General features: G+C 40.8%; 1 pseudogene; it reads right to left on the minus strand.

Moving 5' to 3' along the window:
• Nucleotides 1-16,652: 16,652 nt before the first annotated feature.
• LOC140574536 (uncharacterized) lies at nt 16,653-18,334 on the minus strand (annotated as a pseudogene).
• Between the last annotated feature and the right edge of the window lie 53,755 nt (nt 18,335-72,089).

Below are 72,089 nucleotides of genomic sequence, written 5' to 3' on the forward strand. Positions count from 1 at the left end.
ACTGACCACACCTGATGAGGGAACCCCACATGACTGTGAGGTGCTAACCTCCACATTCCTGAAACCAAGAGAAAACATGTACAGTGATCCTTTCCCAGACACAGAGCAAACTCTATTTGTTGATGGTTCTTGTTTCTGTGTTGTCACCACAGCCTGTCAAATAGCAGGCGGTAAAAGGTGCACCATATATTCATATGCCTATGGAATCTGTCATCTGTATGGGTCAATATTGGCCCAAAGGGGTTTTGTAAGAGCTGATGGGACCCAAATAGCACATGGGGAGGCCATTTTTAATCTGTTAGAAGCCATTCAGATGCCTTCAAAACTAGCTATAGTCAAATGTGCAAGCCATAAGACAATTCTGTAGTCACTAGGGGAAACAATTTTGCTGATCAGCAGGCTAAAGAGGCAGCCTCTTCCGTCCTACAGTGCCCCGTAGGACCACTTGGCAGGGAATACAGCATCCCTGATGACCAGCAAACCTACATAGCTGATCTCACTAGCTTAAAAGAAGCCCAGGACAGTGCTAGTGTATTGCCTATGGTATGGTCCCAATGGACTGTTCCTGGCTCCTTGTAAGCTGCTAACAACACTTATTTCAGATGCCCATGGGCCAGCCCATAAGCAGAGAAAAGATATTTTGACAGAAACCAAAAGGGACTGGTGGTCACCTTACTTAGTCCCAACAGTAGATCATTTTTTGTCCAATTGTACAGTCTGTATTGGCTACAACTACAGGAAATCATTTACAGCACCTTTAGGACACATTCCCACTCCCGATGGTCCATTCAGACACATCATGATGGATTATGTGGACATGGGAACCGAAGTTGAAAAGTGCAGGCACACCATCATGATCATTGACATTTGGGCAATGAGCAGAAGCAATGGGCAGAAGCCACTGCCACACGTCATGCCTCAGTAGCCGCATTTGCCAAATTTTTACTGAGGGATGTGATTCCCAGATTCGGAATCCCAGACAAAATCAGCTCGGACAACGGGCCCCATTTTGTCAACTCCACTATCCACTACCTCACTCAAGCATTATGAGTGAAACAGAGACTGGGATGTGTTTATCATCCCCAGAGTCAAGGTCTTGTAGAAAGATACAATGGCATGTTGAAGGACAAGATAGCTAAGATCATTATGGACAACGGAGACAAGATCAATTGGGTAGATGCTTTCCTTAGATGAATCCATCAAAGAGGTGCTGCCTGGTGACCTGGTGTACATTAAGACTTTCAAAAGAAAGTGGAGTACACCTAGACGCGAGGGACTGTTCAAGATAATATTAACTACCCCAACCGCTCTGAAAGTAGAAGGACGTCCTCACTGGTATCACATGAATCATTGTTCCAGAGCACCTGAGTTGACCAAACTGGTGGATCAGCCGGCTCAGCCCACAGCACCACAAGCCGAAGCAGAACCAGGTGAAGCCCCGCTGGAAGCTCCCTCGCCAAATGACAGAAGTGAGAAAGCATGACCAGACAGCAACCACAATCTGAAGACTCAGACAACAGCTAGGTAATCGTGCACTTACATCTGCTCACCATTCTCTAAGAAATCCCCTCTCACCAGTCCTAATTAATGGTCGGGCCATACGTAGGGGCCCTCGTCGCTTTCCAGGTGAAGAAATTGAGCATTATCCAAAATTTTGAGATAAGGAGGGTTGAGAACTGAGCAGAAACAAAACAAACATATGGAAGTAAACGTATGGATTGGCTTGCTGTACTTCTTAGCTGGAGATTTTGCTGAAATATCAATCACCAGTATTCGACCAAACACTGGCAATATCGAGTCAAAACATAGACGAAATAGGGCCCCTGGGCAAAGAACATGGATAAACAGAACCTAACATGGCGACCTAACCAAGTTAGGGATCCTTTGGACCGTATAATAATCATAGAACAATGGCAGACCACTGAAGGTGTGGTGTAAAGGATTCCTCAAAACCACATGTACAGGTCCTGCAGAATGTTCTGGAAGGTCCTACGTCAACGGACACGGTAGTAACCATTGACCCAGACACCATGGTCATCCCTGATGGAGGATGGCACAGTGTGCTGTACCAATACCTTCAGTTTTCTGCTAAACCATTTACTAACCAACCTTGTATAGCATGTCATAATTTAAGACTAAAACCACAGGTAGCATCACTCACTAGTGTAAGTATGTGTAGGGATCGGAGACACCTCCGAGAAAAAGTGTATCCTACGTTGCCTGTTGCACTAAATGGATCCTCGTCAAATGGATGACAACATAGACAAATGTGATCCATTCTTGCTAAGAAGACCAGCTACATCACTGCCATTTAACATTGTAGCACCTGACCAAACTTACCCACTTTGCTTTTGCTCTACCCTGAGTAGCACATGGATGGCCCAGCTTTGTATGAACCCCACATGCCTATGATGCAGTAGGCAGAAAGATCATTGTCAAAGCCAACCGCACCTTTGTGGCTGACACTAATTTCATGTTGGATTTTACTGGGGGTACCCTACCTGTTGCAAATATCTTCTGGATATGTGATGAAACTGGACTCATACAGACCATCCCACCTAACTGGCATGGTTGTTGTGCTCCTGTAGCACTAACGGGTAGTGGTATCTTATTTGATTCCAATTTTCTGGTCAACCCTGACGTAGCCCCCACAGCTAGCCCAACAACTAATGTTCCGCTGAATACACCCGTGGATTCTATCGACTTAGTATCACCACAACACTTCTCCTGGGCACAAGTCATGAACAGTTCCTTACTGAATTATCTATGGTATAATCAACAGCATTTCTTAAACTACACCATTGACTCGCTGCAGGAAGCTGAGTGACATTGAGAAACTTTATCTTTCAAAACGATTCATGAATGATGCATCCAAGGCTGATAATGCAGATATCTGTGTAATGTTTGGCAACCATTGTTGTACCTACATCCACCCAGATGGGATTGTAGATAACCTTACAAGTATATTGAATATATTGACTAAGCGTTGTGATCAATACCTAGCCAGTATCGATCCACACGATAGCTCCTGGTGGGCCTGGATAGAATCGCAGCATTGGCAGTCAATGCTGCCTCAAATTTTCATTACAATTGTCACTATTCTCATTTTGCTTAGTTGCATTATTCCTGCTGTCAAGCACTTCTATGAGAAGGCTAGACTTACGTATCCTGCTCAGTGTATTATCATGCAGTACACTGAGGTGTAGCCCGATTATTACTGTTAAATCACTGTTTCTTTTCATTTATGTCTGCACAGTATTTTTTTTTTTTTTGTCTTTAAGGTTCAGCTGTCAAGATGGAAGGTGAACATCACCTAAAACCCATAGCAGGACATAACTCATCTAACCTATGTAAAAAGGGAAATGGTTAATACCTCCTCCAAAACCTAAGCGACCCTGGATTTCAAGTGTGATATCAACGTGTTTGAAGGAGTAGATTGTGCGGCGGCATCTCCTTTATCCACCCTAGGAAGAAACCTGGCAACTGCTCAGCCCATTAATTTGCCACAACTGAATAACTTTGACGCACCCTCCCACGACTTCCCAGGTTACATCAAGATTTTCACCAAGCCCAGTACTGCTTCCCGCCTACTAAAGAGAATAAGACAACTCCTGGGAGATCAACCAACTAGAAAAGGTTTCGAGATCCATACCAGGCACCCAGGTAGATCTGTCTGGTTGTATTGCACCATCTCCTCAGGTAGCGGAGCTGTTCTCTGCACCTGGACCACGTGTGCGTGGATGCCAGAGTGTGGATTGGTTCAATACCGCAATACCCGTCCATTGAGTGCCAAGCATCAGAGACTTCCTCCTCAACAAGACAGACCTTTGTTTGACCTGACCTACCATCAGTATTCTGATCAGTCTTCTTCATCCTACTAGTCATCCTCTGGATCGTCAGTGGCCTCTGCATCCACAGCCACCTTCCAGCATCATGCTTACACCGTGTAGACGTCCATGGCACCCTTTCTGGTGACCTGGACTTTGTGGTCTAAGAGGGACACTGTTGATTTTAACAATCATTTCAATCCTTGTTGTCCTACCCCTGATCTTGTCAACCCATAAGAAAGAATCAGCAAAGTATCCTTGCCCACAGGCCCAAAATCAATCCTACGTGTCTAACAAACTTATTTCATTTAGGTTGCCTAGACATGTAATGGCTAGTCTTATTGAACACATTCAAAACATAATCTAATGTTAACTTCTCCTTTCAGGTCACAAATGTTTAGATGTCCTTTATGTCCTTCACTGTCCGTTCTCTCACAAAAGATAATTGTGTGGTTTGTGCTAAAGGACGCTCACACCCCTTGATTTGGCCTGTCCCATTTAACTCAACTGAATGTAATAACAACCTTGATGTCTCATCTCGCGACCTGTGCCCGTTTTGGTGTCTGATGTATAAGGGTAACTCATGGTACCATGATTTTCAGAGTAAGGCCCTTTGTTCCAAGTATCAAAACATGACAATTTTCTCTCCAATGACCACACCAGTTGTTACTGAAAATCAAACCAATTTGCTGGCCTCTTGGATTAATAGCACTGTTTTCCCTGATTGTTCCTACGCCCCAACTGGTACAGGTCCCGAGCTGAAGAACTGGAAATTGTGAAAGAATTTGGATGGTAGACAGAACTGTCTTACCATCACAAACTGGATTGCGCATGTTTGAAAAACATACCAACACATTTGTTGAGTTTGTACAACCAAATCACCCATTATTTGCTTTAAAAGATAATGAAGTCTCTGTCCCAGACGTATATTGGGTTTGTGGGGACCCTTGGCTGTATGTTACCCTAGATGATGGCTGGACAGGTCTTTGCGCTAGAGTAATGTTGATTGTTCCCTTCACACTAGTCCCGGTCTCACAAGAGGAACTGAACAAAGGTGTTTTAAGCCCAGCATCCACTCCCCCTAAACATAGAGTTTGATGAGATACTCCTCTATCAAGCTTTGATGACAAGGTCTATATCAATGCGATTGGCGTCCCAAGGGGGGGTCCCTGATGAGTTTAAAGCTAGGGATCCAGTCACAGCAGGCTTTGAATCCATCCTATGATGCCCTGTCTGCCATTGCCGAACAACTCCATGCTTCTTCTTTAATGTCATGGCAAAACCACGTTGCACTTGATATGTTTTTAGCTGAAAGGGGTGGAGTATGTGCTATGTTCGGTGATTCATGTTGTACCATTATTCCAAACCATACTGCTAGTGATGGGAGCATTACTGAAGCTCTTTCATACCTGAAGAGTCTTTGAAACGAACTAGCTCAAAATTCCGGCGTTGACTCCAGTCTAACTGGATGGCTAGAGTCCATGTTTGGCAGATGGAAGGCCTTCACCATTGCCATTCTGTCAAACCTGATAGTGGGCCTATCTGTACTGGCCTTATGCGGTTGTTGTGTTATCCCTTGCATTCAAGGCCTTATAGTTAGGGCGGTTGACAAATCTGTGTCCAAAGAAATGTATGCAGGCCTATACAATTTACATTCCTGCCCCACTGATTATTTTTTGTTGCCACGATCGCGACCTCTCCTTTACACAATTTCATCCTATGATGACCTATTCACAGATGATTTTCGGCCAAATGATGACTCTGAATATGTTACCATGACTTCCATTCATAAGTCCTAAGTTTCCCCATTAGCCTACCATACTATAACATTCATTCGGATTTATTCTTTGATTATAACTTTAGATTCTTGGCCAGATGGACCTGCTAATGTTACAGTCGGATGGTGGTCTGTTCTGGGGAGCGGCGTTACTACATGAAGCCTAAATCATTTTCGGGGCCCGTCCTTTTGACGAGCCATTAAGGTGATCTCCTTGCACATTCTTAGCCTGTGATGGCTTGCCGCAGCCCATGGACCAACTTTCCTGACTGTTTTCTTGTAAGGTCTTGATCGCCTGACTCTTTGATTGGCTTATAGTATGTTGTGGTTCAGTATATCGTGGTTCCTAGGGGGAAAATGATATATTCACAAGATTTCAAGTTGTTTACTTATGCTCACAAGACTTTGAATTGTTTACTTATGTTACTAGTATGTTGCTTACTTACCCACATTATTTTGACTGAGTTGATGTGTTCTTTCATACATTATATCGACTCAAGTATTGATGGTTACTCCAACATATATCACAATTAGTAGGAAACTAGAAAAACCATGAGCAAGGGACCTCTCCAGGAAGCTATGAACTGGGGATGAATAAGCTATAGCAGATATATCATTTTAAAAATATTTTTTAAATGTTTTTCTTTAAATCATTATGTATCCACCTGATGTGTTTTTTTTTTCAATAATGACTGTACGCATATAATCATATATCATATGATACTATGTTACTATACTCACATGTACTGATTTAATCACCCTGATACATTGTTCGTAACAAAGTTACGAAAGGGGGGAAATGATGGTTATTTGTATTTGAAAATACGTTATCTGCATTTAACATGTTCAATGTATGTATTATGCCACAACGACCTTAGCATGACACCGCCAGCCGAAACACATTATGACAAAAAATATGCGTAGGGGTGACCGCATCATGATAAGGAAGGTATATAGGTATATGGCAGAGCCTTGCTTTTTAGACTGCTTTGGGGAAGTGCTGTCTGTCTCAGGCTAACACATCACATGTAGTGCCTTAGTCTTCACTCTTCTTTGTACACTTTATGCAGAAATAAAGGTTGTACTCTGCCTTTCTATTGACTACGGAGCTGGATTCTTTTATGCATCATTCTTAAGTGCTTATTAGCTAATTGGGGAAATTAGAGAGAAAGCGTCGACAACCACTCAGCAGAAATTTTGGCCTCAACCATCCTTGAGGTCATAATTACCTGCTGATGTCAGATAGAATTCTGAGTCCAGATTTCAAAAGTAAACACAATCAAAGTTACACCTCTGATAACACAAGCTCTTCAGATCTGCTCTTGAAAGCAACAGCAGCTACGTCTCCTACAGAAACATCTACAGAAATGGTACATTTATCTTCTGAGGTGTATTTTTATTAAAGTAGACTAAACTTTCTAACTGTACATAATTATTAAATATTCATATTTTAGTTTCAGGATTCGAGGAATCGTTCTTCTGCAGGTCAGTAAGGCCTCAGGAGGAAACTAGTACCTACTAGACGGCTGAGAGAGTACTTGGAGGAAGCGGCTGCAGTTAAAAGTAGAGCTTCTAAGCCCGAAGCTCCAGAGATCTCAGTATAGGTGTTGAGCCCCAGGCTGCATCTCCAAGTCTATCAGTACTCCTCAGCAGGTAAACCAAACACCAGCACAACCTAGAAACCCTTCATCCATGATCCTCCTTCATTTAATAGACTCCTCCTTCAGAGTAGAGGTAGTAAGGCTCCTCTGTAGATGTGGATTTAGGTCCAAAAACAATCAGGTTCTGAATCTTCTTCTTGTGCTTCTTGATTCAGACTGTTGTCAGTCCACCCACTGCTCCTGACTCAGTCCCAGAGACCAGCTCCACTGGTAGAGAGAGCTCCCTGCTGGTCCTGTGGTGGACCCTCTGCTCAGAACTCCTTCAGGACATCTCCATCCTTACAGCCTGCAGCTAGGCTGAGAAGTAAAGCAGCGTCTGTGGGAGGAGTGCCGCTGAGTATGAAGGTCCAGCCTGATGGACAGGTCCATATCGCAGAGGTCTTCAGCTCACCCACTGGGACAAGCTTCGCCCCTCACTTTGAACTGGATACAAGCAGAGAGCCAATGCCTAAGCAGCGGAAAAGGAAGAGGAGGAGGCAAAGACACTGAGATCAGGAAAAGCAGCAAACATGACTTTTAACCCCTTTTTTACTATTTTAACTACTTTTATTCTTATTATTGTTATTAAAATGTACTTTTTTTTCTCTCATAACTGATGTACTGTCATGAAGTTTGGCACAGAAATGTGCAATTGTGAAATATAAGCTTAATAATAGAACTGTAAATGTTACGTTAGGGTTCACACCCAAATCTATAAACCTATTCTAAAACTGAACTGAACTTCTAAATTTCACTGAACCAAACTGGATTTAACTTCAACAAAGTACTGATACATAACATGCTTACCATTTACACTATGATTATTTGCACAGCTGTACAGATGTTAAGTTTCTATAAATGTTTATATCATATCTGTACATAATAGTTTGTATATAGATGTCTACTCAGGCTACATATTGATTTACAGTATTCAAACCTGTACAAGTACAGATTTCTGATTACAGCTCTTTATTACTTTTTAAACTTATTATTTATTCTATTTATTGTTTAGTATATTTTTCTCTCTTAGTGTAATACTTGTTAACGGTCTGTTTTTTGTTACATAAATATATAATACATAAATGGATTATTCTAATATATATATTCATTATGTAATATAACATAATTATAATATTATTCTTATAAGCACAGTTTATACTTACCTGACATATCGAGAGTCTCTACACCCAACTGAACGACGCGTGAAAGAAGGGCCATCTAGAGATCACAATATGTCAGTAACAGCTTCCTTGTATAAAGACTCTTCTAGGTGTAAGTAGGTCAGACCGGCCGGTGCAGTGACACATCCTATCCCCCCAACTGTCCCATTGGTTAAAATATTGCACGTGATTAATTGCCCATCTTCACACAGCTGTCATACTTATATGCCAGATTAAAATGTATGAAAAGATATTTATTGATTATTACTGAGATGTTTTTATCTGAATAAAGTATTGCTATTTATTTGTATTAATCAAATGTTAAACATTAGCAAGTTAAACTGATGTAATATTGTTGCTACTCTGGCATTTAAAATTGATACCAACAGCACTTGCTATCCGCTATCGAGCTAACCTTGTGCAAGATCAGCAGATAATTGGCCCATTGATCCAAAAAAAAATAATAAAGCAATAAACAACAACTACCACTAGATAAAACACACTATGAAAGGGGGGGGGGGGGGCAACTCGGCTGGCTAAGCAGTAGCATGCTTGCTAATACAATCCTAGAGAACTTGTAGTGACAAGAAATATCAGACCCGACCCCCCACCCCCACCCCCCGACCCCCCTATACTGAGGACTTTATATGACCAACACTATTAGACATTATTCTAAATGGATAAAGCAATTGATTATGCCCTCCGTTTTGTTCGGACCCTATAGGGCGCTCAACCGCAAGTCTAAAATGAAGGGGTCCGTACGGAGCTTTTGTGCAAAAGTAATAATGATCCTACATTTTGATATAGATAACTGCTCACGTTCTCGACACAGTACATCATAAAACAACTCAACACACATTTTAATCAATTATGAGACTTAATTCAAGACGTCAGTGAGTCTGACCAGCCGATAAGCAGATCAGTTCACCAGTCAATCAGCACTCAGTAGCCAGAATGGTAGCGGTTTCTGCTCTACATCTGTTTCCTGTAGGGCAGGATGTGTACGCTGTTACATTTTCTTCTTATTCATTTATGTAAGGATTTCTTCTGCTTTAGTAATTAAAGATAATTCCTGCCTGAAAGACCAGAAAAAACATTCAAACATTTTTAACCATTGAAACAACTGAAGTCCTATAATTGTTGATTAAAAGTGTGTTGAGTTGTTTTCCTCTGTTCTGTGTTACAGTGAGAGCTGTTATCTGTATAAAAATGATGAATCATTTATAAATGACTATTTTGAACAGCTTCATATAGACCTATTGTTTTGGACTCACTCTGGGGTCCCTCTAGCGTCTGAACAAAAGACATCGAGTTGTAGGTTACAATATTCTCTACTATGGATTTTATCCCACTATTATAATATCAAATAATAGATCTAATATCTGCAATACGAAAGGGTTATTATTCCTCCAGCAGCAGCAGAGTCGCTGGGTCAAAGGAAACGAGCCTCGTCATTTCTTTAATGAGAGTTACAGTCAGTTACAGATTCTGGCCGCTAGACGGCGACAAAGCGCCAATTACACCAGTGTTACTCCAGTAAGGGCAGACATATGTTTGTCGTAGCGTCTCTGTTTCTGGTAAACGTGTTATTTATCACTGTATATTCAGTGCCAGCATTTAATCATTTATCTAGTGCCCTGGTGGTGTCCAGCACTTTTCTGATTATAACAATTATACAACTATCAACAAAAAATCACCAGTTTAATTTCATTTAATGTAGTTTAATTCAATTTAAAACATCTGTTAAAAAGTCACCACTATTAATACATTTAAAAGCATTTAAAATGATTGGTTGAATAATACAATATCAGTATCATTTAAAATGTTAAAAATGATAAACGCTGTAAGAGGAAAATACCGCGCTGATGTAATGTGGTGGACTGAACAGCAGATGGCGCAAATATACCGTTTAATATCAGACTGAGTTAAACCTGTGTTAAAAGACCAGCAGCTGGAAAGCGCCAGTAGAAATCCTGATTAGAGTTGATGGGTTTATTTGGTCAGTGGACACTGACCAAACTGACTGTTTAATTTGCCCTTCATATCAAAATTATACACCAGGAATGACTAAGTGCAGGTTCGTTAAGCAGGGTGACCAGACGTCCTCTTTTTACCGGACATGTTCTCTTTTTGGGATGTGAAAAATGTGTGTGCATTTATTTCACGTCTGCGTCTCTTTCTACAGTCGCTACTCAGTCTGTGCGGATTTCTACAGCTTTAAACACACTGTTGAAGTCCCGCCTTCTCACTGCCGCGATTGGTCTACATGTACTGCGGTCTACAGCAACCATTGGTCAAACTGCTTCTCCCCACAGTCGATTGGCCACAGCCTAAAACACAAATGTAAATAAACACAAATATGCTTGTCTGTATCTGACTTTTTATTTTATTTAGGAATTCGTTTATATATTTTACATTGACATGAAACTGAAAAACATCAAATAAACGCTGGTAAAAGTAAAACTTTTTTTTTATTATTATTTTACTTGACACTCAAGTTGGACTGAAAGGAGATTTGGCCCTGTAAGCAGAGTGAGGCTATTTATTAGTTTTGTTAAATTAGTAAGTGTATGTGCTTTAATGTTCATTAACTAACTTAGAGATATTAAACATTACATATTAATGTCCTTCTCTTACTAATGACACTCAATGGAGTAATAAAATAAAACACTTCAATTGAAATAAAATCTTTATTCATTTTAAAGCTTCTCAGGCTGCAACAAACAACTATTTTTACAATCGAATAATCTGACGATTATTGAAATAAATAATTGATTTAGCTTAAGGTAGTTTAAATTAAACTTTAAATTCAGAAATTCACTGTGTTAATGAATTACCCCGCTAATATTAAAGTTACATAATATAAAAGATTAATAAAACTCCAATATCTTTTTTTTCCAAATTTTAAACCCAAGGATATGTAATGTAGCAGCAATAAAATATAACAAAAGTACATCAGAAGGGCGGAACTTCATCAGTAACCTGTAACCTGATTGGTTGTTTGTGTTGAAGGGCGGGGCTTTGTAAGTAAACAGGCACCATTTTGAGCATTACGAGAACTCCCATTCATATTTCAACCATTAATAACATCTCTGGGTTGAGTTACTCAAAGATTTCTCTAGTTTACACTTTTTTCAGCATCGCTGTGAGGATTTGATTGCATTCAACGACAAGAGCTTTAGTGAGGTCAGTATATTGGTTGATCACTCCACCTAATCATCCCCAACTCTCCAACCCATCTCTAAAGTTTTGGATGGAGCACCATCCATCATTTCAGAAAACACAGTTCCACTGATCCACAGCTCAGTCTAACCTACAGGGGCTAGACAAGCTGTGTGTGTGCATTTGCACATCTGTGTCAGCAATGAGTGCAACATAAAGTAGCTGAAAGCATTGTTTAGCAGGGGTGTCCACAAATAATTGGACTATAGTGTAAGTTAAGTGAAACACTTGGAAGCTTTGAAAGTAGGTTAGTTTTAGACAACTCTGAAAATCTGAAATTTGAAAAAGAACTTTTTACAGTAAAATTGAACAATATCTGCATTTCATCGTACAATTCTTCATGCAGCTCATGATTAAACAGTCTGACAGTCTGTTCACCAAATGTCCTCATTTGCTTTGGCAGATAAGTAGAGCTGGGTGTCAGCATAGCAATGAAAGTCAATACCATGTTTACGGATTATTTTGCCCAGCGGCAGCATATAAAGAGTAAACAGTAGCGGACCCAGGATTGATCCCTGAGAAACACCATATCTTACTTTTGAGTAGTAAGAATATTCATTATTTAAGTAAACGCATTGGTGGCGATCTGTTAGATAAGCGAGGGCAGATCCTTCAATTCCTAGAGTATTTTCAAGCCTGTCAAGCAGAATTGCATGACCTTCTGTGTCAAAGGCAGCACTAAGGTCAAGCAGCACAATAGTAGTGCAGCCCCTATTAAATGAAATGAGGTCATTTGTGGCTCTTAGTAACACTGTTTCAATGCTGTGGTCGGGTCTAAATCAGACTGAAAGGCCTTGTAAATGCTACTGTTGTGGCGGTAGGTGCACAGCAGCTGAAACACTGCTTTTTCTAGGACCCTGGCTATAAAGGGGAGATTTGAGACTGGTCTATAAATACCAAGCTCATTGGGGTCAAGGTTAGTTTTTTTAAGAAAAGGCTTGATAATTGCTGAATTAAGGGATTTAGGAATGTAGCCAATGTTGAGGGAAGAGTTAACTATGGCCAGTACTGGTTGTATAACCCTAGGTAGAACCTGTCTACAACTGTGTGTACTGTGTTGTAGTAACCGGATGGAAATATTCAGAGTGTGCATTACAGCTGGTGCACCATTCATCAACATTCACTGCAGTGGTTTTTAGTCCAATGTTTTCAATTTTATCCTGCTAATGTCAGCAGGAATGGCTGAGTTAGTTTGTCTGTGACTGCTGGTGAGTTTATTCACAGTATTAAAAAGGAATCTGGGCTTGTGTTTGTTATTGTCTATTAGTGATGCAATTTATGATGATTTGGCTTTAATTAAAGCTTTTTTGTATTCCGCATGACTATGATGCCAGACATAGCTGTAGACATTGTTACGGTACGTTTGCTCATAAAGCGAGGCGGCAGGAGGATATCCTGGTTTAAGACTACAAACATGTCTGGTCAAGTCAGATTTATTTGTATAGCACTTTTTACAACTGTTGTCGTCACAAAGCAGCTTTACATAAATAGTGATTAATAAAAGACAGAGACAAAGAAGAAAGAAGAAAATAACGTAAGACATGATGGTCAAAGACCCCCAGTGAGCAAGCCAACCAATATAATAATGGTGGTATTAATAATGGCAGATAGTTACGAGTTGGTTACGCAGCTGGTTTGACGCAGGTAGAGGGGACCTCAGCGGGCAATCTTCCAGCAGGTCAGGCTGGGTGGCCATTTACTCGGAGAAGGTAAAAAGAGAGTTCGTTCTGAGAGGAATTTTATGGAGAGCAGAGAATGTTGAGCAGTATCAGAATGTGTCTGATGACTCCGGCAGGTCTGACTATAACAGCCTAATTAAAAGGAGAGAGCCAGAAGGTAACACAGACACGGGAGCACCCTGAAAAAGCCAGCATCTATCTGCTCAACCGTCCACAAACCTGAGTGATTGCGTGTAAGCAGTGAGACGACAGCTCCAGCATCTCAGTGTACTACAATTCTCTGGGTCCGCGAACCCCTGGATCTACACCCTTTATCTAAGGGGAAACATTAATTACCAAAAGCTAAACTAAACAGATGAGTTTTCATCTTTGATTTAAAGATTGAGACTGTGTTTGAGTCCCAAACATTATCTGGAAGGTTATTCCAGAGTTGTGGAGCTTTATAAGAAAAGGCTCTTTCCCCTGCTGAGGTTTACTGAATTTTGGGAACGAGTAAGAGTCCAGCACCCTGAGATCTAAGTAGTCTTAAAGGTTTGTAATATGTAATAAGATCCTGCAGGTACTCAGGAGCGAGGCCATGTAGGGCTTTATATGTTAATAGAAAAAAATTGTATTCAATACGGAATTTAACTGGGAGCCAATGAAGTGCTGATAGAACTGGACTGATATGGTCAGATTTTCTAGTTTTAGTAAGGACCCTGGCTGCAGCATTTTGAACCAGCAGAAGTTTATTGAGGTTCTTGCTGGAACAACCTGACAAAAGTGCATTACAGTAATCTAGCCTTGAAGTAATAAAAGTGTGTACTAGCTTTTCTGCGTCCTGTAGAGATAAGGAGTTTCTGCATAAAGGCTGTCCTACTAATATTGGCTAGTTTAGTTGCTCAATTGCTAAAAAAAAAAAGATTTTAGCCACTAAACCAGGAATAATGGAAGTATCAGCCAAGTCTAACATTAAGTCAGATTTATTTCTAGTGTCTTTTGGACCTAAAAGGAGAACCTCGGTTTTGTCACTGTTGAGGAGAAGGAAGTTATGTGACATCCAGAGTTTTATATCCTTTACACAGTCCTCCATTTTGTGTAATCTAAATTTATCTTCAGGTTTGGCTGATATATAGAGCTGTGTGTCATCTGCATAGAAATGGATATTAACGCCATGTCTGCTTATAACTGAGCCCAGTGGTAACATGTATAATGTAAATAGTAGCGGCCCTAAAATTGAGCCTTGCGGAACTCCATATCTTACTTCTGTGTAATTTGAAGATAAATATTTTATCTTTACAAACTGATAGCGTCCCGTTAGATATGATTTGAACTACGATAGGGCTGTCCCTGTGATTCCAACCATTTTCTCTAATCTTTCTAGTAATATAGTATGATCTATTGTATCAAAGGCTGCACTGAGGTCTAGTAGGGCTAATAAAGATACGTAGCCTTGATCAGAGGCAAGAAGGAGATCATCAACACTAGGGCTGTCTCTGTGCTGTGATTGGGTCTAAATCCAGATTGGAATTTCTCATACGAGTCATTCTTACTCAGGTATAAGCAGAGTTGTTGGGCCACAGCTTTTTCTAATATTGTAGATACGAATGTTAAGTTGGAGATGGGTCTGTAATTAGACAATACACTGGGGTCAAGATTTGGTTTCTTGATTAAAGGTTTTATGACTGCTAATTTTGGGGTTTGGGGTACATGCCCAAGGCTAAGGGATGAATTTACAATTGTTAAAAGAGGTCTGATTATGATTGGGAGTATTACTTTTAGCAATTTAGAGGGAATTGGGTTGAGTGGACAGGTTGTACAATTTGATGAGTAAATAATTTTTTCTAGTTCTGGCTGTGGAAGTGGGTTGAAGGCTTCCAGTCTTTGTTCTACAACTAAGTTATCTTTTAAAACAGCTCCACCAGGTGACGGCCATGTTTGATTTAATAAGCAGGGTTGGATTGGTTGTCTAATATTTTCTATTTTATTATTATAATAGTTCATAAAAACAAGTTTTATGGTTAAAGATTGGGTTGAGTATCTGCCTGGCTTTTAGTAAGTTTAGAGATCTCACTAAAAAGTATTCTGGGATTGTTTTTATTTTTCTCAATTAGCGAGGCCAGATACACTGAGCGAGCTTTAATGAGTGACTTTCTATATTGACTAAGGCTGTCCTTCCACGCAGAGTGGAACACCTTTAGTTTGGTCGTCCGACATTTACGCTCTAGTTTCCGCACTGTTTGTTTTAAGGTACAAGTTTGATCACTGTACCACGGTGCGAGCCTTTTTTGCCTTGTCATTTTACTTTTAAACGGTGCTACTTTGTCTAAGGTTGATCAAAGGGTATTCTCTAGATCGTTTGTTAATTTAACGAGCTCCGCTTGGTCTGGCGGAGTGTAAGCTAAGGTTGATAGGGGTGGGATGTTTTTAGTAAACTGTACAGCTGTCACTGCGGTTATTGTGCACTTTAGACAGTGTTGGGGAGACAAATTAACATTTTGCCTAAGATGTAGCTCAGGAGATTAGATAATGGTCTGATATTACTGAGCTTTGAGGTACAATATTTAGATGATCAATGCTAACACCCAGGGTCAGGACTAAATCTAGGGTATGGTTACAGTAATGTGTGGGTCCAGTTATGTTTTGTGTGATGTAGACAGAATCTAAGATTGATACAAACGCCTTTGTTAATGGATTGTCTGTTTTTTTTAAATGAATATTAAAGTCTCCTACTATTATAACTTTGTCGCTGCACACTGCCAAGTCTGCAGCAAAGTCACTAAGTTCTTTTAAAAATTCAGAATAGGGCCCTGGAGGCCTATAGATATTAACTAGTGTGAATGCATTTTTATTTGTGGTTGGATTTGATATATTAATGTAGAGAATCTCAAAAGAAGTAAAGGTGATAGTGTTTTTGAGTAATATCTAGTGTATTCTGGTAGATTATGCATACTCCACCTCCTCTGCCTGATAATCTAGGGCTATGTACATATTTATAACCTGCGGGAGAGGCTTCATTTAGTGCTATATATTGATCAGGTCTAATCCAGGTTTCAGTTAGGCAGAAAAGGTCCAGTTTCTGATCACATATGATTTCATTTACGATCACTGCTTTCGAGGTTAGTGATCTAATATTAAGTAGACCGAGCTCTAGACCGAGGTCTGAGGTGCTGCTGTTATCATTTGATTGCGAGATCGTTTGATTTAACACTGATTAAATGATTAAAACGAGCTTATCTAGATGTTCTATGTTTGGGTTTAATTCGGGGCACAGTCTCAATACGGTAAAACTCAGGTGACGCCTCAAAGCAGCGCGCAGACGGTCGGTTTAGCCGTTCTGTATGCGGCCTGGTCTCGACTCTGGATTGTCAGCAGCCTTTTACACTCCTCTGCTGACTAACTAGCAGACTATGGGCTATGCTGCACGAAAGTAGGGCAGCACCCTCCCGCGTGGGGTGGACACCATCCCTACCTAAAAAACCAGGCTTGCCCTCAAACTGTAACCAATTATCTATGAAGCCCACATGATTGTCTGAACACCACTTGGACATCCAGCGGTTCAGCGCTGTGAGTCGGCTGTAAGACTCAGCTCAGTCGGCTGTAAGACTCATTGGGATGGGGCCAGAGCAAATTACGGCATCGGACATCATCTGGTCCAGTTTAACCACCTCTTTAATATTATCCTTCATAACTTCAGACTGCCGCAGACAAATATCATTGGCCCCTACATGAATAACTATCCTTAAATATCTCCTGTTTGCTAACCACTTAAGGTTGCCGCTAATGTCCGGTGCTCTGGCTCCCGGTAAACAGCTAATGGTTACAGCTGGAGCCTCTAAAGGACGAGCTATTTTCACGTGTCGAACAATAGAGTCTCTTATTACCAGAGTTCTTTGAACTGGCTTCTCAGCGGGTGTTTCACTGAGCGGGGCAAACTTGTTTGACATTCGAATCGGGGGGAGGGAGTGGTGTTCCGGTGGGCTAGCTTCGGCCTTAGCGCTAGCAATTGCCTTAGCTTTCCAGCTATGCCGCTAAATAAGTGCTAGAAAGTGGTAGAAAGCAGAAAAAACAAGCTAAACACGGAGACAGTGATTCCTCCAAGGTCCGGATCAGGAGTCAGGATTTCCCACAAGGGTTAGCGGCAAGCATTAGGGTCAGGGGATTAGGTAAAGGTCAGAAATGGAGTCAGGCTGAGAAATGCTTACTAAATGTTCTGTTTCAATACGCAGGGTCAGAACTAGGTCTAGTGTATGGTTGGACGTATATCTATGAGTTGGACCTATAACATTTTAAATAAATCCCAAAGCATCTAAGATTGATTTAAACCCAGTTCTAAGGGGGTCCTGAGTCTTTTCAAAGTGAATATTGAAATCTCCAACAATCAAAGCCTTATCAGTAGAGACAGCTACTTCTGAAAAGTCAGCAATTTCACAAAAATTGCATTTCAAGAAAATCTGTATAAGGTCCAGGAGGATGATGGACTGTAATAAGCAGAAAAGAGTGCTGCTTTCTAGAAGCCGGAAAAAAGCCTGCCACTTTAAGGCTAAGCACTTGAATGATTTAGCTTCATAACCTGAGTTTAGGATTATACCTAGAACTGAATCATAGATTGAGGCTACGCCGCCGCCACGACCAGACCTTAGTGGAAAACTGCAGTAGTTAAAGCCTGGGGGAGTCGATTCATTCACAGCAATAATTTATTAGGTTTAACCCACGTTTCACAAAGACAGTGAACTGAGGGGGTTTACAGTAATCATTTCATTGACAATGACAGCTTTACGTGCTAGAGACTGTACATTTAACAGCCCAAACTTAACGCGGGAGTTGCTAGTACTCGAACATCACGAAACGCTAATGTTGAGTCTAATCAGGTTGTAAAAGACCCCAGGCGGCTCAGACGAAGCCCATCTCTACGGTAGAGGGCTGGATGCTCCCGAAACCTCTCCCAGATGTCTAAGAAGTCTGCTCCAACGCTGACGCACCAATCCCGAAGCCAGCAGTGGAGAGACGGCTGAACGGCTCGCTCCTTCAACCGTACGCGGGCGTCCATCTTCTTCCGGACGGTGTGATACCAGAAGCTTGCGGAAGTGCTACTTCAGAACCTCGCTGCCGAGACGACATTTGTTCCAACGTGGAGAACCACGGTGCCAACGGCCCCCAGCCTCGTCTTCTGTTGGTAGAGCCCGCTACTCCAACAGCCACTGGATCTGCCGGTCCAGCAGGGCAAGCTCCTAGCTGAGCGTTCGAAGAGCACGTTCCTCCACGGTCACCATGTTCCTCGAGGTAAACAAACACACAGAAACACAATCGACGGATGGTGAGACGAAGGAACGTGAAGCAAGAGGTCGCAGTTGGCACAAAGATTACAAAATCAACTAGCTAAGAGAAATAAGCAAAAGCGAAGATGAAGGAATATCAACTGAGGCTGAGGAGTAACAAGTAATTTTTTCAAGTAATAAGAGAGCAAACAATCAAACAGCAGGTGAGCGAGCGTACGACCTGTCCACCAGAACCGGAAACACTTGCAGAGTTCATAGCTTTATGATGGGAGTCATATGTCTGCTGTAACTGGTGGGGCTCTGGTAGGAATCTGCACCCAACATGTTGCACAGATGGACTGTAATACCTTTATGTGTGTATTGGGGAATGTGGGGATGGGTCATTTATGCTTGATTTAAATATTAGAAATGTAAGAAGAAATTACATTACATAATTTACATTACAAAAGAAATTACATATTTTCTAGCAGTTCTTAATTTTTAAATGCATTATTGACAGTATTTGATGTATTTGGCAGAGATATATCAGCATAACTAAAGTCTTTTTGTTAAATTGCAGAAGATTCTGCTATTTTTGTTAGTAAAGTTTAATGTTTTCCATTTATTCAGATTTTGTCAATATGTGCATCTATTTATAACTCTTGCAGTTTATCAGTTTGACCACATGGTGACATCCAAGCTCCATCCATGAGGTCAATTCCAAAGGGATTCCTTCTCACTATATAGAAGTGCACTCTTCTATTTGAGTGAACGGCTTCTGTGCCCTTAATAGTGAGTGATTGGAGGCTGAATATTAAAGACATTGTATTAGATTGTCGAGTACAGAAGCTGTTGTTGTGTGTTTTTGCTTTATAAGAGTGAACTCCATAGAGAGGGAGAGTGTCCTTTCCTTCACATTGAACTGAACTAAAATCCATCAGAACACTAAACTACTGACAACTTTTTCAAGAAATGAGAGAATGTCGTTCCTGTCATATTGTCTAGTGATGGCTTTACAAGTGCCGAGGCAGATTAAGTAGGCGGTCCTAGATTTGAATATTTTAATGTGAAATATTACAACACAAACACTGACAGTCTCATCTCACTGGTTTCTTCATCTCCTCCTGGATGGTAGGTGGTTATACAGTGTGTGGCTGGAGTGAAAGGTGTCCCTGCAATCTCCTTCCACACACAGTGCTGGTGAGGAACATCTCTCATGGAAGGGGAACTTATATGCAGATATGATGTCCTGAGCATTTCTCACCACCTATTGCAGAGCCTCAGTCTGCCACAGTGGAGCTGCCATATTCCACTGTCACACAGAGAGTCTGCAGGACACAGAACTACACAACCGCGCATAATGGGGTCTTTTTATTAGGATGTCCCAAAACCGAATTACAAATGCAGGTGTTGATTTCCAGGTCTGGTGGGGATGACTGTTTTGAAGGCGGAGGAAAAGTCGATGAACAGCATACAGATATAGGTGTTTCTATTGTGCAGTCAGTTGAGGGCTTCTCCCTTATATAGTGCACATTATTGTACCCTATTGAGATACCACAGAGAACCTTTCAGCACAAGTACTTTTTGTACAAGTTAAGGTTCTATTAAGTTCCCCAAGAGGCTAAAATGCACCTTTAAACTATGGTACAACGGTGTCTCCTCTGCAAAAGGCACGAGCATGTGCTTTTAGATGTACCACCTCAGTGATGAGCCATTTTGGACCCTATAGTGACTAAAGAGTACCAGAAATATCCACTCATGATCAAAATGTCTTTCTATACTGTTTATTTATAGAAAGTAAATAGTAAACATATTGAACTTTAGCATTAATTGAAAGAGCAACAGAAACAGAAAGACATTAACAATGTTTATGAAGATTAAATTAAAAGAAACTGCACCCCATACCATTACAATATGACATTAACAGCAAATAAAACAATGAAATTAAGTAAAAAGGTTTTATTATACCAGCAAAAAAAAATCATATTTCATCCTGACACGGCAAAATGTACATATAGTTCCACTTATATAAAAGAATATCAGCCTTATTAAAAAGAAAAACACCCACCAGAAACCAGAAGCTACATTTTACCACACAGAACCCACACAGCGTCTATGTTTAGTAAGTACGTGACCAAAACAATGGAATCACTTCAGGATGCAGACGGCCCGTTACACCAACATCATCAAGGGAGTGCTTACATAATTTAGTGTAATATTAGACACACACTGAAGCACCTCCCCTTGAACCTGTACACCTCTGAGAGCATCACTGAATTTAAGAGTCTTCTGTAGGTCTGCTGGTGGAAATGGAAGTGGGGTGCTTACACTTTTGCTGAGCATCTCTTGAAGATCACATAGGAGTCCTTTAGAGGAAAACTCCCAGCACTGTTTCAGCTGAAGCGGTGACAAATGTTCACCATCACAGGATGGATGTCATCAACCTCATCATACACTGTAAGACAAAAGCAGAAAACACACAAAAGCTTCATTATGATGTTGCAATAAAGTGTAGAGATGAAGGCAGATCTCAGATCTCTTTCAGACAGAAAGACAGTAAAATGGATAGGCAGACAAAATAACAAATGGAAACACATGCAGTTGGAAAGGCAGGCAGAAAGACAGATAGACAGACAGGCAAGCAAAAAGACAGAGAGATGGGAAGACAGACCACCAGGCAGAGAGACAGGTGGAAAGACAGACAGCTGGAAAGAGAGACATAAAGAACAATGGACAGATGGAAAAACATGTAGTTGGAAAGACAGACAGACAGACACAAAGAAAGAGAAGTGGAATGACAGTTGATTTGACAGGCAGGCAGGCAGAAAGACAGATGTAAAGACAGGCAGGCAGAAAGACAGATGTAAAGACAGGCAGAAAGAAAGACCGATGTAAAGACAGGCAGAAAGAAAGACAGGCAGATGTAAAGAGAGGGAGAAAAAAAGAAAGACAGGTAGAAAATGAATGACAGGCAGTTTGAACAAATGATGGAAAGACATGGAAAGTCAGGCCAAAAGACTGACAGATAGACAGACAGGTAGTTGGAATGACAGGCTGGCAGACAGTTGAAAAAACAAATGGAAAGACATGCAGTTGGAATGAGAGCTATGAAAAGTCAGGCAGAAAGACAGACAGGCTGGCAGACTGGTTTAACTACAGATATTTAGATGGAAACACAATACAGGCAGACAGAGAGAAAGAAGACAAAAGTGGAAAAGACAAGGACAGCTGGAAGGAGAGAGTTTAAAAGACAGACAGATGCATAGACAGGCAGGCAGAAACACGGACAGACAGGCAGAAAGAAAGAGAGATGGCACAACAGATGACAAGAGACAGTTGGAAAGAGAGTTTAAAGGACAGGCAGGCAGAAAGACACACAGTTGGAAAGAAAGACAGGCAGAGGGAAAGAGACAGGCAGACAGGAAAGAAAGACAGGTAGAAAGACATTTAGTCAGATAGATAATACAAGCAGCCAGAAAGACAGACAGTTAAAATGACAGGTATGCGGAATAGGCAGGCAGTTGAACAAAATGATGGAAAGACATGGAAAGGCAGGCAAAAAGAGTGATAGAGGTGGAACGGAATGGAATGACAGCAAGGAAAAATATAGATGGGATAGATAAATACATAGATACAGAAATAATAAATACAGATAGATAAATACATAGATATTTAAAACACTATCCATTGATTAATCTTATGATCGGTTTGTTTGTCTTTCTATCTATCTATCTATCTATCTATTAATATATCTCTATTAATGTATCTTGTTAATTTCAATGATACTACCTATATAATCATCCATCCTCCTTCCTTCCATCCACCGTAGACTAATAGACAGACATATAGACACATAGATAGACAGATACTTCCATTCACTATAGTTTGATAGATAGATATCTAATCTTCCATCCATCTAAACCTCATTCCTCTTATCTATATATCCTGCTTTATATCTATCTATCTATCTATCTATCTATCTGTCTGTCTCTTTATGTATCCTTTTAAATTTAATGTTACTACCTATATAATCCTCCATCCCCCTTCTTTCCATCCACCGTAGACTAATAGATTCACCATAGATTAACAGATAGATACCTAAACTTCAATCCATCCAAACCTCCTTCCTTTCCGTCTATCTATTTTAACCGTTGTGTGACATGTCAGGTGATGTAGTATAAGCTGTACACAGCATATTCAGTATGCATATTCAATATAATAACATTTCCATATTGTAAATGATCCAGTTGTTAACTGTAGCTGAATGAATAAGATGTCATTGTTTATTAATATTGCAATGAAGCTTCAACATTAACAGGTGAATATAATTATTTTATAGTAAATGTATTATTTATGTAGCTACTCATTGTTTGTATTGAATTTATTATTAATTTGTGTGTTTGGACAATTGTTACGTTTCTTACATTTACTTCATCTCAATAATGTATTCATATTGCATTTCCATTATTTGATCAAATCAGATAACATGCTGTGTGTTATGAGTTGCCCAGAATGTCCACTAAAAGTTCAATATTTTGGTAAAATCTGCATTTTGGGATGATATGGTCATCCATTCAAAAGCTATTAAAATGATTTCACACTTTAGCTAGAGCTGTTAAGGCTAGCTATATAAGAGGGGTAGTATGTTGTGTAGAATGCACTTGATTAAATATAACTTATTTTGGAGCATTCTGATTAATGATTTAAAAGCTATTGAAAATATTTCATAAAGACGTATTACAGCAGTTTAGCAGAGTATGCCTATTTAAGAGTAGCATGTCATGTGGATTGCAAACCAGCCCCAAAATAATACAAAGTTATGGTAGAATATTTCTCTCTACAATGGTTTGAAGGTATTAACCTTTTTGCTTGCACAGTTATTAAAGACCAAGCTGAAGACAGACAGAAATACATGCTATGTAATAAATGCTATTATAGACGACTTTTAAGACTTCTGATGTATCAAAGCTGGTTTTTTTTATTCACAACAAATACCTGAACAGCACCAAGATTGTAATTAAAATAACAGACTGTGTCAGTCACAACAACCAGAGATTTTGTAATATAAAGAAGATTAGAATAAAAAAGAAGATAAATGGAAATGGAAATTTGTCTTTGGCTTCACCAGGTTGCACAAAATAAATAAATAGAAAAAGTGTACCTACAAAAACAACACACAAACACACCTAAGAGCACAAACCAGCTTCAAACCCTCCAGGTATCAGAATAATTACAGTACAACTAAAATTAGCTACATTTTCATCAAATCAATAAGGGACTTCAGGATTTCACTGAAGGAATTCCATAAGAAATACATTTAGTATTCCTCTCCTGTTCAACATTGTAGAAAAGCAACACGCCTGGCTCATCCAATCAGATATAATACATTCATAATATTTAGGCCAATCATATCAGAACCTGATGTCAGTGAGTCTGTATTTCTGAGGTTGTATGTATTTGAGTGTTTTAGCACTGAGGTCATGCATGTGAAAAGATTAGTCAAAATTAAGTCACCTGCTTAGTTTTCATTTTGTGCAGCACATTCAATTAAGCTTTACTCAAATAGACACATAGACAAACTCATTGAGCACTTTATTAGGTACTTATTATTATTATTATTATTATTATTGTACTAATACTGAGTAAGAGGTCCCTTTACACTCGAATCACAAATTCCACAAGATGATGGAAACATTTCTTTGAGATTCTGGTCAATGTTAGAAAAGAGTAAGTAGAAAATGGGTAAACCTTAGCTATGAAGGAAAGCACACGGTCAGCAACAATGCTCAGATTCGTTTATGCTAACTGTTGACTAAAGGCAGATTAGGTGCATGAATTCATGCTGCTTGTGCCAAATTCTGGCCTCCACATCTGTTCAGCTCAGCAGAACTCCTGGTGAATTAAACCAAGCTGAATTTTTCAGGCTTTAATTGTCCAGTTTTGGTGAGCCTGTGCCCACAGCCTCAGCTTTCTTTTCTTGGCTGACAGAAATGGAAGCTTACTTGGTCTTAGGCTGTTTCTGTTTCAGGGTTCAATCTTTTCTGAGCTCTCTTTGCAACAAGCCAATTTCATGTGCAGGAACTGCTGCTCACTGGATGTTTTCTTATTTCATTTTCCTTATTGCTTTATTCTGAGGAAACTCTAGAGAGTAACTCTAGAGTGCCCAAAGATCAGCAGTCATATAAATACTTAAACAAGCCCATCTGGCACCAACAATCATTCCATACCTGAAGCTGCTGAGCCATATCTGCATAATCTAAAGCATTGCACTGCTGTCCCATAATTGAATAAGTTGAGGATAGCATGCATATAAATATATATATATATATATATATATATATATATGCTTGCTATCCTCAACTTATTCAATTACGGGACAGCAGTGCAATGTAAGAAATGTCAGTCAACATAAAGTCAAGCTGAGAAAAAGAACTTTCTGAGAGAACTGCTTATACAAAAGATTTGAAAGGAACAGTTTGTGCAAGACTAAATTGACTCAGGATCTGGTTGAACACATCAGACTGCATGAACCTGATTCAGCCTTCTTTAACCAACTTTAATAAGGTAATAAGGATTGAGGAAGATGGAGGGAGCTTTTCTGCTATTGGTCCATTCACCATGAACTTCTACCACAATATAAAGAACAACTTTAGGATTCAAATGATATCAAAAAGTTAAAAAAAATAAAAAATAAAAGTATTTTATTTATTGTAAAAATACAAAAAAAATAATTGTTAAAATATAAGGTTTTTGCAAGGCAGTGACAAAATACACAAATAAGTCATTAAACCAAGCGGACCAAATATTCTGAAATGTGCAAATCAATAATCTGATTTTTGAGTTACATTGTTAGTTATAGCCTGTTGTAGCCTCTTTCAGACCAGGAACACTGAAAAGTGTCTAATAAAATAGTCTTTTTAGGTTGCTGACTTTATTCTATTTTTTTATATTGTTATAAAAAAATAAAAAATGAAAGGAGATTATTTGGCCATGTGTGCTATTGAGGATATTACAGCCTGTGTGCTCAGCATCCTCATAAAAAAACAAAACAAAATCAAACTATGGTCACCCTACTTTCAGCTGATTGCCAAACTACAACTTTCACTATGAATTTCCCCACATATGAACCTGATCCTTATCCATAAATAAAACTATAAAAAATCTAAGTGTTAGCTGGCTAGATGCTAATAGTCAATTTAGCCTGGTAATCCCACAATGGAAGGCAGGCCTTTTAGCTATTTAAGGCTGCAGACTAGGCTTGCTGGGGTGGGTACTCCAATCGTATGCCAAGTTAAATCAGATTGTGGATCAGTTATGAATCTTTATTCGTTTAAATTTCCAATTATCCAATCAACCAAAATGTACTTTTATTTTTAAGTGAAATGAAGCAAAAGATACTCAGGTTCCAGTTCTGCTATTCTTTTAGGTGAGCTGAGGCAAATTATTACGTCCCACTTGAATCTGTCTGTGTTCACGGTTGTTTGAATATTTTTCACATGTCATATTGTTTTTGATGTATTTGATACTATTTGATAATTATAAAAGTCAGTAAAAGGCATTATCAATATATATGTACCAAGTACATTAATTCATAGTTTAAAAAAAATGAAAAAACACAAATGTAAGCGATCTCAAATCTCTTTCATGTATCACTTCCTACGCTCTCAGACGTGATAAAGAAGCAGCTGCAGGAATCGAGAAAAGAGTTGAGTCGGTATAAGACTGGCCCTCCGCTAGACTCCGAGAACATTAGGGCGTTCTTTATAAATGTGAGTGACCACTTTCTCAAACTCACAAAGCCAGCAACTTGAACATGGTTTAAACATCTTTCTGTCTTTCATTGTTTTCGCAGTGCTTGATACAGTTCAATGACCAGATTACCTGTGTGGCATCTGGTGAAGGCAATCAAGGCAGCTTGTTTGTTCAACTTCGCTCAGAGTTCAAAAAGTGGAAGGACCATCTTGACAGTACAAAGGATGAGTGTAAGTGAACAGTTTTTGTGGTTTTCATAGGTGAAAAGCCAGTGGTCACAACCCTGTTCCAGGACATCTACTCTGAGAAGTTTCCAAATAGGGTTGGGGATCTGATCCAGTTGAGCTTGAGCAGAATTCTGTCGGAAGGTAGATCTCCATGAGCAGGGATGGTGGCCAGTGGCCTGAAGGAACACTATTCCAGTAATTTTCAAACATATTTGTGTCCACACTTCTAATAACTGCAATTGGCAATGGATAGAACCAACTTCCATGCAACTTTCATGGACTTACAGCTAATGCGAAACAATTAGCGTAGTTTTTGCTGTCATTTTGGAATGTTACCAACTTCACAATCCACTTCCAATTCAGGTATGAATCTATATATTGTTGCTGTCCAATCAAAAATGTGTATCCCTAAAATGGTTATTTTACAGGAGATGGCAAAAATGGTCTTAGCTTTGAATGGAGCTATTCCACTCAGAATATACAGAATTATTTACACAGTGAACAGAGCAGCTACAGGGTTCAAATGATAGAGGAAACCAAAAAACGAACAGAAATGGAGATACATGTTTTTCATTGGACAGCTTGTTTATTTGTTTTTGTTTTTAAAATACTACAATTAAAAGTTTTAAATGTACCACAGTTTAAAAGACGCTCCAGACTCTGGTGAAAGAATATGACCTGAAATACAGATCAAGAGAGCTGCCTGGCTTCAGTGATTATAATGTATTTGAGGTGGTGGTGCAGAGGCTTGTGATCCAACTAAGAGCACCAGCCATTGAGAGACTCAGGGTCATAAGAGGTATGTTGACACCACATACAACCACAATCTTTACATTTATAATATAATTGTTTGATGCTTAAATAGACTGTACAGTATGTACAGAACTACTGCTGTTTCAGTAAAGAAGAAATCAGTGGTATTTTTAGGTAAAAACAAAGTGTTTGCAGTAACTGCGTCAAGCTGGTGGCCTCCCTGACCTCGCTAAACTGCATTCATCCTTTTCCAGCTTTTACTGCATTGTCTTTCACTTGCTGTTGGTTTCTGGGGGTTCTCTTTTTAGTCTCCTCTTTAGGAGGTGAAACACATGCTTCACAGGGTTTATGTGATTGACTTGGTCATTCTAAAAACTTCTACTTGTTTGCCATTGGGTCATTGTCTTGCTGCTTGATGACATTTTCCCAATTTAGATTGAAGCATTGCTCTGATGGCAGACCTTTGAATTTATTTGGCTTCATCATGAGTTTCTTTATCAATAAAGAATAGTGAGCTCATTCCAGAAGCAGCCATGGAGGCCTAATTCATGACACTACATACGTTGTGCTTGAGTGATGAGCTCATGAGCTCATGATCTTTTCTTTCTCCACACTTTTGCCTTTCTGTCACTTTTTATAAAGTTGAGGTTACTCTTTGTCTCATTAGTCCATAAAACTTCCAAAGCCTTTGTTGTATATCTCTAAATGTCTTGATCAGTTCCTGGCTGATTTGCATCTTGCTGTATGGCCTCTATATTTCTGCTCTTCAAAGTCTTTTTTGAATAGTAATACCTTCTGCCCTCTGGAAGTAGTTTGAGATGTCTCTGTCTCTATTTATTTCTGTATTTCGTGCTTTTAGTGTTTTGGTTCCTTCTAAAGGTTTCTTGGTGTGCTTACTTGGGACTGGCACACGGATCTCTAAAAAAGCAGCTTTGTGACATTGGCTGTTGCTAAAAACAACAATATAAATAAATTATAATTTGAGTATATACTACTACATTCAAACTACTTCTGTATCCCATTAAACTGATAAAATAATATGAACAGCCTTCACAAAATATGTAAAAAAAAATGTTGTCAGATGTGGTAGTTATTTCCCAGTACTGTTTACAAAAAAAGAGCTCTATTTCTTAATGCTCTTATTCCACAATTCACTGTAGGATTAGTGACATGAAAGACTGTAGAAAAAGGGGAAAATAGGAACCCACGTGAGGTTCCCCAAATAGAACATGGCCATTGTCACCCATGAAGTTAACCTACACTCTACGTTTATTATAACCTACTGCTTCTGTGCTGAGCTTTATAAAATTGTTGTTTTGTGTTTAAACACTTTAATGTAACATAACTTTGATGAAAAACATAATATAATAATTAATTTATGAATTGATTTTATTATATTAATATTAATTAATTATATTAATTCATGTTTTGTGAGGGGAGGCCATCTGTGCATGGATAGCTAGAGCATGGCTGCATCTGCTTATCAAGCATCACAATGTCTAAAAAAGCAAGATCAGTCAAACTGTCATCAGTCCTGATTGTTCTTGGCCTTTCCACTATCTTCAGCACTGTCAGCCAAAAAGTGTTACTGTCCATCCTCTTGTAATCATCAGCTCTACATGGAAATTGGCCCATTTTTTCTCTTTATTCTAGTTCTGCTGGCAATGTAACGTCCACTCATTGCTTTTCCTACCACTGTTGATTATTGTAATTACACTCAACTAAACATTTCCTTCTTGCTTTTTGAGACTCAGGTTTTCAGTCCCACCCTGGCTTGTCTGGCTGATGTCTCATTATGGACCATGTGAAGCTAAATAACAGCAAGATGATGTTGGACATCCCTGATACGACAGATCCTGCCATCTTGAGCTTCAATTATGACTCAGCTTATCCTACAGCATATACATGAGACACATGTCCTGGCACCCAAGTGTTGGAACAAATGAATCCAGCTATCTGAACAACACAGTGCCTCACTTCAAATGCTGACTAAAGACCTGTTACTTTGAGAAACATTTCAAATGTCTTCTGTAGCATTTATGTGAGACGTGTTTCTGTCTAGACTATCAGCTTTAAGTCTAAATGTGTCTCTTCAGAGTCCAACAGTCTTTGTCTTTGTCTTTGCTCAAGGGTATTTCAGCTCAATGGTATTTCAGACCTGAATTTGTTTACACAAGCTATGGATAATTTTTTATATTTTCTGAGTGGACAACAAAGCTACATTTGTTAGGGCCTCTGGATATGAGCATCTTCTAAATACTGTAAGGGTATAAAAGTGCAGAGGTGGTAGAAATCCACAAGACTCATACTTCAGTAAAAGTACAAATATTCCAGTTAGAAAATACTAAAGTAAAAGTTAAAATATGATTCATATTTTATATTCAAGTAATAGTATAAAAGTCTAAAAGGACAGACTAAGAAACTGGTGGTACATTTACAGTTTATCCAGATAACTGGTGAAATGTTCAACTCTTCATGTTGTCCATTAAGGTTTGGTTGGAGAAGAATCCTTAAGTAAAGTACAGATCCTTCAAAACTCTACTTAAGCACAGTAAGAAAGTTCTGATACACTGTTAGTTGCCACCTCTGTAAAAAAGCCATGCAGTATTAGGGCTGAACATGGACTACATATTAAAAAAGGACATACGAGTCCCAAGACAAAAGCTCCATAGTGGTCTTTGGTGATACTTTCATTAGTCAGTCTAAGCTTAGTAAGAGAAACTTCTGCACATTTGATGTAATTTGACAGTAATTTTATGGACCATTATCCATGTCTGAACTTGTCTACTGTATTGCAGAGACCATCCAGAAACAGTTCTCTGTTGTGTCTAAAACCTGCTTCCCCAACTATCCCCTCCTCCAGTGTTCTGCCACGGTAAATATTATCGTTAGGATGAAGAATATTTCCATAATTCTGAAATTTCACGAATAGCTTTTAATTGCTGTACTGACACTTTGTTCTCTAACTGCTTCTTTCTGCTTTTCCAGAACATGATAAACCACATTCAGTCAAAGCAAGAAGCCAAATTGGAGCAGAGAATTAGGGAGCAGTTTGAGATGGAGCAGCTGGTCCACACTCAGGACAGCACCTACTTTAAAATTGGTTTTGCTGGGGCAGGAGCTTCAGAAGATAAATCTGCTGAGCTTGACAGTCGGAAAAAGTACCCTGAAATGCTGTCTGCTTATTATGAGGTATGTTAAAGTGAACTCCTTGAACCCTGTACGTAGGCCTGCACTTCAGTTATTCACCCTCATAACTGCATTACTTTAAAAATTAACAGTTTCACACACACTAAAATCGGACCATGTGGGATATGCTGTTAATAAACTACCTAATGATTCATATTAATTAGGATTAATAACAAAGCAGTATATCTAGGGTTTAAAAGGGTAATGGATATTAAAGCACCTGGATAGTTAGATACATTTGCCTTACCTGTCAGGGTAAGACCTTCACCACTCTCTTGAAATCTACTTTCTGTTTGTGTCCATTCTTGCTCTTCTACCACTACATTTGTGCTCTTTGTCCAATCAGAGCACTGACATAAGCTCAAATCTATGTGCAACTGGCTCAAAAGACAAGAACACTGGGACATGTTGACTAACCAAAACCTCCAGACAGTCTCAATCTTTGAACAGCAGGTGAAAGTTCTAAGATCTATGAAATGTGCACTCAATTCAAATGACTGGTGTAATCCTTACCTAACAGGATTGCACTGGTCCAGAGGCAAGGGTACACATAACCAAGTATTTAATATAAATAATAATACTATTTTTTAAAGATTCGCTTGCTGACACCTTCAGGTCAATTGAGGTAAGTATTTTTTGTCTATAAGATGTATAAGTATAAGATGTCTGGCACTGCTCCCATTATTCATAATAAGTGTTGCTTGCTAACTGGACAAGGTTTTGAGAATGACAGGTTTAATGGGAACCAGCTATAATTCAGAATCATGTTGCATAGAAATCTAATTCAAAACAAATGTAGTAAAATGGCACATAAACAAAACCAGTCAGAAGAACAGAGAAAGTTTTATTTACAGCTTTTTGTACAGTTTCATTTATATTTCAAGAGAAATCATAGCAAACAGCTTGTGTATCCTTCGAGACATTGAATGACCTGCAATCCTGCATTTGTGACCTTAACTAATTATGGAAACAGTGGTGAATGACAGTGGGAAAGAAATGTAATGCAGTGCAACTGTTCATTTTGATTTAAGGTAGGAGAAGCCTTTGTATACCAGTGCAGGATCTGTCCTACCTTGGCTGCAGCATAAATTTGTGGATGCACCAGGATACCGGCACAACACATTTACGTTGAAGAGTCTCGTGACAACTTACAAAAACTATTGGCTTTGTGATCAAATATTTAAACAAGCCACAAAAAGCTTTGCTGAAGACCTGAATGTACATCAGTCCACGGTTAAAAAAAAGAAAAAATTAGGACTGTGTTCTCTCCCTATGAGTGCATTCTGCATCCTGTTAAGATCACTCCAAGAGTACATCAGGCAATCCTAAAAGAAGGCTCGAAAGACTTCAAGGGTAACAGCAAAATAACTACAGAAGACTCTCCAAACCCTCCAACTACTAATATAAACACTGAACACAACTGGTGCTCATAGACCGACACCTCGAAAGAAGCCACTGACGTTCTTTGTTTGCCAAAGAACACCTAGATGTTCCCCAGTGCTTCTGGGGGGAAAATCAATGTCAGAACTGGAACAGGACAAAGAAGACTGCAAAAACCTCATCCCATTTGTGAAGCATGGTGGAGTGTGCATCATTAGGCCAGAGGACATCCTCTAATCTTTATGGCAACAATGTATTCAGTCACATGAAAACATTTTACAGGAAAATGTAAGGGCAGCAGTCCATGACTGAAGAGACGTTGAGTGAAGCAATAACAGAGTAATAACACACCCAAAACAGACAAGTTTTGGAGTCCTGACCTCAACACTACTGAGATACTGTGGCGTGACCTGAAGAGGGCTGTGCATGTAAGACATCCCAGTAATATTGATGAAATGAAAAAACTTGGAATGGTTCACAATTCCTCCTCAATGTTGTGCAAAGCTTATTTACAGCTACAGGAAACGCTTGGTAAAGGTGACTGCTGCTAAAAGGGGGATGTACAGGTTATTAAATTCAAGGGTTCACTTACTTTTTGTAGCCTGCACTGTGGACATTCACTATTAGTTATAATAGTAATAATTTATAGTGCAATACAACTCATGAACAGTACAAATGCAAATCCTAATGCACAGCAGAAATCACATTTTGCAAACTGGCTTTTTTGTCTATCCACAGATCTCTAAAGCATGTTTTAGATATTAGTTCTGTTGTAAAATTCATTCTCTTTATGGAAGAAATTTTGAATATCAGTTTTAGAGATGGCATAGTTTGTGAAATTTGTGAAATTAGGGATTAGGCTTGAATCTAGATTGGTCCAAGGCTTACATTTCACAGTTTATATTTTAGCTTTTGTTACTTTACAACAGCAAATCTCTATTTATTTTGAGTATATTTTCACCCAAGTACTCTCAGAAGAGGAGGGTTTTCAGTCTGCATTTGAAGACAGCGAGAGACTCTGCTGTTCGGACACCCAGAGGAAGTTCATTCCACCACTTTGGTGCCAGGACAGAAAAAAGCCTGGACGCTTGTGGTTCAAGCAGAGCGATACTTGAAGCTCGAATGACTCTTGGAACTGATTTGCATTTGACCATTCTTAGACATTTTAAGTAGATATTGATGCAGAATAAAAATCTCACTCCATTGACTGATTATCCAGATCACTCTAGGTTAATACATTTAACTGCAAAGGTGCCGTATCCAAAAAAAAACATGTAAAGGACTGTTCTCAAACCCCAGTTAGGTTCTTTTCTTGACCTGCACTGTCCACCTGCACAATTTTCAAATATCTTATCAAAAGATAAATCATCAAAACATCAAAATATGCCCACTGAAAGCACTGAGAAAGCAAGCTAGCAAATTCCCAGAGAAGTAAGACTCTAACTAGTAGCCATAGTATAGTTTTTTTCTGCATATCATGAGCGGAAAAAGGGCAACATTGGATAGGCAGGCCATGGCCCTTCTACATTCCTTCCATTACTGATGGCCCCAGTATGCCCAAGACCCAAGACACACAGCCAAACAGGAGTAGAGAAGGCACATCCGTAATCTGAGAAAAACCAAAGCAAGAGCACAGCAAGAGCAAAGCAGTAATGCAGGGTGGTCCTAATTCTAACTAGTCTTTGAGTATGTAGTATGTATTATAGGTAAAAGTGTCCAAGCTGAGGATACTTAAAAACCATGATGCATACTTGGAACTGGTCCATTTCTGAGTATAGTTTTGAGGGACACCATTGTCCCACAATGCCCCAAAGTATCCAAATGTTGGCATGGCAACACTTCATCACTTCCTGTTAGTCTGCAGTGGATTAGTACATTAATATTGAGTTTACTGACCTGTCAAAGTCTATCTCTTGTAGTTAGAGGATTTACCCTCCCTGCTTGTTATTGGACCCCTGTCTGTTCCATGGCTTAATAGTTCTGTTACTATGAGGGACTGTCATGGGCTGGACCGCTCCCAAGTGCTCTCTGATCCAGTTGCTCACTCCCTAGTCAAATATATATATATATATATATATATATATATATATATATATATATAATAAATTATAAATAATATATATAATAAATGTATTATATATATATATATATATATATATATATATATATATATATATATATATATCCAAGCTGAGCAGTTTTCAGAGTAAATTATGTACATAAACACACATATAAACAACCAGAAATTGGAGAAACGGGTGAAATTAATTTATTCATTGATCATACTGACCACGCCCCCTCCCCCCCTCCTCCCCCGCGTGCTTTCGAGTCCGATCATTGACGCGTTGATGACGCTCCAGGCTGATTGTGAGCGCGCGCTGAAATGGAGCTCGGTGTTCGGTTCGGGATTCTGATCCGGTGGAAACCGTTCACACGTTAACCGACCGCTCCACCGACAAGCTGCTTTCTCTTCATACGGAGCCATTTCTGGTTCAGATGACCCCTCCCTAGGTGTGTGACCCAAGCTGTGGCCAGGTGTGTCCATTTTCCAGGAGTGGCGGAGGGAAGCAGAGGGAGTACAGGTGCGAAAACTCTCCTGAGCAGATCTGTGAGGAGCCTATTGCTCCTATTCTACCAAAGAAACATGAGTAGAAACGCTAGAGGGCGCCAGAGACCGAGTCCTTACTGAATAGAGCTGAATGGAGCTAAACGGATAAAAGTGTTTATTAAATATTCATATTTTTATTATTTTACTCGAGAATTATCTTCATTTCTGTAAATGTAGCTCATGAAAAATCACTGAGTGCTGACTGGCTGGTCAGCTGATCAGCTCACTGTGTGTCTGTGCTTCAGTGGAAATAAGACGGTGTTAAAAGTCCACTCTAAGTTTATTAGTGGAGTTTAAAGGAGTTTAGAATCTCACAGCAGTGTTGAAATGTCTGATGTTGGTCTGTTTTGAGGAATCGAGCCGTTTTCTCTGTTAAAATCATCAATCCTACAAAACGAGACTCCACTAAATCTCCCCTCAACCCGTTTCCTCTGACTCGCACTGCAGCGCCCTCTAGCGTCTGACCCGAGCAGAGACACGTTTAGGAGATTAATGCTGCACTAAATGATGATAATCCAGTCCTCCATAGAGAACTGTCTGTCTGTCTGTCCTTCTGTCTTTCTATCTGTCTGTCTGCCTCTTTGTCTGTCTGTCTTTCTGTCTTTTCCTTCCAGTCTTTCTGAGTCTGACTTTCCAACTGTGTGCCTAGTCATCTTTCTGTCTGTCTGTCTTTCCATCCATCTTTTCGCCTCTCTGTATTTCTGCCTGTATTTCTGTCTGTCTGTCTTTATATGTGCTTGTCTCCCGGCCTGACTTTATGCATGTCTTTCCAACTTTCTACTTTTGCCTTGTTCTGCCATCCTGCCTACCTGTCATTCCAACTGTCTGTCTTTCTGCTTGCCTGTCTGTCCATCTGACTATTTTTCTCCCTGCCTTTTCATCTGTCTTTCTAACTGCATGTTGTTCCATCTGTTTATTTTGATCCACCTTTCTGTCTCTCTGTGTTTACATCATTCTGTCTCATCTCCTTTCTAACTGTCTGTCTTTCTGCTTGTGTGTTTCCATCGATTTTGCCTATCAGTCTAATTGTCCATCAGTCCATTTCTTTCTACCTGCCTGTCTACCTTTCCATCTGTCTGTATTTCTGACTCACTGTCATTTTGCATGTCTGTCTTTTCATCTGTCTTTTTCCTGGCTGTTATTCGTCTGCTTGTCCTTCCACCTGTTTCTGTCTTTTTTCCTGTATTCCCATCATTTTTTTCAACTGCCTGTCTATTCATCCTCCTGTCTGTCTGTCTGGCCTTTCTTTCCACCTGTCTGTCCATCTGTCTGTCTGTCTTTCTGACTGCCTCTCATTCTACATGCATTTTAATGTTTCATGTATTTCTGTATGTCTTTTCATCTGTTTTATTAAACTGTCCATCTTTCTGTCTTTCTGCTTGCCTGTCTGTCCATCTGGTGGGTCAGTCCTTCTGTCTGTCTTTCTCTCTGCCTTTTCATCCGTCATTCCAACTGCATGTCGTTCCATCTGTTTTATTAAATGTCTGTCTACCCATCTTTCTGTCTTACTTCCTGCCTTTCTAACCGTCTGTCTTTCTGCATGTTTCTTTCCATGTTTCATTCTGCATGTTAAATTTTCTGTTTATCTTTCCTTCTGCCTCTCTTTACATCTGTCTGCCTTTCTTTCTGCCTCTTTACATCTGTCTGCCTTTCTTTCTTTCTGCCTGTCAAATTAATTGTCTTTCCACTTTTTTCTTTATGTCTGTCTGTCTGTCTTTCATCTTGCATGTTTTTCCATCTGTCTATCTTTCTTCATGTCTGTCTTTCCACCTGTCTGTCTGCCAGACGGTCTGTCTTTTCATCTCTGTGTCTTTTTGCTTACCTGTCTGTCTGTCTTTCTGCTGCCTTTCCAACTGCATGTCATTCCATTTGTTCTTTCATCTGTCTGCCTATCTATCTTACTGTCTTTCTGCCTACCTGTCATTTTAACTGTCTGTCTTTCTGACTGCTTGTATTATCTTTCTGACTAAATGTCTTTCCACCTGTCTTTCTTTCCTGTCTGCCTGTCTGTCCATCCATCTGCCTTTCTTTCCTGTTTTTCACTGTCCGTCTTTCCAGCTGTCTATCTTTCCATTTTTGTGTCTGTCTTTCTGCCTATGTGACCTTCTGTCTGTCTACCTATATATCCATCTCTCTGTCTTTCCAGCTGCTATGTCTCTGGTGTCTTAACTAAGCAGGGAACACGCTTAGGATATTAATGGTGCAATAAACACTTTTTTTTCCACTGTCTGTCTTTCCAGGTGTCTCTTTTTCACTGTCCGTCTTTCCAGCTGTATATTTTTCCAAATATCTGCCTTTCCAACTCTGTCTTCCTTCCTGCCTGACTTTCATCTTGCATGCCTTTCCATCCTAGCTGTCTTTTTCCCCAGCTGTCTGTCTGCCAGCTGATCTTTCAAATTGCCTGTCTGTCTTTCAGTTTGGTGTCTTTCTTTTCTTAATGTCTGTCTTTTCGTCTTTCTTTCCCACTGTCTTTCAAACTGCTAATCTCTCCAACTGTCTCTTTCCCACTGTTTCCAGCTATCTTTCCAAATGTCTCTTTCCATCCTGCCTGTCTTTCCAGCTGTCTGTCTTTCCAACTGCTTGTTGTTCCAGCTGCCCTCTAGCGTCTGATTGAAGCAGAAAACACGTTTAGGATATTATTGGTGTAATAAACAGTGATAATCCAGTACTCTATATAACTCTTGTGTGTCTGTCTTGCCTGTTTTTTCTTTCCACTGTCTTTCCAGCTGTCTTTTATCTTGCCTGTCATCTTTTGCCTTGCTTTCCAACTCTCTCTATCCCGCTGTCTCTTCAACAGTCTGTCTCTCCAGCTGTCTATTTTTTCAACAGTCTGTCTTTCAATATACTATCTGTCATTTCAACGGTCTGTCTGCCAGCCTGTCTTTCAAGTGGCCTTTCTTTTCATCTATCCCTGCCTTTCCCACTGTCTGTCTTTCCCACTGTCTGTCTTTCCAACTGCATGTTTGTCCATCTGTCTATCTTTCTTTATGTCTGTCCTTCTTTATGTCTGTCTTTCCAGCTATCTGTCTGCCTGGCGATCTGTCATTCCATCTATCTGTCTTTTTTGCTTGCCTGTCTGTATATCTGTCTTTCTGCCTGCCTTTCCAACTGTTCTTTCCATTTGTTCTTTCAACTGTCTGCCTATCCATCTTACTGTCTTTCTGCCTACCTGTCATTTTAACTGACCAGCCTGTCTTTCAAATGTCGTTCTTTACATCTATACCCGTCTGTCTATTTGTCTGTCTTTCTGACTGCCTGACTTTCCATACATCAGATTTTCCAACTCAGTTTTTCCAGCTTTCTATATTCCCTATATATATATATATATATATATACATATATTAACTGTCTGCCTATCTATCCATCTGTCTGTCTTTCCTGCTGCTGTGTCTCTAGCGTCTTTCTATCTTTCCGTCTCTGTGTTTACATGTGTCTTTTCATCTTTCTGTCTTTCTGCATGTTTCTTTCCATCTTTTATCTCAGTCTGTTGTTATTCCTGTCTTTCTATATTTCTGTTCTTTCCATATGTCTATCATTTTGCATATCTTTCTTTCAAACTGTCTGTTATTCCAACTGCCTGTCATTCCAGTCTTTTCATTGGACTGTTTTTCTACCTGCCTGCTGTCTGTCTTTCTGCTTGTGTATCAATCCATTTGGCTGCCTTTCTACCTGTCTTTCCACCCGTTTGTCTTTTTGCTGGCCTGTCTGTCCATCTGTCTGTTTTTCTGACTCCCTGTCATTGTGCATGCCTGTTTTTTTTCCCATGTATCCAGGTCTATCTTTCTTCCTGTCTGTCTTTCCATCTCTCTATCTTCAATCACTGCTGTGTCTCTAGCATCTGAACTAGCTCTCTGCCTTTTAGCTGTCTGTCTTTCCCATTGTCTGCCTTTCAGCTTTCTCTTTTTCCAACTGTTTTCCCCCACTGTCTGTCTCTCCATTTGTTTGTCTTTCTGCCTGCCTGAACATCTATCTGTATACCTATCTCTTCGTCTGTCTATCTTTCCAGCTGTCTGTCTTTCCAGTTGTCTGCCTTTCGAACTGTTTGCCTTTTCCACTGCCTGTTTTGCCATCTAAATGTCTTCCTGCCTGCCTGTCTGCTTCCCTTTCCCACTGTCTGTTTCCATCTGTCTGTCCGTCTTTTATCATCCCCTTCTTTTCATGTCTCTATTTCCCACTGTCTGTATTTTAAGCTGTCTGTCTCTGCAAATGTCTGTCTTTCATCCAACCTGTCTTTTAAATGGCCTTTCTTTCTTCTGTCTGGCTATCCCTTCTGCCTGCCTGCCTGACTTTCATCTTAACTGTCTTTCCATCCAACTGCCTGTCTTTCCAAATGTCTGCCTTTCCCTATCTTCACAGGTGTCTGTCTTTCAAGCTGTCTGTTTTTCTAACTGTTTTCTTACTGTCTATTTTTTAATCTGTCTGGCTCTCCCACTGTCTTTCTTTCCAGCTGTCCATATTTCCATCTATCTGTCCTTCTGCCTGCATGACTTTCCCTCAGTCTTTCTTTCTCACTGTCTGTTAACAACTGTCTATCTTTCCAACTGTCTGGCTATCGCACTGTCTGTCTTTCCAGGTGTCTCTTTTTCACTCTCCCTCTTTCTAGCTGTATATTTTTCTAACAGTCTGTTTTTTCTACAATCTGTCTTTCCCACTCTCTGACTTTCTTCCCTCTGTCTTTCGCATCATCCTTTTTTCCTTCTGTCTCTCTCTTTCCATCTTTTTGTCTTTGCAGCTGTCCTCTAGCATCTGAACAATGCAGAAATTAATAAAGATTAAAGATGTAATAAAAAAGATGAATCCAGCACTCTTTAGAAAACGTCTGACTGTATATTTTCTGCCTTTCTATCTGTCTGTCTTTCAACTTGCCTGGTTTTCCATCCCACTCTGTCTTTTGATCTGTCTGTCTTTCCCACGGTCTGTCTTTCCAGCTGCCTCTTCCCCACTGCCTGCCTTTCTTTCCAGCTTTCTGTCTTTCTGCCTGCCTGTCCTTTAAACACACTTCCCAACTGTCTCTTGTTATCTGTTGTGCCATCTCTCTTTCTTTCTACCTGTCTGTCTGTGTTTCTGCCTGCCTGTCTGTCCATCTGCCTGTCTTTTAAACTCTCGTTCCAGCTGTCCTTGTCTTGTCATGCTTTCTGCCTGCTTGTCTTTTCCCATTTTGTCTTCTCTCTCTCTCTGTCTGCCTGTATTGTCTTTCTTTCTAAATATCCAAATAAAATAATAGTTAAACCTGTCTGCCTGCCTGTCTGTCTTTCTGCCTGACTTTTCATATCTGTCGTTCCATTTGTTTTTTCAACTGTCTGCCTGCCTGTCATTCCAACTTCCTGTCTTTCTATTTGTCAGTCTTTTTGCCTGACCTTCCATGTCTTTCCATCATTTGTTCAAACTGCCTGCCTATTTATTTTCTGTCTGTCTTTCTTTGTGCCTGCCTGTCAAATCAACTGTCATTCCACTTCTCTTTCTTTGTATTTATCTGTCTGTCTTTCCAACTGCATGTTTTTCCACCTGTCTGTCTTTCTTCAAGTCTCTCTTTCCAGCTGTCTGTCTTTCCAATTGTCTGTCTGCCTGGTGGTCTGTCTTTCCATCTCTGTGTTTTTGCTTGCCTGTCTGTCTGTTTGTCTTTCTGCCTGCCTTTCTGCCTGCCTTTCCATTTGTTATTTTGACTGTCTGCCTATCCATCTTACTGTCTTTCTGCCTACCTGTCATTTTAACTGCCTGTCTTTCTGACTGCTTGTATTATCTTTCTGACTATATGTATTTCCACCTGTCTTTCTTTCTTGCCTGCCTGTCTGTCCATCCATCTGTCTGTCTTTCCATCTGTTTTTTCAACTGCCTGCCTATCCATCTGTCTATGTCTATTTTCCACCTGTCTGTCTTTACAACGATCTGTCATTCTGCTGGCCTGTATTTCAAATTGCCATTCTTTCTGTCTGTCTGTCTGTCTTTCATCTTGCCTGTCTTTTTATCTCTCGTTCCCACTGTCTTTCAATCTGCTAGTCTCTCCAACTGTCTCTTTCCCACTGTTTCCAGTTATCTTTCCAAATGTCTGTCTTTTCAGCTGTCTGTCTTTCCAACTGCCCTCTAGTGTCTGAACAAAGCAAAGAGTCTTTAGGTTATTATTGGTGTAATAAACTATGATAGTCCAGCTCTACTCGTTATACTCCTGTCTCTATCTTTGTATACTCTTTGTATCTATCTTGTCTGTTTTATCACTCCACGGTCTGTCATTTCCAACTGTCTGTCTTTCCCTCTGTCTGTCTGTGCCAGCATGTCTTTCAAATGTTTGTTCTTTTCATCTATACCCGTCTGTCTGTCTGTTTTTCTGACTGTCTGACTTTTCATACATCTGATTTTCCTACTGTCAGTTTTTCCAGCTCTCTATATTTCCACCTGTCTGTCTTTAATGAAATTAATGAAGATTAAAGATGCAATAAACAAGATTAATCCAGCACTCATTAGAAAACTTCTGACTGTGTATTGTCTGCCTACCTGCCTTTCTATCTGCCTGTCTTTCATCTTGCCTGTTTTTCCATCTCACTCTGTCTTTTGCGCTCTGTCTTCCCAACTGTTTGTCTTTCTTTCCAGCTGTGTGTCTTTCTTTCCAGCTGTGTGTCTTTCTGCCTGCCTGTCCTTTAAACTCTCTTTCCAACTGTCTCTTGTCATCTGTTGTGCCATCCCTCTTTCTTTCTGCCTGCCTGTCTGTGTTTCTGCCTGTCTGTCTGTCTATCTGTCTGTCTTTTAAACTCTCTCTTTCCAGCTGTCCTTGTCTTCTGTCATGCTTTCTGCCTGCTTGTCTTCACCCTTTTTGTCTTCTCTCTCTCTGTCTGCCTGTATTGTGTGTCCATCTGTCTGTCTTCTTCCTTTCCTGTTTCTCCATCTGTCTTTCTGCCAGACTGTTCATATCTCTCTTTCCAACTGCATGTCTTTCCATTTGTTTTTTCAACTGTCTACCTGCCTTTCATTCAACTACCTGTCTGTCTATCTGTCAGTCTTTTTGCCTGACTTTCCATGTCTTTCCATCATTTATTCAAACTGCCTGCCTATTCATTTCCATCTCTCTATCTTTCTGACTATATGTCTTTCCATCTGTCTTTCTTTCCAACTGTCTCTTGTTCACTGTCTGCCTTTCCAGCTGTCTATCTTTCAATTTTTTTGTCTGTCTTTCTGCCTACGTGACCTTCTTTTTTTTCTGCCTATATATCCATCTCTCTGTCTTTCCATCTGTCTGTCTTTCCAGCTGCTGTGTCTCTAGTGTCTGAACTAAGCAAAGAACATGCTTAGGATATTAATGGTGCAATAAACAATCCAGTACACTGTCTTTTCCACTGTCTGTCTTTCCAGCTGTATATTTTTCCAAATATCTGCCTTTCCAACTCTCTGTCTTCCTTCCTGCCTGACTTTCATCTTGCGTGTCTTTCCATCCCAGCTGACTTTTTTTTCCCCCAGCTGTCTGTCTGCTAGCTGATCTTTCAAATTGCCTGTCTGTCTGTATTTCACTGTAGTGTCTTTCCAGCTGTTTGTCTTTTAATGTAGTGTCTTTCCAGCTGTTTGTCTTTCCCACTGTCTGTCTTTTCAGCTGTCTTTGAAACTGTCTGTCTTTTCATCTTTTTTCCACAGTCTTTGAAACTGTCTGCTTTCACAGCTGCTTGTCTTTCCCAGCTGTCTATTTTTCCAGCTGTCTTTCATCTTGCCTGTCATCTTTTGCCTTGCTTTTCAACGCTCTGTTTTCCGGTGTCTCTTCAACTGTCTGTCTCTCCACCTGTCTATTTTTTCAACTGTCTGTCTTTTAAGCTGTATGTCATTCCAGCTGTCTGTCTGCCAGCCTGTCTTTCAAGTGGCCTTTCTTTTTATCCATCCCTGTCGTTCCCACTGTTTGTCTTCCTAAGTGTCTGTCTTTAAAATGGACTGTTTTTCTTGCTGATTATCTTTCTAGCTCTCTGCCTTTTAGTCTTTCTGCTTTCAGTTCTTACAGCTGTATATCTTTCCAACTGTCTGGCTATCCTACTGTCTTTCTTTCCATTTGTCTCTGTCTGCCTGCCTGACTTTGTCCATCTCTCTATCTCTCCATCTGTCTGTCTTTCCTACTGCTGTTTCTCTAGTGTCTGTACAATGCAGAGAACTTGTTTAGGATTGTATATTTTCTGCCTACCTGCCTTTCTATCTGTCTGTCTTTCATCTTGCCTGTTTTTCCATCCTACTCTGTTTTTTGAGCTGTCTTTCCCACGATGTGTCTTCCCAACTGTCTGTGTTTTTTCTGCTGTCTTTCCAGCTGTCTGTCTTTCTGCCTACCTGTCCTTTAAACTCTCTTTCCAACTATCTCTCTTTCTTTCTACCTGTGTTTCTGCCTGTCTGTCTGTCCATCTGTCTCTTTAAACTCTCTCTTTCCAGCTGCCCTTGTCTTCTGTCATGCTTTCTGCCTGCTTGTCTTTTCCCCTTTTGTCTTCTCTCTCTCTGTCTGCCTGTATTGTGTTTCCATCTGTCTGTCTTTCTTTCCAAATATCTGTAGTTAAACCTGTCTGCCTGTCTGTTCATCTGTCTTTCTGCCTGTTTTTATATCTCTCTTTCCAACTGCATGTCTTTCAATTTGTTTTTTCAACTGTCTGCCTGCCTGTCATTCCTACTGTCTGACTGTCTGTCTGTCTGTCTTTTTGCCTGTCTTTTCAACTGCATGTTTTTCCACCTGTCTATCTTTCTTCATGTCTGTCTTTCCACCTGTCTGTTTGCCTGGCAGTCTGGTTTTCCATCTCTATTTTTGCTTGCCTGTCTATCTGTCTTTCCTGCCTGCCTGTCTGTCCATCCATCTGTCTGTATTTCTGCCTGCCTGCCTGACTTTGTATCTATCTTGCCTGTTTCACTACTCCACTGTCTGTCTTTCCTAACCTGTCTTTCCCCTTGTCTGTCTGTGCCAGCATGTCTTTCAGATGTCTTTCTTTTCATCTATACCCGTCTGTCCATCTGTCTTTTTTACTGCCTGACTTTCCACACATCTGATTTTCCAACTGTCAGATTTTCCAGCTTTTTATATTCCAAACTGTCTGGCTATCCCACTGTCTGTCTTTCTATTTGTGTGTCTTTCTGCCTGCCTGACCTTCTATCTGTCTGCCTATCTATCCATCGGCCTGTCTTTCCTGCTGCTGTGTCTCTAACGTCTGAACGGAGCAGAAAACATAATACAGTAAACCCTGATAATCCAGTACTATTTATAGAACTCCTGTCTCTGTCTGTCTTTCTGTCTACCTGACTTTTACCTTGCCTGTTCTTTCATCCTACTGTCTGTCTTTCAAACTGTCTGTCTTTCCAGCTGCTTGTCTTTTCCAGCTGTCACTGATCTTGCCTGTTAACTTTTGCCTTGCTTTTCATCTCTCTCTTTCCCGCTGTCTCTTCAGCTGTCTGTCTCTCCAGCTGTCTATTTTTTCAACTGTATATCTTTGCAACAGTCTGTCTTTCCAACTGTCTGTCTTTCGCACTGTTTGTCTTCCTTGGTGTCTGTCTTTAAAACTCTCTATTTTTCCAGCTGATTGTCTTTCTAGCTCTCTGCCTTTCAGCTGTCTGTCTTTTCAGTGTTTTGCCTTTTTCACTGTCTGCCTTTCCATCTATCTGTCTTTCTGCCTACTTGACTTTCCATCAGTCTTTCTTTCCCACTGTTTTTTACTACCTGTCTCTCTTTCAGTGTGCTGTCTGCCAGCCTGTGTTTCAAATTGCCTTTCTTAGTGTCTGTCTGTCTTTATATCTGCCTTTTTTATATCTGCCTTTTTTCTTTTTTCATCTTCTATCTTTTCAACTGTCTATCTTTCCAGCTGTCCTCTAGCTTCTGAACAATGCAGAAAATAATGAAGATTAAAGATACAACAAGATTAATCCAGCACTCATTCACCAGACTGTATATTTTCTGCCTACCTGCCTTTCTATCTGTCTGTCTTTCAACATGCCTGTTTTTCCATCCCACACATCCCACTATGGACATGTCTTTTGAACTGTCTTTTTCCCACGGTCTGTTTTTTCTGCTGTCTGTCCTTCTGCCTGCCTGTCCTTTAAATTCTCTTTCCACCTTTTGGTCTTACCAGCATGTCCCTCAGCTGTCTCTGTATTTCTCTTTCTGCCGAGCTGTACTGCCCTCCTGTCTGGGTTGATGCTGGTGTGAGATCAGGGCTGACTGGGTCTTCCAGCTGCTGCTTCTGCTGCTGCTCTCCAGACCGACTCCACCATCATTGAGTTTTCTGCTTGTTCCATTCACCCTCCAGTAGAGCCAGAGAACCCCCTCAGCAGCTCCACTCATCCCCCTGATAAGACTGACATAAACTTTTACTAAACACATTATATATTTGTGCTATCCGGTGTCAACCAGAGGAGGATGGGTTCCTCTTTTGAGTCTTGGTTCCTCTCAAGGTTTCTTCCTCTTGACCTGAGGGAGTTTTTCCTTGCCACTGTCGCCGCTGGCTTGCTCAGAAGAGGCTCGGACCCGGATCTCTGTAAAGCTGTTGAATTATAAAATTGTCTGTTGTTAAAAGTGTTTAATGAATAAACTTGAGTGACTGTCCTCTCCACCTGTCGTCTCCTCCACGTTCTTCTCTTAACTTCGCTCAATCCACTCAAACCGCTTCCAGGTACAGGTGTGGGATGTTGGAGAACAGAAGTATTGAAAATACATAAATGAAGTATCTGTATTCACTCTAAGTTACATTGGGGAAACGCTGTGTTCAGAAGACAGCTACTGTTTACAGTTTAGTAGAATACTTTTACACTATGCTATAATTACCCACTAAGTAAAAATACAATCTTTAAACGGTTCCAGTCATGTTTATATAGCATAGTTAGAAACATGCCGTTCATTTCATACAGTCTGAATATGGCTATAAGCTCAAAAACAGCCTGTTTTAAAGTTCCGTATATTCTACTATTCAGACTAAGTGACAAATAAAACATAACATTCATTTCCCAGATCATATGATCCATATTGTTGCTGTCCAATGAAAAACATGTATCTCCATATTGACTTTATTAATTGACCAAGTGACTTTACAGGAGAAGCAAAAATGTTCTTACCTTTGAATAGAAGTCAATGTAAAATAATTTTTACCAAGTAATTTAGAGCGTTTCTATTGGTCTATTCATCCAGATTTACTCACGCGGTGTACAGAGCAGATGTACGGACAAAAATAGAGATACATGGTCTTCATTGGACAGCAGCAATATACAGACCACAGGCTTCAAACCGGCCCATTTTTAGTGTATTGCTCATGTCATTAGCACATTTAGCTCCGCCCATTGAGCCTACATTAGTTTAGCTCTGCCCTTCCCCTCTTCTGTTTTAACATCCACCCATTCACGTTGATGTTATAAGCAGTGTTTCAGCCCGGACTGCTTTTTGAATGAGGAGACAGATGGTAGCTGATAGGGTCGATAATATTTATATTTTCTTATTAATATTAATATTTTCACTCATCACTCAACCCAATAAACCCATAATGATGGTTTATTTACTTTAACGACGACAAAGTACATTAAACTCTTTAAGAGTAAATTCTCCAGTACTCTTCTTTCTAGCTATTTCCATCCTCCCTCAAAATATGCATATGCCCCCTCCAATATGCTGAAGAGTACACACGGATGGTGCTGATATTTGCTTTACTACTTTGTGGTGTAAGATGAAAGTACAGTGTTTCACACTGCAGACGTTTGTCATTGATCACATTTATTTGGACGCAGATATAGTTTTATTTCAACACCCGTTTTCATACTTTAGCCAGGCTAAAGTATAGCCTTCAAACATGGTGGAGGTAGTTTTAGACACTGTTACTATAATAAAGATCCCCAGAGTAAAGAATGAGAGACTACCCCCCTCCATATACATTCACAGTTGCTGATGTTTAGGACACAGGTAGATTAGAAACACACTGATGGGGGTTTGATGAGCAATGATGGGAAAACAGTGTATAAATCATCTCTCTCTGAAATGTACAGATTCACACACTCACAGGTATCACTCACTCACTCACTCATGCTCATCACTCACTCATGGTGTATTTGAGAGTGAGGGGTGGTTTTAAGGAGGCACATTTGATGTTTTATGATTAAATTCATCACTTTACAGTTTGGAACAAAGATGTCAGGACATCTGCAGCTGAGAAGAAGATTACATATTAATAAAGATTTTATTTTAATGGAACTGTCAATGTTGAGCAGATTAGACACACAGTGTTCAACTAGTATGTAGTTCATTTTATTAAGAAAAATCAAAGTAAAAGTGTCATTTATAAATGACAGATTTCTAACTTCTCCATATCCTTCATCTATCTGCCCAAGGTTTGTGTCCCCATGGTCAAATTCTATGTTTAGTTGCTTATGTAAGATTAAATAAGAACATCCTCTACAGATTATTATAACTAAGAGACACAATTTAATTCAAATACTGTTTATTTACTGAATTTAACATACTCAAAACAACCATTACACATGATGTGTGCTCCAATAATCTTTCATCTGTTTAATTCAGTAAATAAATAAATATTGTCTAAATAATTTTTTTTTTTGTCTGTAGAGAACGTGTTAACTGTATTTACCCTTTAAAAATCAAGAACAGGTGCCAAAACTTTTGCAATAAGATTGTATTCTTGTTTTTGTTTTTTTCCTTTGTGCTATAAACTTGCTTTAAATGTCTGCAGTAAAATTACTCTTTGTTTTGTTAGCACGTAAATATATATATATATATAATTATTATCTTTTTTTTTTTTTTAAACTTGCTATTGAGAGTTAACCTACACTTACTAACTATCCTTCACACTTCAACTCTGACTGACTGTCTGACTATCTGTGGGTGGCTGTCCATTTTAAACTACAAATTGCAAATTAAATTACAAATGCAGGTGTTGATTTTCAGGTCTGGTGGGGATGACTGTTTTGAAGGTGGAGGAAAAGTAGATGAACAGCATACAGATATAGGTGTTTCTATTGTGTAGTCAGTTGAGGGCTTCTCACTTATATAGTACACATTATTGTACCCTATTGAGATACTACAGAGAATCTTTCAGCACAAGTACTTTTTTGTATCAGTTAAGGTACTATTAAGTTCCCTAAAGGGCTAAATGCACCTTTAAACTATGGTACAACTGTGTCTCCTCTCCAAAAGGCACCAGCATGTGCTTTTAGATGTACCACCCCTGTGACTAAATGTCTTTCTATACTGTTTATTTAAAGAAAGTAAATAGTAAACATATTGAACTTTAGCATTAATTGAAAGAGCAACAGAAACAGAAAAACATGAACAATGTTTATGAAGATGAAATTAAAAGAAACTGCACTCCATACCATTACAATATGACATTAACATCAAATAAAACAATGAAACATAGTAAAAAGGTTTTATTATACCAGCTAAAAAAATCATATTTCATCCTGGCACGGCAAAATGTACATAATGTAGGTTCCACTTATAAAAGAGAATATCAGCCTTATTAAAAAGAAAATCACCCACCAGAAACCAGAAGCTACATTTTACCACACAGAACCCACACAGCGTCTATGTTTAGTAAGTACGTGACTTTCCAAAACAATGGAATCACTTCAGTATGCAGACGGCCCGTTACACCAACATCATCAAGGGAGTATTTACATAATTTAGTGTAATATTAGACACACACTGAAGCACCTCTCCTTGAACCTGTACACCTCTGAGAGCATCACTGAATTTAAGAGTCTTCTGTAGGTCTGCTGGTGGAGATGAAAGTGGGGTGCTTACACTTTTGCTGAGCATCTCTTGAAGATCACCTAGGAGTCCTTTAGAGGAAAACTCCCAGCACTGTTTCAGCTGAAGCAGTGACAAATGTTCACCATCACAGGATGGATGATATCAACCTCATCATACACTGTAAGACAAAAGCAGAAAACACACAAAAGCTTCATTATGATGCTGCAATAAAGTGTAGAGATGAAGGCAGTAGTGGAGAGTAAAACACCTAGAACAGTCATAAATATTTATAATAGACTATAAAAGACACAATTATTCATATGAAGTTGGTTCATCACATCACATTTGATGGCTATACTGTTTTACACTCCCCCACCCCCCAGTCCTACTGCCACACCCCGGGTTGCCAGATCTGGAAAAACAACAGCAAGGAAACACAGCGTGCTGCAGCCATGGAGGCGAGGAAGCGACCTGGACCTGGATCATTAGATGTTCCACAACCTAAAAAGCCTCGGCATTCGTCTAAAAAGCTCCATGACCAGAGACGGAGTAAAAGCAGAGGAAATACTGGAGATGCGTTTGATAGATGGAGACAGCTTAGAGCCCAGAAGGACTCAAAACGGACCGAACTGGCTGATTTTCTCCTGAACAGGTGAGCACTGAGCTTCAGCTAAGTTTAGCTAACCTCATCTAGATCATTTCTTACAGCCACTAGTAGAGATGGGCTTTTTCAGTGCTTTAAACATTGGAGGGCTTCATTTCTACCCAGTGGTCCGAGTGCAGCTGGGTTATGAAGGCAGCGCGTGTTTGAGAGAGCTAGGTAGCTAAAGTGCTCCAGACTAGAGCTGCCAGCTCAATATTAATGCAAACGCATCGCCAATATTTCCTCTGCTTTTACTCCGTCTCTGCTCATGGAGCTTTTTAGACGAATGCCGAGGCTTTTTAGCTTGTGGAACATTTCTGTGATTGGCGGTTCGCCCATAATTTCATCCTACCTGGACTTTCTGCATTTCATCAGTGCAGTCAGATAACTTGGTGTTTCTAATGTTTTACTGTGTTTTTAATGTTAGTTCTTGATTGAAGTGTATTATATAATCACATCTACATCTTATTGTTTATTCCATCGTTTAAATTGTGCTCGTTTGTTCAGAATGGTTGAAAATAATGTTTTAATCGTGTGCACAGTGTCTATCAGACGTTAGCTGTTTATCCGTCGTATCTAATAGAGTCCATAAAGCCCTTTTTAGTAGAGATCACTCAGGTTTGATATTGTGGTGAAATGATCTTCACTTTTCTGTGTAAATAAGTTGATTATGGGATTTTCTTTTTAGCTTTGAATGTTCAAGCACCTCCACCCCTAGTAAGAGGCAGTAGAAGAAGCAGCATTTGATGCCCCTGTCCAGTATTGGGTGTCCATCAAGTGGAGCACTTTCAGACCGGTCAGTATTCAGGATCTGAACTAATATGATTTCAGACCACATTGTGAATTATAGATCCTAATATCAGTACAGAAGTACAGTATTATTGGTGGTCTACATTTTCACAAACAGAACAATTTGATCTCTATAGAGAAGATCTACCACTTCTAGAAGAAGGGACTGAAGCTCTGGAGAGCAGCATGGATGTCTCTGAAGCTTTGGAGAAGAGGTAACTATAGTTTATTACTAAACATGACACAGAGAAAATAGTAGCTGCAGTCCACACCTATGCTGACAGTGTGTAATTCTTTATCATATTGTCTTCAGAATAGGAGAGTCCAAGACCACCAAAACCTGAACATGAATGAAGATGAGATCAGTGAGCTCAGGAAGTTGTGATTATTGTTTGAGTAGTAATGTAGAAGTAAATGTACTTGTAGTGTGATTCCTAGTATTTACTCATCTCACATTTCACAGTTCTGATTGGGGAACAGATGATCAGGAAGAAAAGGAAAAGGTGATGACAGTCCAGATGAGGAATATGATCCTCGTCTTTGTAAACAGTTTGTTATAATTAGATTCTTACAGCTGCTGCTTCATGACTGCAGGGGAAGACCCAGACTAAGGTCACTTCACCCTGATGACCCCAGAAGGTTTGGCCTGCTTATACCTGTCCCGGCACCAACCATAGAGGAACTCAGGCAAACCCAGGCTTGACCGTATGCTCCACAGCTATAAACTATCCTTTCTTTTCTACATCACACTGTGCTGAAGAACTAGCCCACAAAACAATAACTCCATTTTTAGTGTAATAACTTCAGTTCTTCTCCACAGTGCAGCGTTCCAGACAGACTAATGAGCAGCAGTTCCCACTGGAGGAAGAGCTGCACATCTCTCACGTCCCTTTAAAGTCCATTTGATATATTTTTCGGTACTATATTTATTCATATCTGTTGCTATACCTTGTTTTGCATTATTTTTATTATAAGGTCGTTGCACTGATTGGAGTTTGTATACTGATCTCAGCATTTCTGGTTTTATTAATGATATAATATGAAATGTTCACTTATCAATACTGTAAATCATGTTGATCATAACCATTTTAAACAATCTGATTACCATTTTGTTACTTACTTACCCTTATAAACCCTTATTACTCTGTAAATAGGAAATTCACACAACTGTTTAATAAAATGGTTCATTTTCATCTGGTCTTTTTCATCAACTCATAAGTCATACTTTGTTGTTACAGCAGCTTTGTTCATTAATAATTTGACTTTATTTGAACAACAAACAGCAATGTTATAAAGGTAAATCAGGGTAAAGACAATGTGAAATAAAGTAATGTGTAACAGTAACTACATGAAATGGAGGGAGCTGGTGATCAATGAAAGCTGAAGAGCTGGAAGCCCTGATGATGTTCCTGCATCCAGAAGGTTTGTGTGGTGAAGCTCCAGTGAGGGTCCTTCATAACTGAGGTCTACAGCAGCTACTACTCGGAGAAAAGTGTGTATATGATCTGTTAAACTGAGCAGTATGTTGTCAGGATGTGTAAATGAGTAATTCCAGCTCCAGAGTGGATTTTAGGAGCAGTGGGCTTTTGTGTTCAGGAGAACGAGCTTGGCTCTGGATAAAGCCGGCAGCGCTGCATCCAGCTCGCTAACAGTTGACAGAGTTGTATAAAATCCTCATGAGCTGGTTTATAATGAACAGACAATAAAAACAGATCAAGCGAGTATATTTACTGATCATCTTACAGAATATGACTCGTCGTCGCTTGTCATTGTAAAAGTTATTGATCTCGTCTCGCGCTCGTTCCTGCAGGTTCAGTGTACTCAACCTGGCAACCCGCTCGAGCTGCGGGTCTGGGGTTGAGGGGGCGGGGCAGACCCCTCTCTCCAGTGTTTGGAAATTGGACTGCGGTAGACATTTTAAACGATTGCTGTCATTTAGTCCTTATTGTTCCTTTTAATGTTTTATTAGAGGTCATTTCACGTCGCCTCCAGTTAAAAACCCTCGAATACGGAGGTTTGTTAAGGACTTTTATCTCTTTTGTCGGCTTGGAAACAAAACCTGATGTTCAAATAAAAACTATGTTCATGTTTAGTTTTCTCTTAAAATGAAAGTCAACTAAATTCACTCATTTTATACATTTATATTTTATTTAAGTTCATATTTCAGTTTATATTCAGCTCGTTGCGCTCGGGTCTGACGCGCCTTGACACGTGATCGCGTTTCAGTGACGTAACGAAGCTTCGGTTCGGATCACGTGATCTCCGGTATTTTGAGCGAGACTCTGAACCGCTGTTCGAGACGTGAGTCGACTCAGAGAGGAACATGGAGACCGCGGAGGAACGAGCTCTCCAGACGCTCAGCTTGGAGCTCGTCCAGCTGGACCGGCAGTCCGAGTTCCACCGACGGAAGACGAGGCCAGAGGCAGCCCGCGACGTCTCCAACGCGGCGGTCTCAGTTCCAGCGCTACCGGAGCGGAAGACCCCGAGGTTCGTCACATCCACTCCCGCACCGGAGAGGGTCTGGGGGCGTCGGCGTGGTCGGAAAAGTCGACGGCTCCTCCACCACCACAGCTCTTCACCTGCTCCTTCACCTGCTCCGGCACCGAGTACAGCTCCTCAGGGCGGTGCTCTCATTGTTGGAGACTGTAAAACACTTCAGAGTATCGGAGCCAAAGAGCAACGCCACGGTCTCCTGTTCTCCAGGTGCCCGTGTCCTGGTCGTCGGTAGTTGGCTCCTCTCGGCGGCAGCGTGGCGGCTCCCTCTCGGCGGCAGCGTGGCGGCTCCCTCTCGGCGGCAGCGTGGCGGCTCCTCTCGGCGGCAGCGTGGCGGCTTCGGCTCCGTTTGGAAAAAGACAGACTCCTGGATCATCGTCTTCGGCCCCCTGCTCACCTACCGACGAGTAAGAGAGCGTTTACCGGCTCTTCGTGCTCCACTGCTGGCTGCCGGACAGGAGATCTTTGGGGAGCGGCAGGTCCTCTTCCGCAGAGAGGTTCACCCGAGCGGCCTGGGGTCCGTCGTTCTCTCCGGGAACATGGAGAAGCTGCTACGCCAGGACTGACTGACCCTTCCCAGTCCCACCAGTCAGGTTAGTTTAAGAGGATTTCCTCCATTTTATAACATTAATATTTATAAGCATCAGTATTTAGCTGACTTTCCTGTCTCTCTTTGGATGGTTTGTGCTATGTCTGTCTCTCCTTCTGTTTAAAAGTCATCTTGAACATCAGTTTGAGACTCTTGAACCTCTATTGGAGTCTGATCAACACGGTTAGCTGTTAGCATGGGGGTACACGCCTCTCTTCATGGTGGTCATCTGCTATTGACTGGTCAGTCTGGGTTTGGTGTTCTGTAACACACACTGTAAGAAATTTCACCAGTCTGTGTTTATGGACTTGCTCTGTGTCTGGATCGTAGACTAGGTATGATGGACTGTTCTTGTCGTTCCTACAAAGATTCCTTTAACACTGAGTCTAGGTTAGGCTTTCTCTCTGTCAGCATGTCGTATGGAGGAGGTTTCAAACAGTTATTTAAGCTCCTGTTGTGAAGAGTTCTGTAGGTAAATTGCTGTGTAAAATGGTTGGTGTGTAAAATGGTTGGTGTGTAACCCATCGGTTGATTGGAGTCTCACTTGCTCTCTCACTGTACATGGCATTCCACAGCACAACACTTACCCGTTTACATCCCAAACACAAAGCTCTTAACTTTCTCCAGCTTGAGCTTAGTTGCAGGTGTTGTCATAACATCTGCAAGCATATCTGCTGTGGGTCAGTGTTCAGTTATTTTACACTCATGGAGCGCTGATCGAATGGAGTGCTGTCTAATGTGGACGTGTTCTATCTTTAACATACAGGGTTCGTCTATCTTCTGTATTTGATGCCAAATCTGCATCACTGTGTTCCTCAAGCTTCAGTTTCTCTCCACTCTTCTGGTAACACAGTCCATGATCAGTTGAAACCTTTAAGTACCTTCTTACATGCTTGACTGCAGTCCAGTGTTGTATTTAAACTTGGATCAGGTCTTGTACACGTTGTAATGGTTACAGCTTTGTAAGTCATCTTGAAACTAAAAAGAAAGGAATGCAGAGAGAATCATCCACTAAGTGTTATTTTGTTTACTGCACCACAAACCCTCTGAAAACATAAAACATACAAACATCCACCAGTTCTTTTACGGTTCTTTCATACTTTGTCTATTGGAACGATCCAAAAACAGGAGTTGTGTAACTCTCACTGAGGTGTTTGTACTTCAGATGTTCTAATGACCCCCCCCCCCTTGTCTCTTCACATAAGTCAGTCTACCTGCTGCTTTGTGAGATCTTGTAGGATCAACAGAATCACTACTTGTTACACTGTGACTTTTGTTCTCATGGGGTTGACCTTGGCAGACATACCAAATTGTTCTAGTACTTTTGATGTGAACTTCTTTTGACTCCTCTTTACTGCTCCTTGACTTTGATCAAAATCAGGACCTAGAAAATGGTTCTGTGTTCCTAGATTCTTCATCTTGAATGTTGTTGACCTCTTTTTCACCTCCATGAGTAAGTAATTGTCTCTGGCAGCAATGATGAGATCCTCAATCCAGATTATCAGTATATTCCTCCTGTTTTCAGTGTTTGTTGTAGACACAACGGTCAGGTCTGTGTAAAGCCATTTTCATCTGGTTTCCTGTCTCTGTTTGAGTAGTGTGTACCATGTCTTTAGCATCAGTTTGAGACTCTTTAACCTCCTCTGGAATCTCAACACTGTTAGCTGTTTGCAAGAGTGTACACACCTCTCTCCATGGAAATAATCAGCTGTCATTACCTGGTCAGTCTGGGTTTGGTGTTCAGTAACACGCTGTAAGAAATTTCACAAGCATGTGTCTGCGTAGTAGACTAGGTATGATGGACTGTTCTGGTCCTACCTTACAAAAATTCCCTTTCTCATTTTGCATCTCGCTTCTATCGGTCATGTTTGTAAGTGTTGTATACTGATTGAAGTACTCATCTTTAAAATGTTTGGCTTTTAGAGTACAAGCAGCTCCTGCATTAAATACATATGACCCTAAAGAAGTCACTGTCGAGAGAGCATACAACGACCTGTTCAGTTTACAGAAAACCTTTTCTGTTCTGTTTGCTTTTCCTTCAAATTCCTCTGGTTGCTCCATATATATCTCACAGTCGGTGCAAGTGGTTGTTGTAGCGTCCATCTTGTGAAGCTGAAGGTCATACTGTGCTGTCATCTGCATCAACCCAAAACTGTGATTTTTATTGAACTCCTTGCCTCTCTGAAGCTCTGTGGTACATTACAGACTGTAACAGTAATCAGTATTGGTCAGTGTCTGGTCTTCAATATCTGTCACACAATCAGCTAAATACTGAGCTGCTTTCCTGTCTCTGTTTGAGTAGTGTGTACCATGTGTTTAGCATCGGTTTGAGACTCTTGAAGCTCTTCAGGAATCTAATCACCACGGTTAGCTGTTGGCATGGAGGATGCACATCTCTCCCCATGGAAATAATTAGCTGCCATTACCTGGTCAGTCTGGTTTTGGTGTTCAGTAACACTCTCTGTATGAAATTTCAGCAGTCTGTGTTTGAGGACTCTCCATATACATCTCGCAGTCAATCGTTGTGAGTGGCTGCTGTAATGTCCATCTGGTGGAACTGTAGGTCACTCAGCTCAAAATTGATTTTGTTGAACACCGTGCCTCTTTAAAGCTCTGTGGTACATTACAGACCCTGTAACAGTAGTCAGTATTGGTCAGTGCCTGGTCTTCAATATCTGACACAGTCAGCTAAATACTGAGGTGCTTCCCTGTCTGTCTTTGGATGGCGTTTAAACAGAGAGAGACAGACATAGTGAACGCCATCCAAAGACAGACAGGGAAGCACCTCAGTATTTAGAGATCTTGTAGGATCAACAGAATCACTACTTGTTACACTGTGACTTTTGTTCTCATGGGGTTGACCTTGGCAGACATAACAAATTGTTCTAGTACTTTTGATGTGAACTTCTTTTGACTCCTTTACTGCTCCTTGACATTTATCAAAATCAGGACCTAGAAAATGGTTCAGTGTTCCTAGAGTCTTCATCTTGAATGTTGTTGGCCTCTTTTTCACCTCCATGAGTAAGTAATTGTCTCTGGCAGCAATGATGAGATCCTCAATCCAGATTATCAGTAATATCCTCCTGTTTTCAGGGTGTTTGTTATAGACCCAGTGGTCAGCTGGGTTCTGTGTAAAGCCATTTTCATCTAGATAATCATGTTTCAGGTTCTTCTAGATGGTTTGAGCGCATACAGTGACTTATTCAGTTTACAGACAACCTTTTCACCTGTACTTGTCCTCCCTTTAAATCCCGCTCCATCTCCATCGATCTGTGCATGCAAGTAGGCTGTTGTAACATCCGCCTGGTGGAGCTCAAGGTGATCTGCATCAACCCAATACTGTGATTTTGTTGAACACCTCTTTGAAGCTCTGTGGTACATTACAGACCCTGTAACCTTAGTCAGTATTGGTCAGTATCTGGTTTTCAATATCTCAGTCAGCTAAATACTGAGGTGCTTTCCTGTCTCTCTTTGAATAGTGTGTAGTGTGTCTTTAGCATCAGTTTGAGACTGTTGAACCTCTTCAGGAATCTGATCACCACAATTAGCTGCTGGCAAGGGGGTACAGATCTCTCCCCATGGAAATAATCAGCTGTCGTTACCTGGTCAGTCTGGGTTTGGTTTTCAGTAACACATTCTGTAAGAAATTTCGCAAGCCATGTTGTAACATCCATCTTGTGGAGCTGAAGGTCATACTGTGCTGTCTTCTGCATCAACTCAAAACCCTGTAACAGTAGTCAGTATTAGTCAGTATCTGACACAGTCACCTAAATACTGAGGTGCTTTCCTATCTCTCTTTGGATGGTGTGTGCTATGTCTGTCTCAGTCTGTTTAAGCGCCATCACTGAGCATAAGGTTGAAACTCTTGAACTTCTTTTTGGGTGGGTTAAAATGGTTAGCTGTTGGCATGGGGGAGTACATATCTCTCCCTATGGAAATGATCAGCTGCCATTGACTGGTCAGTCTGGGTTTGGTGTTCTGTAACACACTGTAAGAAATTTCACCAGTCTGTGTTTAAGGACTTTCTCTGTGTCTAGATAGTAGACTAGGTATGATAGGTATGGTTCTTGTCGTACCCTACAAAGATTCCCTTTCTCATAACCATATCTGCTGTGGGTCAGTGTTCAGTTATTTTACACTCATGGATCGCTGATCGAATGGAGTGGTGTCTAATGTGGGTGTGCAATTGCTTCTTGGCTGTCTTCCAGTATTTATTTACAGGTGCATATTGGTGATCACTGTTCATGGCATTTGTGAGGTGCAAGCTTTCCTGAATGGTTGCAGACAGTGCCATATATTCTCCTTTACATGTAGACCATTTCTCACTAACTAACGTTTGCATTTCTGTCTCTGTGTTTACGCTCTCGAGGAACATGGCGACCGCGGAGGAACAAGATCTCCAGACGCTCTGCATGGAGCTCGTCCTGCTTGAACGGCAGATCTAGTTGCTGTTGTAGAGACAAACTCCACAGATTGAGGACGAGGCCAGAGGCAGTCCGGGACGCCTCCAACATGGTCTTCAAAATACCAGAGAGAGTCGTCGTCTCCGTTGTGTTCTAATTGTTGGAGTTTCTACTGTAAAACACTTAAATTTTGGGCCCAAAGAGTAATGCCACGGTCTCCTGTTTTCTAGGTGTCCGTGTCCTTGACATCTCTAGGCTTCCATTGGTGCTTCGGCAGCGTGACTCCTTCAGCATCATCGTTCTCCACTATTCTCCACCTGACTCATCGAGACCCTGAAGGAGCACTGCCGCACACATCTGGACACCTTTTGGAAAAAGACCGCCTTGGGTCCGTCATTCATGCTTAGTGAATTGGATAGTTGGCAGGTAAGTCATTTAACGTGTGTGTGTGTGTGTGTGTGTGTGTGAGTGAGTGTGAGATTCATAATACGTTTTGTCCTATTCTTTTTCAGAGGGGTTCTCGTTTGTTTGTTTGTTTGTTTGCTGTCTGACTCCGGACTGTTTTGAACTTTTCCAATGGACTTCAGGTATGTGCCATTTAAAAGAACTGGTGGATGTTTGTTTGAATGTTAGGTTTTTGATTGGGTTTGGGGGGTTTGTGGTGTAGTAAACCAAATAACTCTTACTGCGTGGTTCTCTTCTCACTCTTTCTCTTTTAGCTGTGGATGAGCTACAAAGCAGTGGTCGTTACAGTGTGATTGGGAATGGGTTAATGGGTCTACATGTAAATAAGGGAGTGACCAGAGACAATTAAAGCCCTGTTCAAGCGCTAGTGAGCAGTACACAATTGTTCTAATATTTTTGTAATATAAGCTCCCCAAATTCGAGTGAAAACGTGCTTGGATTAACTCCGCTAACGTTTTGTTTACTAACGTTTCCTGAGTAGACCCTGAAAGCTGGTTATTAATATGTACAGATGTAATACTGTAATGCTAGTTCTCTTGTATGATATTTGTTCCTTGTCCCAAATGCAGCTTCTCCTAGTCTTGGAAATATGAGGAAATACCACCGGTGAAAGTGGTGAAATAAGTACAGGGGGTGATATTAGGCACAGCCATGTTAACTGAGTTTAGTGTGTTTTTCTTGTCTATCTATCTCAGGTGATATGCAGGTGGTCTTCACTTGCCCACCTGCTGTTTGCTATCATGTTGCTTGTTACTCCTAGTTATTTCTTTTTCTTTAATATTAGCGTTGGCTTGTTTCTTAGCCAGGTTTAATCCTTTTGTTATCTGCTGTGTGTTACTTTACATTATTTTACGTTAATAACTTACTAACCCCTTTGTTTACTCATGGAATATAGTGAACATCATGTGGAAGAAGACAGCTGCCAGGACCGTCATCTCTAGCCCCATGTCTACTACTGACGAGGGAGCAAGCCGTTCAGCCGACTCTTCACAGTCCACTGCTGGCTGCAGGTTTGACATCCGATCCCCTTCTGCAAAGAAAGGCTTCATCTGGCTATGTGGGGCTGTCTTTCTGACTGTGCGTCTGCCACTATATTTGGCTGTGTGTCTGTCCATTAACACTCTTTGTTTGTCTATAAATCTACAATTAGTTCTGTTTGAACTCTGATAGCTGGCTGTATATCCATGTGAAATTGTATGATAATCAGTCTGCCACTATGTGCATGTCCATGCATGTGCAACTCTATGGCTGGCTGTCTAACCATGTGCAACTCTATGGCTGGCTGTCTTTCTGACTGTGTGACTGTTTCTGACTGTAGTGTGTATGTCGCTCTGCAACTCTGGCTGTCTGTTCATCTACAACACTCTGGTTGTTTATAAATCTGCAGTTTGTTTTGTTTAGACTCTGAAAACATCTGACTGTTTCTCTCCATCTGCAACTGGTTGAGTGGGTGGCTGATTTTAAACAGTGTCTTTAAACACTGTGTGACTGCAACTGCTGGCTTTCTTTCTTTCAGTGTGTAATTCTGTGACTGGACTGGCTGTCCGTGTGCGACTCTGGCTGGCTCACTGACTGCTTAACGTTCTGCATCACTGTCTGTCTCCATCTAAAACTCTGAAACTCGTTCTGCTAAGGCTCTGGCAGCAACCCTGGCTATCAATCCATGTGCAACTGTGTCTGACAATCCGTCTGCCACTGTGTGAATGTCTCATTGTCCATGCATGTGCAACTCTATGGCTGGCTATCTTTCTGACTGTGTGTTTCTGACTAGGTTTGGCAGTGTTTGTCGATCTGCGACTGGCTGTCTGTCCATCTACAACACTGGCTGTTTATATCTGCAATTCATTTGGTTTAGATTCTGGCTTCAACTCTGACTTGCTGTCTATCCATTCATCTGCGACTGGTTGACTGGGTGGTTGTCCATTTTAAACCGTGTCTGTCTAACTGTGTGTAGCAACTTTTGGCTGGCTGGCTGGCTTTCTTTCCATGTGTAATTCTGTAGCTGGACTGGCTGTCCATGTGCAACTCTGGCTGGCTCACTGGCTGCTCACCATTCTGCATCTCTGTCTGTCTCCATCTAAAACTCTGCAATTTGTTTTCTGCATTGTCTGCAACTCTGTGGCTAGCTGTCTTTTCATGTGCAGTTCTGGTTTGCTGGCTGTTTTTCTGACTATGCATCTGCAACCATGTTTGGCTGTGTGTATGTCCCTCTGCAAGTCTGGCTGTCAATGTACACCTTTTTCTGGCTGCCTGTTCATCTGCACTTCATTCTGTTTAGACTGGCTGCAACTCTGACTGGCTGTCAGTCCATATGCAAAGCTGTCTGTCTATGTGAAAGTGCATGTGCAACTTCTGATTATGTGTCTACAACCATGTTTGACTGTGTGTATGTCCCTTTGTAACTCTGTCTGGAATCAACACTGCAATATATTCTGTTTTAATTCTGGCAGCAATTCTGACTGGCTGTCTATACATGTGAAACTGACTATCTGTCTGCAACTGTATGATAATCCGTCTGCAACTGTGTTTTGGTTGATTGCTGAATGATTGGTGTTTCGAACTATGCGTCTGCATCTCTGTGGCTGTTTATCCATATGCATCTCTGTGGCTGGATGGCTTTCTGAACTTCTGCATCTCTGGCTATAAATCTGTAATTTATTCTGTTTAGACTCTGCAACGCTGGCTGTCTGTCCTTCTGCAACTCTAAATGTCTGTCTGCAGCTCTGTGGCGGTTTTTCTGTTCATCTGCAACTCGTTCTATTTTACCCATCTACAAGTTTGCAGCTCGCCGTCTGTCCATCTGCTCTTGGCTGGACTGGCTGTCCATATGCAGCTCTGGCTGGTTGTGGCTGTCTTCAATGTGTGGCTGTCTGCATGTCCTTATGCTTGTGAAATTTAGTGGCTAACTTTCAGTGTGTGTCTGGCTGGCTGGCTGTTTTCACGACTATGCATCTGCAACTGTGTTTGGCTGTGTGTATGTTCCTCTACATCCTTCTCTGACTGGCTGTCAGTCCATATGCAATGCTGTCCGGCTGTCTATGTGACACTGTCTGATTCTCCAACTGCAACTGTCTGTCTATAAATCTGCTGCTCTGTATTTATTCTGTAGTCTATCTGCAACTTGTTCTGTTTAACCTGTCTAAAAGACTGTAGCTTGCTGTCTGTCCATCTGCGGCTCTGGCTGTCTGTCTCTGTGATGTGGTAGTGTGGCTTTCCCAGAAGGACACAGCTGAATACTTCCAGAAACTTTCCAGTGATAATTATAGAATTTGTGCAAAAAAAGTCAAAGGAAAGTAAAGACAAAGGGAAAACAGAACACAAAAGAGCCAAGTCACACGCTCTTTACATAATAAGGCCTCAGTGGCCTTCCTCTGAGGGCTGCGAAGCCTCACATCTACCATGATTTCAGTTTAATCTGCACCAACTAACCCACTATTCTTTCTACACAGTCCTTCTAAGCCAGGTGCTCATCCTTTGCTTAGCCTGGAGTGAACCAAGTGTCCACTATAGGGGTGGTCATCACATCCTGAAAAAACAGTGCAACCTTATTTACATGTCTTGATTACATGGACTTGTTGATGTATACTGGTAAGTTAAGCTACATGTAATTAATTGCCGTATCCTAATGTTACTGGTGTGTTTTTTTTTTTTTTTTTCCCCTTTATAGGTTAACTCTGGATCCTGCCGGCTCATAGAAGACCCACTTTAGGGATCTAAGGGGTGAGGGGTCAGCTATCAGGACTGCATCACACTGTCCATCTGCAACTCTGGCTGTGCTGGTTGTCAGTCCATGTGCAATTCTGGCCGGCCATCTGCAACTGTATGTGGCTGTATGTCCATGCATACATGTCCATGTGCAGCGCTCGCTGCCTGGCTGTCAATGTGTATCTCTGGTTGGCTGCCTGTTCTTTTGCATCTCTGGCTGTTTCTCTACTTAAAACTCTGCTTGTCTTTTCATCTGCAACTGGCTGTCTACTTGGTCATGTGCAACTCTGGCAGTCTTTCTGACTGCATCTGCATACATGTTGAACTGTGTGTATGTTCCTCTGCAAATCTGTCCATCAACACACCCTGGATGTCTATAAATCTGCAGTTTATTCTGTTTGGACTCTGGCAGCTACTCTGACTGGCTTTCTATCCATGTGAAACTGACGATCCGTCTTTATGAGAATTCCTCTGCATCTGTGTTTTGCTGGCTGTTTGGTGCAATGATGGCTGTCTTTCTGACTATGCGTCTGCATTTCTGTGGATGTGTGCTGCTCTGGCTGTTTATCCATGTGCATCTTTGTGGCTGGCTGCCTTTCTATCTTTCTGCATCTCTGACTGTCTGCAACTGTGTCTGTCTTTAAATTTGCAGCTCTGTAGTTCTTTTTCTGTCCATCTGCAACACGTTCTATTTTACCTATCTACAAGTCTGTAGCTCGCAGTCTGTCCACCTGCAGTTCTGGCTGACTGGCTGTGATGTGGTAGTGTGGTTTCAAACAGATGCAAAGGACGATTCACCACAAGCACACAGCCGAAGACTTCCAGGTAAGTTCCAGAGATATTGAATTTATGCAACAAGTCAAAGGAAAATGTAAAATGTATATAAAAAAAAAAAATTAAAAAAAGAATAGAACACAGGTTTTACAGGTCTTACAAGTTTAGAGGATGCCATTACCCCTTCCCTCCCTGATGGTTCTTCTGTCCCACAAGGGTCCATCCATCTGAAACTGTGTACGGATTGCTGTCTATCGGTTTGCTACTGTCTAAAAGGTAGGTGATCATTCAGCTTCTATATATGTATTGATTTTCTTTGTTGTATTACAGGTTTAGAGGATGCCATTACTCCTTCCCTCCCTGATGGTGCATCTGTTCATCAAGGGTTCGTCCATCTGTCACTGGGTACGGCTCGCTGTCTTACTGTTTGCTACTGTCTAAAAGGTAGGTCATCAATCAATTTCTATACATGTATTGACTTTTTTTTTTTGTCTTACAGGTTCAAGACCTTCTGAGCCCCTCCCTCACTAAAAAGGTAAGTGATCTTTCCGTTTCAAAACCTGTATTTACTGTCTTTGTTGTCTTTCAGGTTCTGAGGTTGCCATTAGGTGACAACAGGTAGGTGATCATTCAGTTTCTATACATGTATTGACTTTTTTTTGTCTTACAGGTTCAGGACCTTCTGAGTCCCTCCCTCACTGACCGTAGATCCAGCCACCATCAATCTATCCATCTGCAGCTGTGTCTGGCTCATTGTCTATATTTCTGCAACTCTGTAAAAGGTAAGTGATCTTTCAGTTTCAAAACCTGTATTGACTGTCTTTGTTGTCTTTCAGGTTCTGAGGTTGCCATTAGGTGACAACAGGTAGGTGATCATTCAGTTTCTATACATGTATTGACGTTCTTTGTTGTCTTACAGGTTCCGAGGATGCCTTTACCCCTTCCCCCCCTGATGGTGCATCTGTCCATCAAGGGTCCATCCATCTGCCACTGTGTAGGGCTCGCTGTCTTACTGTTTGCTACTGTCTAACAGGTAGGTGATCATTCAGCTTCTATATATGTATTGATTTTCTTTGTTGTATTACAGGTTTAGAGGATGCCATTACTCCTTCCCTCCCTGATGGTGCATCTGTTCATCAAGGGTTCGTCCATCTGTCACTGGGTACGGCTCGCTGTCTTACTGTTTGCTACTGTCTAAAAGGTAGGTCATCAATCAATTTCTATACATGTATTGACTTTTTTTTTTTGTCTTACAGGTTCAAGACCTTCTGAGCCCCTCCCTCACTAAAAAGGTAAGTGATCTTTCCGTTTCAAAACCTGTATTTACTGTCTTTGTTGTCTTTCAGGTTCTGAGGTTGCCATTAGGTGACAACAGGTAGGTGATCATTCAGTTTCTATACATGTATTGACTTTTTTTTGTCTTACAGGTTCAGGACCTTCTGAGTCCCTCCCTCACTGACCGTAGATCCAGCCACCATCAATCTATCCATCTGCAGCTGTGTCTGGCTCATTGTCTATATTTCTGCAACTCTGTAAAAGGTAAGTGATCTTTCAGTTTCAAAACCTGTATTGACTGTCTTTGTTGTCTTTCAGGTTCTGAGGTTGCCATTAGGTGACAACAGGTAGGTGATCATTCAGTTTCTATACATGTATTGACGTTCTTTGTTGTCTTACAGGTTCCGAGGATGCCTTTACCCCTTCCCCCCCTGATGGTGCATCTGTCCATCAAGGGTCCATCCATCTGCCACTGTGTAGGGCTCGCTGTCTTACTGTTTGCTACTGTCTAACAGGTAGGTGATCGTTCAGTTTCTATACATGTATTGACTTTTTTTTTTGTCTTACAGGTTCAAGAACTTCTGAGCCCCTCCCTCACTGACCGTAGATTCAGCCACCATCAATCTGTCCATGTGCAGCTGTGTCTGGCTCACTGTCTATTGTTCTGCAACTGTGTAAAAGGTAAGTGATCTTTCCGTTTCAAAACCTGTATTGACTGTCTTTGTTGTCTTTCAGGTTCTGAGGTTGCCATTAGGTGACAACAGGTAGGTGATCATTCAGTTTCTATACATGTATTGATTTTCTTTGTTGTCTTTCAGGTTCTGAGGATGCCATTACCTCTTCCCTCCCTGATGGTGCATCTGTCCATCAAAGGTCCGTCCATCTGCCACTGTGTATGGCTCACTGTCTATCTGTTTGCTACTGTCTAACAGGTATGTGATCATTCAGTTTCTATACATGTATTGACTTTCTTTTTTGTCTTACAAGCTTTCAGGACTTCAGGACACCCCTCTCCTTCCAAATGGTGGATCCATCAAACAAGGGTCTGTCCATTGCAATGGTGTGTGTGACTCGATATCTATCTGACTGCAAGTGTGTAAGAGTTTGGTCATCAATCAATTTCTATACATGTATTGACGTTTTTTTTTGTCTTACACGTTTAGGACCTTCAGAGCCACTCACTCCCTGACCGTAGATTCAGCCACCATCAATCTGTCCATCTGCAGCTGTGTCTGGCTCACTGTCTATTGTTTTGCAACTGTGTAAAAGTTAAGTGATCTTTCAGTTTCAAAACCTGTATTGATTGTTATTGTTGTCTTACAGGTTTAGAGGATGTCATTACCCCTTCCCTCGATGATGGTGCATCTATCCATTAAGGGGCCATCCATCTGTCACTGTGTACGGCTCGCTGTCTATGTTTTTGCTACTGTCTAACAGGTAGGTGATCATTCAGTTTCTATACATGTATTGACTTTCTTTGTTGTCTTACAGGCTTTCAGGACTTCAGGACACCCCTCTCCTTCCTAATGGTGGATCCATCAAACAAGGGTTTTTTCATTGCAACTATTTGTGTGAATTAATATCTATCTGACTGCAAGTGTGTAAGAGTTAGGTCGACATTCAGTTTCTATACATGTATTGATTGTCTTTGTTGTATTACAGGTTTAGAGGATGCCATTTCCCCTTCCCTCCTTGATGGTGCATCTGTTCATCAAGGGTCCATACATCTGACAGTGTATACGGCTCGCTGTCTATCTGTTTGCTACTTTCTAACACGTAGGTGATCATTCAGTTTCTATATATGTATTGATTTTCTTTGTTGTCTTACAGGTTTAAAAGGATGCTATTACCCCTTCCCTCCCTGATGGTGCATCTGTCCATCAAGGGTCCATCCATCTGCAACTGTGTACGGTTCGCTGTCTTACTGTTTGCTACTGTCTAACAGGTAGGTAATCATTCAGTTTCTATACATGTATTAACTTTTATTGCCACACAGGTCCTCATGAATCCCTGATTCTGGCCGACTGGCTAACTATCCATCTGCTTCTCTGTCTGTGTGTCCATCTGCATCTGTGTCTGGCTAACTGTCTATTGTTCTGCAACTGTGTAAAAGGTAAGTGATCTTTCAGTTTCAAAACCTGTATTGTTTGTCTTTATCTTTCAGGTTCTGAGGATGCTAATACCCCTTCCCTCCCTGATGGTGCATCTGTCCATCAAGGGTCCTCCATGTGCAACTGTGTACGGCTCGCTGTCTTTCTGTTTGCTACTGTCTAACAGGTAGGTGATCATTCAGTTTCTACACATGTATTGACTTTCTTTGTTTTGCAGGCTTTCAGGACTTCAGGACACCCCTCTCCTTCCTTATAGTGGATCCATCAAACAAGGGTCTGTTCATTGCAACTATTTGTGTGAATCAATATCTATCTGACTGCAAGTGTGTAAGAGTTAGGTCGTCATTCAGTTTCTACACATGTATTGACTTTTGTTTTTGTCTTACAGGTTCAGGACCTTCTGAGCCCCTCCCTCACTGACCGTAGATTCAGCCACCATCAATCTGTAAATCTGCAGCTGTGTCTGGCTCACTGTCTATTGTTCTGCAACTGTGTAAAAGGTAAGTGATCTTTCAGTTTCAAAACCTGTATTGATTGTCTTTCTTATCTTTCAAGTTATGAGGATACCAATACCCCTTCCCTCCCTGATGGTTCTTCTGTTCATCAAGGGTCCATCCATCTGCAACTGTGTACGGCTTGCTGTCTATCGGTTTGCTACTTTCTAACAGGTAGGTGATCATTCAGTTTCTATTCATGTATTGATTTTCTTTATTGTCTTACAGGTTTAGAGGATGCCAATATTCCTTCCCTTCCTGATGGTGCATCTGTCCATCAAGGGTCCATACATCTAACAGTGTGTACGGCTTATTGTCTTTCTGTTTGCTACTTTCTAACAGGTAGGTGATCATTCAGTTTCTATATATGTATTGATTTTCTTTGTTGTATTACAGGTTTAGAGGATGCCATTACCCCTCTCCTCCCTGATGGTGCATCTGTTCATCAAGGGTCCGTCCATCTGTCACTGTGTACGGCTCACTGTCTATCTGTTTGCTACTTTCTAACAGGTAAGTGATCTTTCAGTTTCAAAACCTGTATTGATTGTCTTTGTTGTCTTACAGGTTTAGAGGATGCCATTACCCCTTCCCTCCCTGATGGTGCATCTATCCATTAAAGGGCCATCCATCTGTCACTGTGTACGGCTCGCTGTCTGTTTTTTTGCTGCTGTCTAAAAGATAGATAGATAGTCCTTTATTAGTCCCGCAGTGGGGAAATTCACAAGCTGCTGCAACAGGCTGCCACCTCCGCGGCGCCATCTTGGTAGGTGATCATTCAGTTTCTATACATGTATTGACTTTCTTTGTTGTCTTACAGGACTTCAGGACACCCCTCTCCTTCCTAATGGTGGATCCATCAAACAAGGGTCTGTTCATTGCAACTATTTGTGTGAATCAATATCTATCTGACTGCAAGTGTGTAAGAGTTAGGTTGTCATTCAGTTTCTATACATGTATTGACTTTTTTTTGTCTTACAGGTTTAGAGGATGCCATTACCCCTTCCCTCCCTGATGGTGCATCTGTCCATCAAGGGTCCATCCATCTGCAACTGTGTATGGATCGCTGTCTTACTGTTTGCTACTGTCTAACAGGTAGGTGATCATTCAGTTTCAATACATGTATTGACTTTTTTTTTTTGTCTTACAGGTTCAGGACTTTCTGAGCCCCTCCCTCCCTGACCGTAGATCCAGCCACCATCAATCTGTCCATCTGCAACTGTGTCTGGCTAACTGTCTATTGTTCTGCAACTGTGTAAAAGGTAAGTGATCTTTCAGTTTCAAAACCTGTATTGATTGTTTTTATCTTTCAGGTTACGAGGATGCCAATACCCCGTCCCTCCCTGATGGTGCATCTGTCCATCAAGGGTCCTCCATCTGCAACTGTGTACGGCTCGCTGTCTATCTGTTTGCTACTGTCTAACAGGTAGGTGATCATTCAGTTTCTAAATATGTATTGATTTTCTTTATTGTCTTACAGGTTTAGAGGATGCCATTACCCCTTCCCTCTCTGATGGTGCATCTGTCCGTCAAGGGTCCATACATCTGACAGTGTGTACGGCTCACTGTCTATCTGTTTGCTACTTTCTAACAGGTAGGTCATCGTTCAGTTTCTAAATATGTATTGATTTTCTTTGTTGTATTACAGGTTTAGAGGATGCCATTACCCCTTCCCTCCCTGATGGTGCATCTGTCCATCAAGGGTCCATCCATCTGCAACTGTGTACGGTTCGCTGTCTTACTGTTTGCTACTTTCTAACAGGTAGGTGATCATTCAATTTCTATATATGTATTGACTTTCTTTGTTGTCTTACAAATTTAAAAGGATGCTATTACCCCTTCCCTCCCTGATGGTGCATCTGTCCATCAAGGGTCCTACATCTGTCACTGTGTACAGTTCACTGTCTTACTGTTTGCTACTGTCTAACAGGTAGGTGATCATTCAGTTTCTATACATGTATTGACTGTTTTTGTCTTACAGGTTCAGGACCTTCTGAGTCCTTCCCTCACTGACCGTAGATCCAGCCACCATCAATCTGTCCATCTGCAGCTGTGTCTGGCTTACTGTCTATTGTTCTGCAACTGTGTAAAAGGTAAGTGATCTTTCAGTTTCAAAATCTGTATTTACTGTCTTTGTTGTCTTTCAGGTTCTGAGGATGCCAGTACCCCTTCCCTCCCTGATGGTGCATCTGTCCATCAAGGGTCCTCCATCTGCAACTGTGTACGGCTCGCTGTCTATCGGTTTGCTACTGTCTAACAGGTAGGTGATCATTCAGTTTCTATACATGTATTGATCTTCTTTGTTGTCTTACAGGCTTTCAGGACTTCAGGACACACCTCTCCTTCCTAATGGTGGATCCATCAAACAAGGGTCTGTTCATTGCAACTATTTGTGTGAATCAATATCTATCTGACTGCAAGTGTGTAAGAGTTAGGTTGTCATTCCGTTTCTATACATGTATTGACTTTTTTTTTTTTTTTTTTTTTTTTTTTGTCTTACAGGTTCAGCACATTCTGAGCCCCTCCCTCACTGACCGTAGGTTCAGCCACCATCAATCTGTCCATCTGCAGCTGTGTCTGGCTCACTGTCTATTGTTCTGCAACTGTGTAAAAGGTAAGTGATCTTTCAGTTTCAAAACCTGTATTGTTTGTCTTTGTTATCTTTCAGGTTATGAGGATGCCAATACCCCTTCTCTCCCTGATGGTTCTTCTGTTCATCAAGGGTCCATCCATCTGCAACTGTGTACGGCTCGCTGTCTATCGGTTTGCTACTGTCTAACAGGTAGGTGATCATTCAGTTTCTATTCATGTATTGATTTTCTTCATTGTCTTACAGATTTAGAGGATGCCATTACCCCTTCCCTCCCTGATGGTGCATCTGTTCATCAAGGGTCCTCCATCTGTCACTGTGTATGGCTCCCTGTCTTACTGTTTGCTACTTTCTAACAGGTAGGTGATCATTCAGTTTCAAAACTTGTATTGACTGTCTTTGTTGTCTTTCAGGTTCCGAGGTAGCCATTATGTGACAACAGGTAGGTGATCATTCAGTTTCTATACATGTATTGACTTTCTTTGTTGTCTTACAGGCTTTCAGGACTTCAGGACACACCTCTCCTTCCTCATGGTGGATCCATCAATCAAAGGTCTGTTCATTGCAACTATTTGTGTGAATCAATATCTATCTGACTGCAAGTGTGTAAGAGTTAGGTTGTCATTCAGTTTCTATACATGTATTGACTTTTTTTTTTGTTGTTTTACAGGTTCAGGACCTTCTAAGCCCCTCCCTCACTGACCGTAGATTCAGCCACCATCAATCTGTCCATCTGCAGCTGTGTCTGGCTCACTGTCTATTGTTCTGCAACTGTGTAAAGGGTAAGTGATCTTTCAGTTTCAAAACCTGTATTGATTGTCTTTATCTTTGAGGTTATGAGTATGCCATTACCCCTTCCCTCCCTGATGGTGCATCTGTCCATCAAGGGTCCGTCCATCTGTCACTGTGTACGGCTCACTGTCTATCTGTTTGCTACTGTCTAACAAGTAGGTGATCATTCAGTTTCTATATATGTATTGATTTTCTTTGTTGCATTACAGGTTTAGAGGATGCCATTACCCCCTCCGTCCCTGATGGTGCATCTGTTCATCAAGGGTCCGTATATCTGTCACTGTCAGATGTATGGACCCTTGATGGACAGATGCACCATCATTACCCCTTCCCTCCCTGATGGTGCATCTGTCCATCAAGGGCCCATACATCTGACAGTGTGTACGGCTCACTGTCTATCTGTTTGCTACTTTCTAACAGGTAGGTGATCATTCAGTTTCTATTAATGTATTGATTTTCTTTGTTGTATTACAGGTTTAGAGGATGCCATTACCCCTTCCCTCCCTGATGGTGCATCTGTCCATCAAGGGTCCATATATCTGACAGTGTGTACGGCTCACTGTCTATCTGTTTGCTACTTTCTAACAGGTAGGTGATCATTCAGTTTCTATATATGTATTGATTTTCCTTGTTGTATTACAGGTTTAGAGGATGCCATTACCCCTTCCCTCCCTGATGGTGCATCTGTCCATCAAGGGCCCATACATCTGACAGTGTGTACGGCTCACTGTCTATCTGTTTGCTAATTTCTAACAGGTAGGTGATCATTCAGTTTCTATATATGTATTGATTTTCTTTGTTGTATTACAGGTTTAGAGGATGCCATTACCCCTTCCCTCCCTGATGGTGCATTTGTTCATCAAGGGTCCTCCATCTGTCACTGTGTACGGCTCCCTGTCTTACTGTTTGCTACTGTCTAACAGGTAGGTGATCATTCAGTTTCTATACATGTATTGACTTTTTTTTTGTCTTTCAAGTTCCGAGGTAGCCATTATGTGACAACAGGTAGGTGATCATTCAATTTCTATACATGTATTGACTTTTTTTTTGTCTTACAGGTTCAAGACCTTCTGAGTCTCCCCCTCTGACCGTAGATCCAGCCACCATCAATCTGTCCATCTGCAGCTGTGTCTGGCTCACTGTCTATTGTTCTGCAACTGTGTAAAAGGTAAGTGATCTTTCAGTTTCAAAATCTGTATTTACTGTCTTTATCTTTCAGGTTCTGAGGATGCCAATACCCCTTCCCTCCCTGATGGTGCATCTGTCCATCAAGGGTCCTCCATCTGCAACTGTGTACGGCTCGCTGTCTATCTGTTTGCTACTGTCTAACAGGTAGGTGATCATTCAGTTTCTATACATGTATTGACTTTCTTTTTTGTCTTACAGGCTTTCAGGACTTCAGGACACACCTCTCCTTCCTAATGGTGGATCCATCAAACAAGGGTCTGTTCATTGCAACTATTTGTGTGAATCAATATCTATCTGACTGCACGTGTGTAAGAGTTAGGTTGTCATTCCGTTTCTATACATGTATTGACTTTTTTTTTTTTTTTTTTTTTTTTTGTCTTACAGGTTCAGCACATTCTGAGCCCCTCCCTCACTGACCGTAGATTCAGCCACCATCAATCTGTCCATCTGCAGCTGTGTCTGGCTCACTGTCTATTGTTCTGCAACTGTGTAAAAGGTAAGTGATCTTTCAGTTTCAAAACCTGTATTGTTTGTCTTTGTTATCTTTCAGGTTATGAGGATGCCATTACCCCTTCCCTCCCTGATGGTGCATCTGTCCATCAAGGGTCCATACATCTGACAGTGTGTACGGCTCACTGTCTATCTGTTTGCTACGGTCTAACAGGTAGGTGATCATTCAGTTTCTATATACAGTCATGCCCGAAAGTATTCATACCCCTGGCAAAGTTTGACTTAAATTTACTTTTATTTAACCAGAAGTTATATTTTTGCCTTGAAACGACACAGGCATCTCCCAGGAGATAACACGATGATGTACAAGAGGCATCATTGTGGGAAAAAGTTTTTCTCAGCTTTTATACACATTTGAACAAAAAGTGGCATGTCCAAAATTATTCATACCCTTTGAAAACTGTCACAGTATATGGGAAAATCCAAAGTTCTATACCATTCCAAATAGTCCAAGCTGTTTTAAAGCATCCTAATTACCCTGATTCATTGGGAACAGCTGTTTTAATCAACTCAACAGGAGAAAAACAGCAGCTCTCTGCAGTTGGTTTGTGGACAGTCATGGCTAAGACAAAGGAGCTCACTAAGGACCTGCGGCTGTGCATTGTGGCCGCTCACAAGTCAGGAAAGGGCTATAAAGCCATATCAAAATGTTTTCAAGTTCCAGTGGCTACAGTGCAAAGTATTATTAAAAAATACAAGAAGTTCCGCACTGTGGAAAATCTCAGAAGATGTGGTCGGAAGCCAAAAGTGACACCTGTGCTGGCCAGGAGAATAGTGAGAGAGGTGAAGAAAAATCCAAGGATCACCACCAAGGCCATCCTGGTGAATCTGGACTCTGCTGGTGGCGACATCTCAAGGCAGACAGTTCAACGGACACTGCACACTGCTGGGTTCCACGGACGCAGGCCAAGGAGGACACCACTTCTCCAGAAAAAGGCACACAAAAGCCCGCTTGACCTTTGCAAATGCTCATCTGGACAAAGAAGAAGACTTCTGGTGTTCTGTTTTATGGTCAGATGAAACAAAAATTGAATTGTTTGGCCACAATGATGTGTGCACCATTTGGCGTAAAAAAGGAGAAGCCTTCAACCCTAAGAACACCATCCCCACTGTCAAACATGGTGGTGGGAACCTAA

Source organism: Salminus brasiliensis, chromosome 12 (genome assembly GCF_030463535.1).
Source record: "Salminus brasiliensis chromosome 12, fSalBra1.hap2, whole genome shotgun sequence".
In the NCBI taxonomy this organism is placed as follows: Eukaryota; Metazoa; Chordata; class Actinopteri; order Characiformes; family Bryconidae; genus Salminus; species Salminus brasiliensis.